This window comes from Hordeum vulgare, chromosome 3H (genome assembly GCF_904849725.1).
Source record: "Hordeum vulgare subsp. vulgare chromosome 3H, MorexV3_pseudomolecules_assembly, whole genome shotgun sequence".
Classification (NCBI taxonomy): Eukaryota; Viridiplantae; Streptophyta; class Magnoliopsida; order Poales; family Poaceae; genus Hordeum; species Hordeum vulgare.
In genome coordinates this window covers 88293559-88365647 of record NC_058520.1, presented here as the reverse complement: position 1 = coordinate 88365647, position 72089 = coordinate 88293559, and the positions used below count along the sequence as shown (strand labels likewise).

Here is a 72089-nt window from a genome sequence, read left to right as displayed (position 1 = left end):
CAAGTATTTGTTCCTATAACCATGAGATCATATAACTCACTGACACCGAAGGAATGCTTTGTGTGTATCAAACGTCGCAACGTAACTGGGTGACTATAAAGATGCTCTACAGGTATCTCCGAAGGTGTTCGTTGAGTTAGTATGGATCGAGACTAGGATTTGTCACTCCGTGTGACGGAGAGGTATCTCGGAGCCCACTCGGTAATACAACATCTCACACAAGCCTTGCAAGCAATGTGACTTAGTGTAAGTTGCGGGATCTTGTATTACGGAACGAGTAAAGAGACTTGCTGGTAAACGAGATTGAAATAGGTATACGAATACTGACGATCGAATCTCGGGCAAGTAACATACCGAAGGACAAAGGGAATGACATACGGGATTATATGAATCCTTGGCAGTGAGGTTCAAACGATAAGATCTTCGAAGAATATGTGGGATCCAATATGGGCATCCAGGTCCCGCTATTGGATATTGACCGAGGAGTCACTCGGGTCATGTCTACATAGTTCTCGAACCTGCAGGGTCTGCACACTTAAGGTTCAACGTTGTTTTATGCGTATTTGAGTTATATGGTTGGTTACCGAATCTTGTTCGGAGTCCCGGATGACATCACGGACGTCACGAGGGTTTCCGGAATGGTCCGGAAACAAAGATTGATATATAGGATGACCTCATTTGACTACCGGAAGGTTTTCGGAGTTACCGGGAATGTACCGGGAATGACGAATGGGTTTCGGATGTTCACCGGGGGGGCAACCCACCCCGGGGAAGCCCATAGGCCTTGGGGGTGGCGCACCAGCCCTTGGTGGGCTGGTGGGACAGCCCAAGAGGGCCCTATGCGCCAAGGATAGAAAATCAAAGAGAAAAGAAAAAAAAAGGAGGTGGGAAAGGAGAGAAGGACTCCACTTTCCAATCCTAGTTGGACTAGGATTGGAGGAGGACTCCTCCTCCCTTGGTGGCGCAGCCCTTGGGGCTCCTTGAGCCTCACGGCAAGCCTCCCCTCCCTCCTCCTATATATATGGAGCAATTAGGGCTGATTTGTGACAACTTTTCCAAGGCAGCCCGACCACATAACTCCACGGTTTTACCTCTAGATCGCGTTTCTGCGGAGCTCGGGCGGAGCCCTGCCGAGATTAGATCATCACCAACCTCCGGAGTGACGTCACGCTGCCGGAGAACTCTTATACCTCTCCGTCTCTCTTGCTGGATCAACAAGGCCGAGATCATCGTCGAGCTGTACGTGTGCTGAACGCGGAGGTGCCGTCCGTTCGGCACTAGATCGTGGGACGGATCGCGGGACGGTTCGTGGGACGGTTCGCGGGGCGGATCGAGGGACGTGAGGACGTTCCACTACATCAACCGCGTTCACTAACGCTTCTGCTGTGCGATCTACAAGGGTACGTAGATCGGAAATACCCTCTCGTAGATGGACATCACCATGATAGATCTTCGTGCGCGTAGGAAAATTTTGTTTCCCATGCGACGTTCCCCAACAGTTATTCCTACCAAAAAAATTAACGTCCAAGCTAGCGTTGCTAGTCTCAATCAAATAAGACAAAGGCAAATCATTAGGATCCAAAGGATCACTTCTACTAGCAACCAAATTCGTTAACTCATCCATCTTAGCACTCAACGAGTTAATTTCTTCTATAGCGTGTACCTTCTTACTAGTAGATGACCTTTCAGTGTGCCACTGAGAGTAGATCATCATGATGTTGTCTAAGAGCTTTGTGGCTACTCCTAACGTGATTTCCATGAACGTTCCACCTATAGCGGAGTCCAAGATATTTCTAGAAGCTAAATTCAAGTGAGCGTAAAAGATTTGAATAATCATACAAAGGCTCAAGCCATGAGCGGGACAATTTCTAATCATTAATTTCATTCTCTCCCAAGCTTGTGCAACATGCTCATGATCAAGTTGCTTGAAATTCATGATATCATTACGGAGAGAGATGATCTTAGCCGGCGGAAAATACTTGGATATATAAGCATCTTTGCACTTATCCCAAGAACTGATACTATTTTGGGGCAAAGAAGAAAACCAAGTTATTGCGCGATCTCGCAACGAGAAAGTAAAAAAGCTTCAATTTAATCACGTCATTATCCACATCTATTTTCTTTTGCATATCGCAAAGCTCCATGAAGGTATTGAGATGGGATGCGGCATCTTCACTAGGAAGGCCAGAGAATTTCTCTTTCATAACAAGATTCAGCAAAGCGGCATTGATTTCGTATGACTCTACACTAGTGGCGGGAGCAATGGAGTACTAATAAAATCATTATTATTAGTATTCGAAAAGTCACAAAGCTTGGTGTTTTCGTTCATGGTGACTTCAGCAAGCAAGCAAGCACACGAGCAAACAAAAAGCACGCGAGAAAAAGGCCAAACGAAAAAGGCAAACGAAAAAGGCAAATTGGTGAAGTGGGGGAGAGGAAAACGAGAGGCAACTGGCAAACAAAGTAAATGCAAGAGATTAGTATGCAACACTTACTTGGATGAGTTCTTGACTTGATCTTCCTCCCCGACAACGGCGCCAGAAATCCTTCTGCTACTTCTCAAACAACAGCGCCAGAAATTGACACGTTGACGAAGATTGGGCTTGCGTTGGTTTTAACCTTGAAGAGGAAAGGGTGATGCAACACAGGAGAAGTAAGTATTTCCCTCAGTTTGAGAACCAAGGTATCGATCCAGAAGGAGGGTCTTGTCAAGTCCAAAGTACCTGCGCAAACACAAACAAGCTTGCACCCAACGCTTCAAAGGGGTTGTCAATCCCTTCAAGATTGTTTGCAAAGTGAGATCTGAAGGCGGAAAGTGCAACGAAGTAAAAAGTGTAAGGCTGAAAATATGGTGTGGATTAGACCCTGGGGGCCATAGTGTTCACTAGAGGCTTCTCTCAAAATAGCAAGTATTACGGTGGGTGAACAAATTACTGTCGAGCAATTGATAGAACCGCGCAAAGTCATGACGATATCTAAGGCAATGATCTAGCATATAGGCATCACGTCCGAGACAAGTAGACCGATACTTTCTGCATCTACTACTATTACTCCACACATCGACCGCTATCCAGCATGCATCTAGTGTATTGAGTTCATGACGAACAGAGTAACGCTTTAAGCAAGATGACATGATGTAGAGGGATAATCTCAAACCAATGATGAAAACCCCATCTTTTTACACTTGATGGCAACAACACGATACGTGCCTCGCTACCCCTTCTGTCACTGAGTGAGGTCACCGCACAGCATGAACCCAAAACCAAGCACTTCTCCCATTGCAAGAATCATAGATCTAGTTGGCCAAACAAAACCCACAACTCGAAGAGAATTACAAGGATATGAAATCATGCATAAGAGAGATCAAAATAAACTCAAATAAGATTAATCTGATCATAAATCCACAATTCATCGGATCTCGACAGACACACCGCAAAATAAGATTACATCGGATAGATCTCCATGAAGATCATGGAGAACTTTGTATTGAAGATCCAAGAGAGAGAAGAAGCCATCTAGTTACTAGCTATGGACCTGTAGGTCTATGGTGAACTACTCACTCATCATCGGAGAGGTCATGGTGTTGATGGAGAAGCCTTCCGTGTCCGAATCCCCCCTCCGGCGGGGCACCAGGACGTGCCCCAGATGGGATCTTGCGGAGACAGAAGCTTGCGGCGGCGGAAAACTGATTGCAATCGTCCTCTGATTTTTTGGTAATATTTGGGAATTTATAGGCGCAAGATCTAGGTCAGGAGACCTCCAGGGGGCCCACAAGCCTGCATGGCGCGGCCCCCCTGGCCGCGGGGTGGGGGCTTGTGGGGCCCTTGGGGCTCTTCTGGCTTGGCTCCCTAGTCCCCAAAATCTCCTCTGAAAGGGGTCAAAAACATGGAAAAAACAGGAACTGGCACTTCGCACTGAATTAATAAGTTAGTCCCAGAAAATAAATAAAAGGCATGCTAAACATCCAAAGTTTGACAAGATAATAGCATGAAACCATCAAAAATTATAGATACGTTGGAGACGTATCAAACACCACAGCGTAATGGTGTGTCCGAACGTCATAATCGTACTTTATTAGAGATGGTGCGATCTATGATGTCTCTTACCGATTTTCCATTATCGTTTTGGGGTTATGCATTAGAGACAGGTGCATTCACTTGAAATAGGGCACCATCAAAATCCGTTGAGACGATACCATACGAACTATGGTATGGCAAAAGACCAAAATTGACGTTTCTTAAAGTTTGGGGATGTGATGCTTATGTCAAAAAGCTTCAGCCTGAAAAGCTGGAACCCAAAGCGGAAAAGTGCGTCTTCATAGGTTACCCAAGAGAGACAGTTGGGTATACCTTCTATCTCAAATCCGAGGGCAAAGTGTTTGTTGCTAAAAATGGAGCTTTTCTTGAGAAGGAGTTTATGTCGAAAGAATTGAGTGGGAGGAAGATAGAACTTTATGAGGTTGTCGAACCTCTAAACCCTCTAGATGGTGGCGCACGGCAAGGGGAAACCCCTGTTCCTGCGGCGCCGGTTGAGGAGCAAGTTGATGATGATGATCATGAAACTTCGGATCAAGTTCCTATCGAACCTCACAGGTCGACAAGATCACGTACTGGTCCTGAGTGGTATGGTAATCATGTCTTATCAATTATGTTGTTGGACAACAATGAACCTGCGAATTATGAAGAAGCAATGGTGGGCCCAGATTCCAACAAATGGCTAGAGCCATGAAGTCCGAGATAGGATCCATGTACGAGAACAAAGTGTGGACTTTGGAAGTACTACCTAAAAGCCGCAAGGCTATTCAGAATAAATGGATCTATAAGAAGAAGACGGACGCAGACAGTAATATGACCGTTTATAAAGCTTGACTTGTGGCAAAGGGTTTTTCACAAGTTCAAGGAGTTGACTACGATGAGACTTCTCACCGGTAGCGATGCTTAAGTCCATCTGAATCATGTTAGCAATAGCTGCCTTTTACGATTATGAAATCTGGCAGATGGATGTCAAAACGGCGTTCCTTAACGGTTTTCTTAAGGAAGAGTTATATATGATGCAACCTGAAGGTTTTGTCGATCCTAAGAATGCTAACAAAGTATGCAAGCTCCAGCGATCCATTTATGGACCGGTGCAAGCATCTCGGAGTTGGAATAAGCGCTTTGATGAGGTGATCAAAGAATTTGAGTTTATACAAGTGGTTGGAGAATCTTGTATTTACAAGAAAGTGAGTGGGAGCTCTGTGGCGTTTCTAATATTATATGTGGATGCCATATTGCTGATTGGAAACAACGTGGAGCTTTTGGAGAGCATAAAAGATTACTTGAATAAAAGTTTCTCTATGAAGGACCTAGGAGAAGCTGCTTACATTCTAGGCATTAAGATCTATAGGGATGGATCGAAACGCCTGATAGGACTTTCACAAAGCACATACCTTGATAAAGTTTTGACGAAGTTCAAAATGGATCAGTCCAAGAAAGGGTTATTGCTAGTATTACAAGGTATAAAATTGAGTAAGACTCAATGCCCAGCAACTGTGGAAGATATAGAACAAATGAGTTCCGTCCCCTACGCTTCAGCCGTAGGTTCTATCATGTATGCAATGCTGTGCACTACACCAGACGTCAGCTTGGCCATAAGTATGGCAGGCAGGTTTCATAGTAATCCAGGAGTGGATCACTGGACGGCGGTCAAGAATATTCTGAAGTACCTGAAAAGGACTAAGGAAATGTTTCTCGTTTATGGAAGTGACAAAGAGCTCATCGTAAAGGGTTATGTCGACACAAGTTTTGACACCGATCCGGATGACTCTAAGTCACAAACCGGATACGTATTTATTCTTAATGGGGGTGCAGTAAGCTGGTGCAGTTCCAAGCAGAGCGTCGTAGCAGATTCTACATGTGAAGCGGTGTACATGGCTGCCTCGGAGGCAGCAAAGGAGGGTGTCTGGATGAAGCAGTTCATGACAGATCTTGGAGTTGTGCCGAGCGCACTAGATCCATTAACTCTGTTATGTGACAACACTGGTGCCATTGCCTTAGCAAAGGAACCAAGGTTTCACAAGAAGACCAGATACATCAAACGACGCTTCAACCTGATCCGCGACTACGTCGAAGGAGAGGACGTGAACATTTGCAAAGTGCAAATGGATCTGAATGTAGCAGACCCGCTGACTAAACCTATTCCACGGGCAAAACATGATCAACACCAGAACTGTATTGATGTTCGATTTATTACAATGTAAATCGCATGGCGATGTGAGGACTATATTATTGACTCTAGTGCAAGTGGGAGACAGTTGGAAATATGCCCTAGAGGCAATGATAAATAGTTATTAATATATTTCCTGTTTAAAGATAATTGTTTATTATCCATGCTATAATTGTATTGAATGAAAACATAGATACATGTGTGGATACATAGACAAAACAATGTCCCTAGCAAGCCTCTAGTTGGCTAGCGAGTTGATCAAGGATAGTCAAGGTTTTCTGACTATGTACAAAGTGTTGTTGCTTGATAACTGGATCACATCATTAGGAGAATCATGTGATGGACTACACCCAAACTATGAACATAGCATATTGATCGTGTCGTTTTATTGCTATTGTTTTCTGCGTGTCAAGTATTTGTTCCTATGACCATGATATCATATAACTCACTGGCACCGCAGGAATACCTTGTGTGCATCAAACGTCACAATGTAACTGGGTGACTATAAAGGTGCTCTACAGGTATCTCCGAAGGTGTCTGTTGAGTTAGTATGGATCAAGACTGGGATTTGTCAATCCGTGTGACGAAGAGGTATCTCGGGGCCCACTCGGTAATACAACATCACACACAAGCCTTGCAAGGAATGTGACTAAGTAAAGTCACGTGATCTTGTATTACGGAACGAGTAAGAGACTTGTCGGTAACGAGATTGAAATAGGTATGCGGATACCGACGATTGAATCTCGGGCAAGTAACATACCGGAGGACAAAGGGAATGACATACGGGATTATATGAATCCTTAACACTGTGGTTCAATCGATAAGATCTTCGGAGAATATGTAGGATACAATATGGGCATCCAGGTCCCGCTATTGGATATTGACCGAGGAGTGCCTCGGGGCATGTCTACATAGTTCTCGAACCCACAGGGTCAGGACACTTAAGATCTGGCGATGTTTTAGTATAGTTGAGTTATATGTGTGGTTACCGAATGTTGTTTGGAGTCCCGGATGACATAACGGACATCACGAGGGTTTCTCGAATGGTCCGGAGACGAAGATTGATATATAGGATGACTTCATTTGGTTACCGGAAGGATTTCGGGCATTACCGGGATTGTACCGGGAGTGACGAATGGGTCCTGGATGTTCACTGGGAGGAGGGCAACCCACCAGGGGGAAGCCCAATGGCCTTAGGGGTGGCGCACCAGCACTTAGTGGGCTGGTGGGACAGCCCAAGAGGGCCTATGTGCCATAAAAAGTAAACCAAAGAAAGAAAAAAAAGGGGGTGGGGAGGAAGAGAAGGACTCCACTTTCCAATCCTAGTTGGAGTAGGATTCCTCCTCTCCTCCCTAGCCGGCGCACCCTTGAGGGCTTGGCCCTCAAGGCAAGCCTCCTCCCCCTCCCTCCTATATATAGTGGTGGTCTAGGGCTGATTTGAGACAACTTTTGCCACGTGCAACTCAGATCTAGACACCATAGTTTTACCTCTAGATCGGACTTCGGCGGAGCTCGGGCGGAGCCGTGCAAGAGTATATCCTCACCACCACTAGAGCGTCGTCACGCTGCCGGAGAACTCATCTACTTCTCCGTCTTGCATGCTGGATCAAGAAGGCCGAGATCATCGTCGAGCTGTACGTGTGCTGAACGCGGAGGTGCCATCCGTTCGGCACTAGATCGGAGCGGATCGTGGGACGAATCGCGGGACGGTTCGTGGGATGGTTCGCGGGGCAGATCGAGGGACGTGAGGACATTCCACTACATGAAACCCGTTTCTTAATGCTTCCTGCTGTGCGATCTACAAGGGTACGTAGATCCAAATCTCCTCTCATAGATGGACATCACCATGATAGGTCTTCATGTGCGTAGGAAAAAAAATGTTTCCCATGCAACGTTCCCCAACACTTAAGTAATATGATTAATTGAACTAATTATCATGAACATAGTCTAATGGTCTTTGCGAATTATGATGTAGCTTGCGCTATAGCTCTACTCTTTTTATATGTTCCAAGAGAAAATTTTAGTTGAAAGTTGATAGTAGCAACTTTCAGACTGAGCCCGTAAAACTGAGGATTGTCCTCATTGTTGCGCAGATGGCTTATGTCCTCAATGCACTACTCGGTGTGTTGCACCTCGAGCGATGTCTTTGGATGTTGCGAACATCTGACATACACGTTTTTTATGACCACGTGATAGTTCAGTGCATAATACTTAATAGCTTAGAAGCAAGGCACCGAAGACGTTTTGAAACGTCACGGGACATATGAGATGTTCTAAGAGATGAAATTGAGATTTCATGCTCGTGCCCTTGTTAAGAGGAATGAGACCTCCGACAAGATTCTTTGCCTATAAAGTAAAGGAAAAAAATCTCAAATCGTTGAGCATGTTCTCAAATTGTCTGAGTACAACAATCGCTTGAATCAAGTGGGAGTTAATCTTCTAGATGAGATAGTGATGGTTCTCCAAAGTCACTGCCACTAAGCTGCTAGAGCTTCATGATGAACTATAACATATCAAGGATATATATGATGATCCTTGAGTGATTCTCAATGTTTGACACTGCGAAAGTAGAAATCAAGAAGGAGCATTAATTGTTGATGGTTAGTAAAACCACTAGTTTCAAGAAGGGCAAGGGCTAGAAGGGATACTTCATGAAACGGCAAACCAGTTGCTGCTCTAATGAAGAAACCCAAGACTAAACCCAAACCCGAGACTAAGTGCTTCTGTTATGAGGGGAACGGTCACTGAGGCAGAGCTACCGTAAATACATGGTAGATAAGAAGGCTGGCAAAGTCGACAGATGTATATTTGATATACATGACATTGATGTGTACTTTACTAGTACTTCTAGTAGCACGAGGGTATTAGATACCGGTTCGATTGCTAAGTGATTAGTAACTCGAAGTAAAAGCTATGGAATAAACGGAGATTAGCTAAAGGCGAGGTGACGATAAGTGTTGGAAGTGTTTCCAAGGTTGATGTGATCAAACATCGCACGCTCCCTCTACCATCGGGATTGGTGTTAAACCTAAATAATTGTTATTTGGTGTTTGCATTGAGGATGAACATGATTGGATCATGTTTATTGCAATACGATTATTCATTTAAAGAGAACAATGGTTATTCTATTTGCTTGAATAATTACCTTCAATGGTTTGTTGAATCTCGATCGTAGTGTTACACATGTTCATAATATTGGTGCCAAAAGATACAAAGTAATAATGATAGTACCACTTACTTGTGGCATTACCGCTTGAGTCATGATGGTATAAAATGCATGAAGAAGCTCCATGCTAATGGACCTTTGTACTCACTCATTTTTGAAACGTTTGAGACATGCAAACAATACTTGTTGGTATTAACGCATGAAGAAACTCCATGCAGATGGATCGTTTGGACTCCCTTGATTTTGAATCACTTGATGCAAAACATACCACATGGAACAAAAGAATAACTTGTTGGGAGTGATGCATTTTTGATGTGTGCAGTCCAATGAGTGCTGAGGCACGCAGTGGATATCGTTATGTTCTTACTTCACTGATGATTTGAGTAGATACAGGAATATTTACTTGATGAAACACAAGTCTGAAATATTGAAAAGTTCAAAGCTATTTCAGAGTGAAGATCGTCGTGACAAGAGGATAAACTATCTATGATATGATCATAGAGATGAATATCTGAGTTGCGAGTTTTTGGTACACTGTTAAGACAATGTGGAAATTGTTTCACAATTTATGCCACTTAGAACACCATAGTGTGATGGTGTGTCCGAACCTCATAGCCGCGCCCTGTTTGATGTGGTGCATACTATGATGTCTCTTATCGAATTACCACTATTGTTGATGGGTTATGCATTAGAGACAACCGCATTCACTTTAAATAGGGCACCACGTATTTCCGTTGAGATGACACAGTATAGATTATGGTTTGGAGAAACCTAAGTTGTCGTTTCTTGAAAATTTGGGGCTGCGATGCTTATGTGAAAAAGTTTCAGTCGGATAAGCTCGAACCCAAAGCGGATAAATGCATCTTCATAGGATATCCAAAATAGTTGGATACATCTCCTATCTCAGATCCGAAAGCAAAGTGTTTGTTTCTAGAAACGGGTCCTTTCTCGAGGAAAGGTTTCTCTCGAAAGAATTGAGTGGGATGGTGGTGGAACTTGATGAGGTTAGTGAACCGTCACTTCAAACAGTGTGTAGCAGGGCGCAGGAACATGTTCCTGTAGCGCCTACACCAATTGAAGTGGAAACTGATGATGGTAATCATTGAGCTTCAGATCAAGTTACTACAAACTTCGTAGGTCGACAAAGGTCATGTACTACTACAGAGTGGTATGGTAACCCTGTCTTGGAGGTCATGTTGTTGAACAAGAATGAACCTACGAGCTATGGAGAAGCGATGGTGGGCCCGGATTCCGACAAATGGTTGGAGGCCATGAAATCCGAGAGAGGATCCATGAAAGAAAACAAAGTGTAGACTTTGGAAGAACTACTTGATGGTCATAGGACTATTAAGTAAAGATGGATCTTTAAAAGGAAGACAGACGATGATGGTAAAAAGTCACTATTAAGAAAAGCTCGACTTGTCGCGAATATGTTTCCGACAAGATCAAAGAGTTGACTATGATGAGACTTTCTCACTCGTAGCGATGCTAAAAGTCTGTTGGAATTATGTTAGTAGTTGATGCATTATTTATGAAATATTGCACACAGGATGTCAAAACATTGTTTCCTCGACGGTTTCCTTGAGGAAAGGTTGTATGTGATACAACCAGAAGGTTTTGTCGATCCTAAGGATACTGACAAGTATGCAAGCTCCAGCGATCCTTCAATGGAGTGGTGCAAGCATCTCGGAGTTGGAATATACACTTTGATGAGATGATCAAAGCTTTTGGGTTTGTATAAGGTTTATGAGAAACTTGTATTTCCAAAGAAGTGAGTGGGAGCACTATAGAATTTCTGATAAGTATTTTTGGTTTACATATTGTTGATCAGAAGTAATTCTGTGAAGCATAAAAGGTTGTTTGAAAGGAGTTTTTCAAAGGAAGACCTGGATAGAGCTATTTGAACATTGAGCATCAAGATCTATAGAGATAGATCAAAACTCTTAATAGAACTTTCAAATCAAATGCATGCCTTGACAAGTTTTTGAAGGAGTTCAAAATAGATCGGCAAAGAAGGAGTTCTTGGTTGTGTTGTAAGGTATGAATTTGAGTAAGACTCAAAAGCCCGACCGCGGCAGAAGAAAGAGAAAGGAAGAAGGTCATCCCCTATGCCTTAGCCGTAGACTCTACAATATGTCATGCTGTGTACCGCACCTGATGTGTGCCTTGCCACAAGTCTGTTAAGAGGTACAGAGAGTGATCCAGGATTGAATCACTGAACAGCGGTCAAAGTCATCCTTAGTATATAATCGACTAAGGATTTTTTTTCTCGATTATGGAGGTGTTCGTAAAGGGTTATGTCGATGCAAGCTTTGACACTAATCCGAATAACAATGAGTAGTAAAACGGATTCGTATAGTAGAGTAGATATTTGGAGTATTTCCAAATAGCACGTAGTAGCAACATCTATAAGATGACATAAAGATTTGTAAAGCACACACGGATCTGAAAGTTTCAGAACCGTTGACTAAAACCTCTCATACGAGCAAGACGTGATCAGACCCCAGAACTATACGGGTGTTGGATTCGTTAAAATCACATGGTAATGTGAACTAGATTATTGACTCTAGTGCAAGTGGGAGACTGTTGGAAATATGCCCTAGAGGAAATAATCAATCAGTTATTATTATATTTCTTTGTTCGTGATAATCATTTATTATCCATGCTATAATTGTATTGATTAGAAACTCAAATACATGTATGGATACATAGACAAACACTGTCCCTAGTAAGGCTCTAGTTGACTAGCTCGTTGATCAAAGATGGTCAAGGTTTCCTAACCATAGAAAAGTGTTGTTGCTTGATAACTAGATCACATCATTAGGAGAATCATGTGATGGACTAGACCCAAACTATGAACGTAGCATATAGATCGTGTTGTTTTATTGCTATAGTTTTCTGCTTGTCAAGTATTTGTTCCTATGACAATGAGATCATATAACTCACTGGCACCGAAGGAATACCTTATGTGCATCAAAGGTCGCAACATAAATGGGTGACTATAAAGGTGCTCTACAGGTATCTTCGAAGGTGTCCGTTGAGTTAGTATGGATCAAGACTGGGATTTGTCACTCCGTGTGACGGAGAGGTATCTCGGGGCCCACTCGGTAATACAACATCACACACAAGCCTTGCAAGCAATGTGACTAAGTGTAAGTCACGTGATCTTGTATTACGGAACGAGTAAAGAGACTTGCTGGTAACGAGATTGAAATAGGTATGCGGATACCGACGATCGAATCTCGGGCAAGTAACATACCGAAGGACAAAGGGAATGACATACGGGATTATATGAATCCTTAACACTGAGGTTCAACCAATAAGATCTTCGGAGAATATGTAGGATCCAATATGGGCATCCAGGTCCCGCTATTGGATATTGACCGAGGAGTGCCTCGGGGCATGTCTACATAGTTCTCGAACCCGCAGAGTCAGCACACTTAAGGTTCGGCGATGTTTTAGTATAATTGAGTTATATGTGTGGTTACCGAGTGTTGTTCGGAGTCCCGGATGAGATCACGGACGTTACGAGGGTTTCCAGAATGGTCCGACGATGAAGATTGATATATAGGATGACTTCATTTGGTTACCGGAAGGTTTTCGGGCATTACCGGGATTGTACCTGGAGTGACGAATGGGTTCCGGATGTTCACCGGGAGGATGGCAACCCACCCGGCGGAAGCACAATGGCCCTAGGGGTGGCGCACCAGCCCTTAGTGGGCTGGTGGGATAGCCCAAGAGGGCCTTGGCGCCAAGGAAAGAAAACCAAAGAAAAAAAAGAGGTGGGAAGGAAGAGAAGGACTCCACTTTCCAATCCTAATTGGAATAGGATTGGAGTAGGACTCCTCCTCTCCCTTGGCCGGCGCACCCTGAGGTCTTGTCCCTCAAGGCAAGCATCTTCCCCCTCCCTCCTATATATAGTGGTGATTTAGGGCTGATTTGAGACTAATTTTGGCACGTGCAACTCAACCCTAGACCACATAGTTTTACCTCTAGATCGGATTTCTGTGGAGCTCTGGCAAAGCCCTGCAGGAGTAGATCATCACCACCATCGGAGCACCATCACGCTTCCAGAGAACTCATCTACTTCTCTGTCTTGCTTGCTGGATCAAGAAGGCCGAGATCATCATCGAGTTGTACGTGTGCTGAACGCGGAGGTGCCGTCCGTTTGGCACTAGATCGGAACAGATCGTGGGACGGATCGCGGGACGGTTCGTGGGGCCGATCGAGGGACGTGAAGACGTTCCACTACATCAACCGCATTTCTTAACGCTTCCTGCTGTGTGATCTACAAGGGTACGTAGATCCAAATCTCCTCTCGTAGATCGACATCACCATGATAGGTCTTCGTGTGCGTAGGAAATTTTTTGTTTCCCATGCAACGTTCCCCAACAATTTTGTATATAAAAGAGAAAATACCTAGAGAGGAAGAAACTTCGGTTGAACCATCATCTGATGCGGAATTTGAAACCATGGCTTATGAAGGTTTTGAAGCTATAAGAGAGGCAGAAGTTATTTTGTCTGAAGTTCCTTTAAACATTAGTGAGCCCACATATGACCGTCAATTGGTCATCACTTGCTTGACCAGTCAAAGCTCAACAAAACCGCCACCACCAGAAGTGAAGATCAGAAGCAACAAGACAAAGCTTTGAAAAGCACGAAATATCCCAGCGAGGGAAACTAGAAGCAAGACGGTTAACCCATCCCGAAACAGAAGGAGCAAGGCAAAGATTTGAATTTGAACTTGAATGCAAGTCATAAACTTTGAATAATTTGTAATAAGGATTATGTCGTCAATTTGAAGTAGTGTGAAAACTTGTAAGGTGTAATAATTCTATATGTAAACTTTGAATTTGAACTAGTGAGGCAAACTTTGAATTTTAGGCAAACTTTGAATTTGAACCAACACTTGAGTCCATTCCCCTGTGGTGTGAGTTGCATAGTTTGCTGAACTATTAAAAACGTTTGGTGATCAATCCGATCTCTTTTGCGTCTACAAAACTTGTAGTCATGAGAAATGTGCTCCAAATGAGCTTCCAAGCTAGGGTAAACAGCCCCATTTGTAATCATGTTTTTTTGGACCTACTCCAAATGAGCCAAATATTTTTTATTAACACCAAATCAATATATATAGTGTAGATTCGAAGAATCACTATTTATTGAATTAATCTTTCAATTTGTACTTTTTTTCAAAAAAAATATACTTTAATATAAAAACACGTTTACAATATGAAAATGGAAAACTAAGTCCAGATCCTTCTTATTCACTTTGAAATCAAGATTTGGTGATTTTTTTGTTTTTTTTTAATTTTCAAAAACCGAAGGGAAACCCTACCTCCTCTCCTTGGTTTCTATGAAACGTTGTACATGATAGCTCATATGTGTGAAGGTTTTTACATGAAAATGTCCATAGACAAAGTTTATGATTTTTGGTTGGTAACATGTCACACAAGACAACATTGTGCGCAGGTTTCATATTCTTTTGATTTTTTTTAAATTAATGGTGCTCATTTTACCTCAACAGTGCCAGCGAGGGTTTTTTCATGAAAATGACCATAGACCAACTTTAGTATTTTTCCTCGTTAGTGTGTCTTTTAAACAACGAAAGGCGAAGGTTTCATATTTTTTGATTTTTCTAAATTAGTTATGCTCAGTCAAAGCTTTCATAACCCCGTTGACCAGCTCAAAACCCCTCTAAACCCCGCGGGGTTTCGCCTAACCCTAGCTCCCAACATCAGTCGTCCGATCATACCCTAGCGCCAAGCGACAACCCTCAGATGTGGTGTTCTAGAAGTAACTCTGAGGGCAGGCTACTGACGTCAGCTGTGCTTCCCCGGCAATGGCGCCAGAAAAGTACTAATCCTACAATCTCTAGTGTTAGCTAGATGAATGCTTATGACAACAAACCTTCTCCTGCAATGGCACCAGAAGAATGCTGCTAGCACTCCCCGGCAATGGAACTGGAAGAATGTTGTTGATGTCCCACCAGCGCGTGGGTTCGCAGCAGTTTTCGAGGGTAGAGTTTTCGACCCAATTTGTTGATAAGCCAGTCAGGAGGTGAGAGTATACTCTCGAGTATTAGCAGCTGAATTTGTCAGATTCAACAACACCTGAAAGATTAGTATTTGCAAGCACAGTAGTAACACCAAAGCAGCGAGTAACGGCAGTGTAACGAGCAATAGCAGTGGCAAGGAACAATAGTAGTGATAGCAGTAGCAAGTAGCAACAGTAGCATGTGACAGTAGTAGCAGCAGAGCAAGACAAGTAACAGCAGTAGCAACAGTAGTAGCAGCAGCAGCAGAGCAAAACAAGTAACAGCAGTAGCAACAGTAGTAGCAGCAGAGCAAGACAAGTAACAGCAGTAGCAACAGTAGTAGCAGCAGAGCAAGACAAGTAACAGCAGCAGCAACAGTAGTAGCAGCAGCAGTAGGACAAACTCGTAGGCAATGGGTCGGTGATTTGTTTGGATGATATTCATCATGCAACAGCTATAACATGGAGAGATATGTGGCTAGCTCCCGTTCGTCAATGTGATGTAGGCATGTATTCTGTGTGTCGTCATACGTGCTTAGGGAAAAGAACTTGCATGACATCTATTGTCCATCCCTCTTGTGCCAGCGGGGTCCAAAAGGAAACCACGGGATATTAAGGTTCTCCTTTTAATAAAGAACCGGACCAACGCATTAGCACTTGGTGAACACATGAACTCCTCAAACTATGGTCATCACCGGGAGTGGTTCCGGTTATTGTCACTCCGCGGTTGTCGGATCATAACACATAGTAGGTAACTACAACTTGCAAGATCGGATCTAAAACACACATATATTGGTGACAACATAATAATTTCAGATCTGAAATCATGGCACTCGGGCCCTAGTGACAATCATTAAGCATGGCAAAGTAGTAGCAACATCAATCTCAGAACATAGTGGATACTAGGGATCAATCCCCATCAAAACTAACTCGATTACATGATAGATCTCATCCTACTCATCACCGCCTAGCGAACCTACGGATAGATTACTCACGAACGACGAAGAGCTTCATGGAATTAGAGAGGGAAGAAGGTTGACCATGACGATGTCGACGATTTCAGCTCTCCGGAGCCCAAGACGGACTCCAGATCTGCCCTCCAGATGAAGAACAGGAGGTGGCGGCGCCTCCGTATTGAAAACGCGACGAAAACTTCTCTTTTTTATTTTTTCTGGGACGAAAGGCAACTTATAGAGCTGGAGTTGGGCCGGTAGGTGCCTGTGGGCCCCACAAGCCTGCCCACCGCCACCAGGGGGTGGTGGCGGAGCAGGGGCTTGTGGCCCACTGGCCCACCCCCTCAGGTGGAACTTGGCGCAGATATTTTTGATATTTTCCAAAACTGCTCCCCGTAAATTTTCAGGACGGTTGGAGAACTTTGATTTCTGCACAAAAATAACACCAAGGCAATTCTGCTGAAAACAACGTCAGTCTAGGTTAGTTCCATTCAAATCATGCAAGTTATAGTCCAAAACAAGGGCAAAAGAGTTTGGAGAAGTAGATACGTTGGAGACATATCAGCTGCGAGCATGCTTCGCGCCGTTGGATCACATGGACGGCTTTGCATCGTTGGATCGAGGGACGATCTGAGAGACTTGTTGGTTGTGCCTGCCCTTTCTTCGGGTACCCCCTCCTCTACTTCTTCTTCTCCGATGACGAGAGGAGCCACTCCTCTGCTTCTTCTTCTCCGGCAACTTTGGGCGATATGTCGAGCTCCACTTCAGTCACCCGCCCCTCATGGACCCAGTATGGTCCACTTCCCTTGGAGCGATGTCCTGACTGCCCACGCAATGCGCCAGTGATACGGTTGACATCGAAGGAGGTCAAGAATGGCAACTATGGGCCCGAGTTCGTGAAATGCGAGAGCAAGCCAGAGGGGCAGGTTAGATCTCATGATTTTTCTCTGATTTCTTTTTCTATTTTCTTTTAATTCTTTTTTGATTGGGGATTTAGGGTTCATGTTTTCGTTTCAGATCGTGAAGAAATGCACACATTTTGAATGGTTGGATGACTACGTTAAGCGGATTCAATTCAATGGGGCCCCAACCCGGGAGCTCAATCTGCCATCAGCAACAACGAATTAGGTCTCTGAAAGTGTTGCTCTGACAGTTGGGGATGCAGATCTGAAGGGGGAAATAAAGAAGATGAACAAGAACTTGAAGCAGATGATTCAATTGAACAAGCACGCGAATCTGATAGCTTTAGGATTTTATCCCTTTTATTTTTGTGTAGTTGCTCTAGGATTTGCTTACTTGCTGGTCATCACTCGTTAGAGATATTATTATTGTGGTGTCATGTGCTCTAGGATTTGGTTAAATTTGTGGATCATGTGCTCTACGATTTTCTTAAATTTGTGGATCATGTGCTCTATGCTCTGTGTTGCTTAATTTGTGGATCATGTCAGTTTTGGGTACCCGTCAGTTTCGTCACTTTTGTACACTTTCAGTTTCTTCAGTTTCATTGCGTTGAGTGTCATTGTGTTTGGTTGGGCCATCTCATTGCGTTGAAACTAAGCTCTGGTTGGGCCATCTCATTGTGTTGAGTGTCGAAGGCCCATGCACTGGCTCTGTTTTTTCCCTTGATTATTACCATGGTAAATCCATTTATTGCCATGCCGAACAAAAATAGTGTATGATGGTAAATCGATTTATTGTTGGACTTGCACATGTCAAATTTATTTGTACTACATATCATGGCAATTTCCTTCTGTATATTGCCTACGGCACAACACTTTCATTTTTTAACTGCGGGTATTATAAATAAGTTTTTGTTGCAAGAAAAATATTGTATACACGATTTTTTGTTTTTGTTTTTTTATTAAGAACATGTCAGACTTAATTATGTAGATCATGATATCCATCTGAAACCACGTCGAAAATAAAGTCCGGTGGCACCATTAGCGAGCATATAAATCTAGAGAGCATGTCTAGGCTCGGCTATGAAACCATATCCATCTAGAGAGCTTGTCTAAGGCTCGGCTACGACACCATATCCATCGACCGATATCTCACGTACTCCATAACATAAAAAGTAACAACCATAGCATACTTCTTACATAAAACATAGGGTACCCTAAACCATAGCATAGTCCACAAACTATTCAAAAACTAGCTTGTTTTTGTTCATACAATATACGGAATAGGGCCACCAACAATTCAAAAAAAAAAGCTTTTCTTCTTCTTCTTTTCAACATCAACATGGCTCATTTTTCTAGCTTTAGTTTCCTTTTTGACACTTCAACTACTCCATTATCCGCGCGTTCGAAAACTTGACCCTACTCTAAATGGGCGAAAACTTGCTGATTTCATTGAGGAATGCATAAGGGCTCGTGTACGACACCATATCCATCTAGTGATTTATCTCACGTCAAATAAGATAGAAATAGCAAGCAAAAACACTGATAACCAATGACATATCGAATAAGGATAGAAATATATAGCAAGCATAACCAAGTTCACGATACAACCAACGACATAATTAAGTTAAAGTAATAAAAAACTATAAAAAGCCCTAAGACCCTAGGGCAAGACCGGGATCAGGACTTCACCACCATCTTTACTGCGCCTTCTCTTCACTGCTCCCTCTCCATGCCGTCCTAAACGATGTACTAGGGGAGGCTATGCATACCATTGCGGGTGGGAAGATGCAGACGAAGTTTGTGTAGATGTCGTGGGTTGTGAATGCGATGAATTCGCATCCACACGAAAACACCTTGCCGAGGAGGTAGTACGTATCAAAACTATTGGTGAAGGTGACAGTGAGCCCTATCGGTGGAGTCCTGGAGTTTGGACCCACTTCGTCTAGTCGAAACATCACCGGCGAGCCCGTCGGGAGGTGGGCAAAGCCCGCACGGAGGAACCACTCGGCAAACCCCCTTGCACCTCTCCAGCGTGAGAACGCCCACACGCGGAGCGTCCTCTCCACGACGAGTTGGGCGGATATCATCTCTTCGGCACGGTCGGTGGGAGCTCGAAGGTGGGGCCGTTGTACTGCATCCTCGCCTCGCTTTGAGAGTGCTCTGAGTTTGGGTGAAGGGGGCGGCGCAAATGGATGTGTGGAGAATAGGTGGAGGGGTGGTGGTTTAAATAGGGAAAGGGGAAGGGAAGGGGAGTGGCACCGGCCACGCTTTGGATTTGCTACGTTCAAACGAGCCGCGTCGATCGATATGCCACTTTAATTGCCAACAGGTTTTAATTGCCACGTTGAAGAGATGCGAGTGGATCAAAAATTGTGAAACAATGCTCTACATCGAGGAGACACACATGGGAGATGATACGAACCATCGGCAGAAACTGTCCCTGCGTCCGTGGTGGCTCGCGTGAAAAAGAGGACGGTCAGCGTCCGTGGCGGCTCGCGTGAAAAAGAGGTCGGTCAGCGTCCATGGCGGCTCACGTGAAGAAGAGGCTGGTCAGCATCCATGGCGGCTCGCGTGAAAAAGAGGCCAGTCAGCGTCCGTGGCGGCTCGCGTGAAAAAGAGGCCGGTCAGCACATCGTGGCGGCGGGCGGCGGCGCATGCAGATAGGCAAGCTACGTGCATGCATGCAGGCTAGCTGGACATGTCGTGCATGCATAACAGGCTTCTATCATTGCGGCGCGCGCACGACCCAATTCTAACCACGGCCCAACGGGCTAACCACGGACCATCCGCCGCGACCCCACTCATCAGGTCCAACGGGCAACACAGTCAGCATGGCCCCACTCGTCAGAGTTAACGGCCAAAGCACTGACCCGACGGCATCCATCGTTTGTGACCAGTTCTGAGGGTTTCGGCCAAGGGAGTGGGGAAAAGTGAGCAAAAGTTAAGAGTGTGGGGATGAATGAGTATGGCTAAGGAACCAGGGGCACAGAAATAAAAAAACCCAACAATGTTCTATGAGCTTGTAAAGTTTCTTCATGAAATCACATTCGTGAAAGTCATGATAAAAAAACAACACTCTAAAAATACTAATTCTGAAAGCATTTTGAAGCATTGATTTTGTTTTTTTGTCACGACTAGCATTGATTTTGTCTTATGACTTCCACAATTTGTATTAAAGTTTTGCGAGTTTTGGAAAAAATTGCTGTAATTTTTCTTAGATTTTTGAATTTACTTTCATCCAAGCTCATTTGAACTCGAATGTAGAGGGCACTTTCCAATTTGGTGTGAATAGTATAGTTTTCATACTATTCATATTTTTTACCTTATTGACACTATTTATCTTGAATATTTTTTAAATATGTATATTGGATTTGGATCTAAATTTTTAGGTTTGTACATACATGTGTTGCGGAGAACCATCTAATTATTGGTATCATCTCATATTCACTTTATCTTTCACTTTAAGGTTAGAGGAACCATCAGTTCTATACCTAACGATTAATAAAGAGCATTAAATGTGACAAGTTCATGAAATCAACAGGTTGGGCCCACCTATCATGATGATATGGCATGTCTACGTGGATATTTCGAAATGGCCCCAGGCCCCACCTGTCGGCCTCTCTCTTCTTTCCCCCCTCTCTCCCTTCAAGCCATCAACGTCGACCACATCCAAACTTATCTCGTGTCGTTGCGGGAGCCCAACCTCGTCGGGCCACCTGAGTCACCGAAGCATGAGTCCGCTCCATTGACCGGTGGCTGGCGGCGAACTAGAAGCACCGGGTCGCCCTCAAGGCATCTCGTGCTCGGGCTCGGGCTGTTGGAGGTGGTTGCGGCATGATGCCCCGTTGGCGCCATGGTGGATCATACACTAGCAGCATTGGGGTTGCATTGCACGATGGTCAGCGGCATCGCGACGGTGCGCAAGGAAGCCGTGGCCGCGGATGTGCTGGAGCACCATGGAGGGCATGTACGACCATGGTCGTGAGCCCGCCATCGGCGTCTTGCTACCACATTGGCGTCCCTTGTGTCCGAACCCACCATCACCTTCACAACCACACAATACCACCATGGGCGACGCCCAAGCTTCTGGCTATCGTGCCTGCATTGACCGGCTCCCGCGGTGCACTGCCACGCGGCCTAGTCTTGTCTTGACTCAACTCGGCAGTAGGGATGACAAGCAAATAGCTTGCTTGTTGAAATTCCAAGCAAAAAAAATGAACGGAATCACTTCATAGAAAACAAAAAAATTCCTACGGATTCACCAAACATCCAATCTACTAGATGTTAGCATCGAGTGGATAAACTCTACCTATCCTTGAAGTTCGAAAACAAAAATGTTCTAGCAAACGTGGTTGGCGTAGTCACAATTTCTTCGCTATCCAATCTGATCCAATGCCGCACGAATGACGCCTTCGAGATATGTACATGTACAACTCGGTGACGTCTCCTTCTTCTTGATCCATCAAGCGAGAATGATAGGTAAATGGTATCTAGGCAACAACACGACGACGTGATGGTGATGGTCATGCAATTCCTGCATAGCTTCACCAAGTTGCTGCTGTTGCGGAGGAAGGTGTTGCGGGAGGGAAGGCGCCAAGGGTTGGGATGGGGTGCTCCCCCCTTGCACCTCCCCCATTTATATAGGCATGGGGGGCTAGAGGCTTGCCCTCCAATCCACTAGGAGTGACAATAAAGGGAGAGGGTGATACGTCCCAAGAGTATCTATAATTTCTGCTTGTTCCATGATCTTTTAGGTGACATTGTTATATGTTTTGCTACACTTTTATATCATTTTACACATATTTGGACTAACCTACTAACTCAGTGCACCCAGTGCCAGTTTCTGTGTGCTGAGGTCTATTTTGCAGGGGATTTTACCCAATTTTCCAAAGCCCAAAAAATTCCAGGAAACATATATAAAAGATCAGCGTAACGAAAGCTTCCAGATCACAGAAGATGGGCCGGAGGGGGTCCAGGGGCCGTCCAGGCGACCTCCTGGTGCGGCCTACCCCCTGGCCACGCTGATGTCTACGCACGCTTCTATTCTTGTAGACTATGTTAGGCCTCCAAGCGCAGAGGTTTGTAGGACAGCATCAATTTCCCTTAAGTGGATGACCTAAGGTTTATCAAACTCAGGGAAGTAGAGGTTGAAGATGGTCTCTCTCAAGCAACCGTGCAATTAACATATAAGAAGTCGCTTGTGTCCCCAACACACCTAATACAATTGTCAGTTGTATAGGTGCACTAGTTCGACGAAGAGATGGTAAAATATGGGTGATAGGTGTGGCAAAGCAAGATAATATAAATCTGAAATAAAAATGGCAGCAAGGTAGCAAGTGACAAAAGTGAGCATAAACGGTGTAACAATGGTGAGAAACAAGGCCTAGGCTTCATACTTTCACTAGTGGCAACTCCCAACAACATTAACATAATCTTATCACATGATATTTCCACTAAAACATGCAATGGAGACGTACTTGGAGGTCATTCCTTTGTGATCAAGAGAGGACGAGAATTATGTAGGGCTACAAAAGCACACCTCAGAGTTCGTAGTTCTCATCTATGGATTTCCCAATGTCATCGCGGCCATCCAAAGAGAGTACCACAATCACCACAACATATCTCAAGGATAGTCAAAGACAAGCACCAAGAGACTCTCAATCTTCAATCAATTCACAAAAGAAGAAATCACTCATGAAAATATTCTTCTAATCCATGTCCAATAGACCGATGTCACCATGGTCTCGGGGATTTATACTAGATAAGATCAAGTAAGTACATCAATCCAATACATAGCAGAAGGGGAAACATCATGGGATCACCCTAGATTTACATAGCATATGATCACAATCAAGATCACATCATGGGAGAGAGAGAGATAACCACATAGCTACACGTAGAGGACCTCAGCCCCGAGGAGGAACTACTCCCGCTTCATGGAGGGAGGAAGCAACGTCGATGGAGATGAATCCGGGGCACTTCCCCGTCCCGGCAGGGTGCCGGCACAGGAATTCTGGTCCCCCGAAACTTGTTGGCGATGGCGGCGGAGATTGGAATTGCTTCTGGACAAAAGGGTTCCGGAATCAGCGTTTCCTCCACGGGGGTAAAAATAGGAGCCAAAGTAGGGCACCAGAGGAGGTAGTGCCCGCCCAGGCGGCCTGCTGGCGCGGCCAGGGGGTAGGCCGCGCCAGGAGGTTGCCTGGACCCCCCTCTGGCCCATCTTAGGTGATCTGGAAGCTTCCGTTACGCTGATTTTTATATATTTTTCCTGTAATTTTTTGGGCTTCGGAAAATTGGGTAAAAGCCCCTTCAAAATAGACATCAGCAGACAAAAACTGGCACTGGATGCACTGAGTTATTAGGTTAGTCCAAATATATGTAAAATGATATAAAACTGTAGCAAAACATATAAAAATGTCACCCAAAATATTATGAAACGAGCAGAAATTATAGATACGTTTAGGACGTATCAACACAATAATTTCTGCTCGTCGTCAAGTAGGTAAATGATAACACAATAATTTATGTGGTGACATGCTAACACACATATAAGAACTTCAAAGTAAAGCAAGTAAGATATGCAATTCAAGTCAAGACAATAACAAGCAAGAGTTTATATCTAGTATTGGAATTAGCAAAGTAAGAACATAAAGGTGCAAGAGCTCTCGCTGTCTGTGACTCGAATGTCTTCAAATGGTGTTTGCGTGCAAGAAGTGGGAGATGGGTTGAGATTATAAAATATTTTTTAAATTGAGAACTCAATCTACTAAAATTTCACGCTTGGTCTCCTTCGGAATCTTATTTTGACTCATCACGAGACCACTAGTCAGGCACAAGCCAAAATGATCCTCTCCCTTTCGACTTTGAGCACTCATGCAATGGATGAGCGTAAGCAAGATATGTTGGCACTTAGGACCACAAATAGAATAATGATGGGGAAGGAAGACAAAAAGTGTGAAAGGCTCACATCAATAAGCACAACCATAGGCGAGAGAAAGCCAAATGATAGATATAATGTGAGGAGTAGGGATTGCCATGTAACATATGCACATATGAGCTAAGGTAATCTCTCCAATGGAACTAGTGGGGGTGCATCCAACTTGTTTGCTCATGAATACCTAGAGCTCATTTGAGGAGGCTCATCATTAGAATATGCAAACCAAGTTCTATAGTGTAAGGTTCCCACATAGTTATGCATGAATGATAATCTCTATGTAGTACAAATATAGCAATGGAGTACGAGTGTGGATCTTTCAAAGGAATAGTAGTGTTTCCCCTTTCTCTCTTTTTATTTCTTTCTCTTTTTTCTTTTTCTCTCTTTTTTATTTTTTGTGTGTCCTCTTTGGCTCTTTCTTTTTATCTCTCATTTGTCCTCTTTGGGATCTTTTCCTCACTTAAGGGCAACGCTCTATGTTTTACATGAATAAAAAGAAGATCATCACACTTTATAAGAAGTACTCAACATAAAGACAAGTGAAAACTATCATGATGTATGCAAATGTATGCCTTTGTCAGTGTAGTAGGATATGCAATGATACTAGCGCGTCATGTAGCAATAGTTGGGGCTAGGCCCAACTATCATGCGGCTCTACGATCAAGCAAAAGCATGTATGGCATGAAGATCAAGTCATGAGATGGTGGATGTTGCATGGCAATGTATCTCAGAAAGGCTATGGAAATGCCTTAATAGGTAGGTATGGTGGTTGCTTTGAGGAAAGATATAATGAGGCTTATGTATGACCGAGTGTATCATGTCATGGGTTTGGATGCACCGACAGAGTTTGCACCAACTCTCCATGTGAGAAAGGGAAATGCACGGTACCTAAGAGGCTAGCAAAACATGGATGGTGGAAGTTCCAACAATCGAATACTCACATTAGTCCGAAGAACTCATACACTTATTATCGGTAACTCTTTATCTAGTTAGGAAATTCACAAAGAGACAAGTACCCCAAGGAGGAGTGTTTGGGGGTTTGGTTATCCTTGCGCATCCTCGACTCATGGTAACTTGAGGGTACTCTATATATTCCAACCCCTCTAGAGGTTAGTGATCAATTTAGTAGCTAGAGTTCTCAACTAATTTTTGTTTTTGAAAAACACACGGATTTTCCAAAATACGACACCTATCACAAATAGGCTCAAACTTTTGGCACCAATAGTCCAAACATTACTCAAATCAATACTCAAAACTATTGCAGGTTACTACTATACTTAAATATCAATCTTAATTACCTACTCATGCAAGACACACAACTCAATGCAACAAGCCAACTCTCTAAACAAGATAAGCATGATAACTCAAGAGAGTTCCAAAATCAACCTAAATAAAAGCTCTTAAAAAGATAAGCATGAAAACTAAGAGCTAAGCATGACGGTAGCTATGTAAAGATGAAGAACACACAAAAAAGATAAGCATGAAAACCTATGTTGTGTTCTAGAGTGGAATGGAGTGTGTCTCTCTCCCAAACAAGGTAGGCTAGGTTCTGACTTGTTATGAACAACAACAAAAACTAAAACAAACTAAAAAGTAAATAGCGGGACGCTCCAAGCATAGCACATAACATATGAAGTGATAAAAATATAGCATGGAGATGGACGAACTGATGATTGTTGATAGAGAAGGGGATGCACGGGGGCATCCCCAAGCTTAGACACTTGAGTCTCCTTGAATATTTCTTGGGGTGCATGGGGGCATCCCCAAGCTAGAGCGCTTGACACTTCTGGATCTTATTTCATCATCTTCCATCGCATACTTGAAAACTCCCTTCATACGAAACTCATCATAAGCTGATTAGAGTGGTTAGTACCCATGATAAAATAATTCATTACCTACTGGAAATAAAGGTTTTTATGAAAATCTACTGTTTCTCATGATCTCCAAAAGATTTTTGCAAAGGAAAATCAAGCTTAAGATTTTCAAAATGATGAAAACGCAAAACGTGGCAGAATCTGTGAAAAACAGAACAACAGGTAGTAAATAATTTTTTTGGGGTACTTCTGCAACTCAAATAAAAAACTCAGAACATATGCCATAAAGAAACTGATATAGAGCATTCTGTCAAAAAATGCAGATCAAAAAGATGATCTGGTGATTTTTGGCGAATTTTTCCGTCAAGCAGACAAAATTTGTTTCAGGACAGCATGTCACAACTTTTGAACTTTCTTGCAATCGGAGGCTAAAACTTGGCACAAAGTTTGAAAATAAAGATACAATGATGTTGCTACAGTAGTAACAAGCATCAAGACCACTAAAACTGAAAGTAAAAACTCAAAGTAAGATAGCAAGGGTTGTCTCCCTAGAGCTCTTTCTTTATAGCCATAAAGATAGGCTTAAGATTTTAATGACGCTCTCGTAGGAATAAGAGTTGTAGAACAAAAGAGAGCATCAAGAAGCAAATACCAAACTTATTTAAGTCTAACATGATTCCTATGCATAGGAATATTGCAATAGAATAATTCGTTGAAGCACAAAGCAATAAGCATAGGAAGGCAAAACAAGTGCAGCTTCAAAACCTTCAACATAAAGATAGGGAACTTTATACTATTGAAATATCTATAAGCATATGTTCCCTTCTCATAATAATTTTTAGTGGGATCATGAATAAACTGAACAATATAAGTATCACATAAAGCATTGTTACCATGATCCACATGCAAAAAGGTACTCTTACTCTCCACATAAGCATAATCTTTCTCATTTGTAATAGTAGGAGTAGGACTATCATAAACAACATGAACACTATAGATTAATTGTGTATTGGGGAGATGGTTTTCAGCAAGGGAGTAATTCCCTCCATGATTATGACAAGTTTCATATGGATAATTTCTCCTTAAGTCATAGGTATCTTTACAATCACTATAGATAGGAGTTATAACATCATCATGGTAAAGAAGAGCATTATTATTGCTAGCAACTATATTTGTAAACATGTTGTCTTTATTCTTACTAGCAAAAGAATTATCAATTATCACATCACTAATGGGTAAAGGACTTGCAATCCTATCATCCCCAAGCTTAGAGCTTTCCATATCATCATTTTCAAAGTTGGTACCATTTTTTTTCAAGATCATAAGTAGCATTATCATCATCTTCCCAATCACAATAAGTAACATGCATATCATAATAAAAATCATCTTCAATAGTACCTATTGTCTTATCATCAAGATAATAACAATAAAGCTCACCATCCTCCATAAATTTATGTCTGTTAGGATAAAAGTTGATGCGAGAAATATGCTCAGGCCAGGTTGATACCCATTATTCTTCCTTCTCGTTCCTCTTCCTCCTCTTCTTTTTCTTCACCTTAGGAGGGAGTGGTTGGAGAGGAAGCTTCTCGAAATATTCTGGTTTATCATTAGAAACAATAGGGGAAACTTGGGAGAAACTCTCCTTTTTATTAGTGGAAACATAAGAGACATTTTTATGCTTTTGTAAAGTTACCTCCTTTCTAATCTTACTTATGTAATCATTTTAATGGCAATTAACAACACAATAGAGATGGAATTTTTGCAAAGTGTTGTTTATTCCTAAGCATTGTTAAGGAAATCGGTAAATGGTAGCTGCTCGGTCAGCTTGGGAGTAGATATTAATCGGTGAATCATCCTATTAACTAGATTAATCGGTCGTCCATTAATCGGTAGATTAAATAGGAACATGTGAACATATTCTAGTTTTTTATGTATTATACCCTATTCTCATCCTCTCAGCTATGCGATATATCATAATATGGTACCGTTTGATCAAATCGTAGCTATTGAGCAGCGAGATGAGGATGGAAGAGGTTACATGCCAAAAACATTGGGTATTTTTGGCCCACGAGTTAGTAGGCCAACTAAGATGAATCGGCCTGACAACCTATTAATCGGTCCAACATGCCATTTAATCGGCCTGACAAGCCATTTAATCGACCCGACAAGTTAACACGATGAATAGGTGTTATTCGAATCGGCCACCCAATGAGTAGCGATTAACTGGCCCATTAACTGATTAATTGGATGAATTCTTGAATAGTGTTCCTAAGGCATTATCATCTAGCCGAGAAGTTTTCTGATAACTCTTCACACATCAAAAATAACATGAGTTCATCATAAAGATCAGAAGTGATCATGTTATCACACAACTGGTTAACAATTATGTTTTGAAAGTTGATGCATTGAAAATTAAAGTGACCCTCTATACCACAAAGTTCACAAGTAAAAGGATAAAGGTCACACAGTTCTCTAGAAATTTCATTTAAATCTCTAACCCAAGTGATTGTTATTTCATGCTTATGTTGCTTACAATACTTCTCTTCTTCAACCATAGGCCTTTCACAAGGTCTATCCACTCCACAAAAATAAACATGCTTATATAAAACTTCATTTTCAGGAATTGGATCATGCATGTTGCAATTATCATTAACAATTTCATTTTCTTTGCAAAACTCTTTAAAAGGTTCATGATGCTTGATCCAATTCTCCTTAGGCATATTAAGATGTGAAGCAATATATTTGAGGAAATCAACAAGGAGGTGAGAATCAAGCCCAAACTTAGCACTAAACTTATTAAAACTTGCAGTTTCAACAAAGGCCTTAATGCAATCATACTCATAATTTATACCTAACTCTTTATCTTTATCGATCTCCCAATCTTTAGTATTGCATTGAATTCTTTCAAGGAGTTCCCATTTAGCATCAATCCTCTCGTTTGTGAAAGAACCCATAGAGGAAGCATTGAGCTAGTCTTTATCCTGTCGAGAGAGCCTCACATAGAAATTAGTAATAATCATATATTTGGGGAGCCCATGGTTAGGACATTTTAGCATTAAAGTTTTCAGTCTATCCCAAGCTTGAGCTATGCTCTCTCCGTCTTGAGGATAGAGATTATAAACATAATTCCTATTCTCATGGACTTCACAAAGAGGATAAAACTTGGAGTAAAAAAGAGACTGAATCTCTTCCCAATCTCGTAGGTGAGAATCATCTAGTATCCTATACCATTCCAATGATTTCCCTTTCAGTGACAAGGCAAATAATTTCCTCATGACTCCATCTCTTGTCAAACCTGAAATCTTAAACAACTCACAAAGTTATGTAAGTTTCAACAAATGATCACTAGGACTGACTGTTCCATCTCCTTCATAACAATCCTTCCTAATTATTTCAATTATCCCAAGTGGTATTTTGAATGGGATACATTCAGTAGGTGGAGGAGACTTCTCTACCACGGGTGTGGTAAAGAGGTCTTCCCCAAGCAACGAACTAAGAGTGCAGTTTCCATAAGCCTAACTAGTGAAAATAAAAACAAGAAACGAAAAGATTTAATTGCAAGATCTAAAGATATACCTTCAAGCACTCACCTCCCCGGCAACGGCGCAAGAAATAGCTTGATGTCTATGCACGCTTCTATTCTTGTAGACTATGTTGGTCCTCCAAGCGCAGAGGTTTGTAGGACAACAACAATTTCCCTCAAGTGGATGACCCAAGGTTTATCAAAACTCAGGGAAGTAGAGGTTGAAGATGGTCTCTCTCAAGCAACCCTGCAATTAAGATACAAAATGTCTCTTGTGTCCCCAACACACCTAATACAATTGTCAGTTGTATAGGTGCACTAGTTCGGCGAAGAGATGGTAAAATATGGGTGATAGGTGTGGCAAAGCAAGGTAATATAAATCTGAAATAAAAATGGCAGCAAGGTAGCAAGTGACAAAAATGAGCATAAATGGTGTAACAATGGTGAGAAACAAGACCTAGGCTTCATACTTTGACTAGTGGCAACTCCCAACAACATTAACATAATCTAATCACATGATATTTCTACTAAAACATGCAATGGAGACGTACTTGGAGGTCATTTCTTTGTGATCAAGAGAGGACGAGAATTATGTAGAGCTACAAAAGCACACCTAAGAGTTTGTAGTTCTCATCTAAGGATTTCCCAATGTCACCGCAGCCATCCAAAGAGAGTACCACAATCACCACAACATATCTCAAGGATAGTCAAAGACAAGCACCAAGAGACTCTCAATCTTCAATCAATTCACAAAAGAGGAAATCACTCATGAAAATATTCTTCTAATCCATGTCCAATAGACCGTTGTCACCATGGTCTCGGGGATTATACTAGATAAGATCAAGTAAGTACATCAATCCAATACATAGAAGAAGGGGAAACATCATGGGATCACCCTAGATTAACATAGACTATGATCACAATCAAGATCGCATCATGGGAGACAGATAACCACATAGCTACACGTAGAGGACCTCAGCCCTGAGGAGGAACTACTCCCGCTTCATGGAGAGAGGAAGCAACGTCGATGAAGATGAATCCGGGGGCACTTCCCTGTCCCGGCAGGGTGCCGGCACAGGAATTCTGGTCCCCCGAAACTTGTTGGCGATGGTGGCGGAGATCGGAATTGCTTCTGGAGAAAAGGGTACAGGAATCAGCGTTTCCTCCACGGGGGTAAAAATAGGAGCCAAAGTAGGGCACCAAAGGAGGTGGGGCCCGCCCAGGCGGCCTCTTGGCGCGGTCAGGGGGTAGGTCGTGCCAGGAGGTCATCTGGACGGCCCCTGGCCCCCCTCTGGCCCATCTTCGGTGATCTGGAAGCTTCTGTTACGATGATTTTTTATATATTTTTCCTTGAATTTTCCGGGCTTTGGAAAATTGGGTAAAAGCCCCTGCAAAATAGACATAAGGAGACAGAAACTGATACTGGGTGGACTGAGTTAGTAGGTTAGTCCAAATATGTGTAAAATGATGTAAAAGTGTAGCAAAACATATAACAATGTCACCCAAAAGATCATGGAACAAGCAGAAATTATAGATACGTCTGGGACGTATCACGCACCAGGAGGCCGCCTGGGTGGGTCCCACCTCCTTCGGTGCCCTCCTTCGTCCTATATTTAGTCCTTAGAGGGAAACCCTTCCACAACTTCTAGAATCGCGAATTTCTCCATCGTTCCACCGCCGCAGCGCTTCCGAGATCGGGAGCGTCAGGAGACCTCTTCCCGACACCGTGCCAGAGGGAGGATTGACCTTCGGGAGCTTCTCCATCACCATGGACGCTTCCCGGACATGCCGTGAGTAGTCCTCCTTGGACCATGGGTCCATGACCAGTAGCTATGTGATGTCTTCTCTTCAATCTTGTTCTTCAATGGTTAGTCCTTGTGAGCTGCCCTACATGATCAAGGCATCTATGTAATTCTCTTGCTATTGCTATGCTCGGTTTGTTGGGATCCAATGGATTATGAGATTATGTTTAGATTGTTATGAGCTATATATTTTATTATCCTTTTATATTATGTCCCTTAGTGATTCATGCATGTTCTCCGTTGCTATTTATTGCTTTGGCCGAGTAGTAGATTGTAACTCCAAGAGGGAGCGTTATGCATGATTATGAGTTCATGCCCATCGATGTCTAGCTTGAGTGACAGAAAAATGAGACTAGGGGATGTGTTGTTGCCACCAGGGAGAAAACAACGGTGCTTGTGACCACGGTTGTAAGGATTGTTTACCTTACGCATAGTTCGTTAATGCAGTTGTCCGTTGCTTTGAGTTTACACTTTGGGTGGGGCTCGCAACTTAATACCGGCGAGATGTTCTGGATAGATATCTCAAGATGGATGATTAGTAAGTAGATGCTGATGAATAAACGGTCTACTTGTCTTAGCGTACTTCACATTACTATTGAACCTCTAACTACCAAGTAGCATAATTAGCATCGCAGTGCGTTCATAATTCTATCAATTGTCCAACTGTGATTTGTTTACCCAAGCATAGTTGTTTATCGTCTTTTGGGAGAGAGACATCACTAGTGAACATCATGTGACTCCGGTCCATATCACCATCATTGTTTACACCTCCATCATTTACCGTTTTCATTTACTTTTCCGTTGCAATCACTATTACTATTTCCGCTTGTGTTTTGATCCTTTGCAAACTACAAGGCCGGAGAGATTGACAACCTCTTTGTACTCGCTGGGAGCAAAGTTATTTGTGTGTGTGCAGGTCCACGTCTTCTGCTAGCGCGAGGGTGTAAGACACCTACTTGTTGATCCTAGGCCTGGTTCGATAAAACTTACAGTTCCCGTGTAAGGGAAAACTTGCCGTTGACGACATCTCAACCTTCCACTTGGGGTAAGTAACGAGGTGCGAGAAGTATATACATCATCTCGTCATCAGGGGTCTTCCCTCACCCTTCCATATTGTGGGGCTGGGGTTTCCCCTATGCGCATGGGCCAAGGGGGCTGGTGCGCCTCCCTTGGGTCCGTGTGGGCCCTTCGGGGCAGGTGGGCCCCACTGGTGGACTCCCGGATTTTTCTAGAATCTCCCCATACAAATACCGGAAAAGAATAAAACACTTTTAGGACTCTGAAAAACACTTTCCTATATGAAACTTTGTCTTCGGACCATTCCAAAGCTCCTCCTGATATTCTGGATCCCGTTCGAGACTCTGAACTATATTTGGTCTCACCATCATGAATATCTCATTACTACCCTAATTTTACCGAACATTAAGTGTGTGACACTACGGGTTCGGGAACATGCACACATGATCAAGACAACTCTCTAATCAATAATCAATAGCGGGACCTGAATGCCCACAATGAGTCCCACATATTCAAGAAAGATCTTTATTGTTTTGAACCATGACGTCGAGGATTCAAATAGTCCCGTACACAACCCTTTGTGTGGAGATATGTTACTTTCCCGGGGTTCGATCGTCGGTATCGCCATATATATCTAGTCCAATCTCGTTACCGACAAGTTCTCTTTACTCATTCCGTAATACAAGATGTCTGTCACTAAACACACTAGTCACATGCTTGCAAGCTACTTAAGACAGCTAAGAGATATCTCTCTGTCATATGGAGTGACAAATCCCAGTCGCAATCCACACAACCCAATTAGTACCTTCCGAGATACATGAAAAACACCTTTATGATCCCAGTTACGAAGTGACGGTTGATACCCACAAAGCATTCTTCCGGTATTAGGGAGTGGTGTGATATCATAGTCTAAGGAATAGAGACTTGATATTAAGAAAGCAATAGCAATTTGAACTTAGTGACGCGATCATATGCTAAGCTTACGAGTGAGTCTATTCATCACATCATTCTCCTAATGATGTGATCTCGCTATAACATGACAACTCATGTCTATGGTTAATAAATCTTAATCAACGAGTTAGTGTAGTAGAGGTTCACTAGGAACACAATGTTTGTTTATGTATCCATACATGTATCGAGTTTTTGGTTAATATAATTATAGCATGGAGAATAAACACTTATCAAGAACAAGAAAATATGATAATAACAACTTTATTACCGCCTCCAGGGCATATTTCCAATAGTCTCCCACTTACACTAGAGTTAATAATCTAGTTTGAATTGTTATGAATCTAACACCATGAAGTCCTGGTGTTAATCATGTTTTGCTCGTGGAAGAAGTCTAGTTAACGAGTCGGCAACATTCAGATTCGTATAAACTTTGCAAGTCTTCATGTCTCCTTCCTTGACGTAGTCACGAATAGAGTTGAAATGACATTTGATATTCTTAGTTTTCTTGTGAAACCGAGGCTCCTTGGCAATGACAATGGCATCAATGTAGTCATCAAAAGATAGTTATGGGATACGATGCACTAGGAACCACACCTAGATCGGACATGAACTCATTCATCCGGACTCCTTCTCGAGCCGCTTCCGAAGCACACGACGTAATTGCACGATGGTGCTTTCCCATGATAAAGTCTCCTGAATAAAGAAAACATGTCAAATCCACAAGTCCTTTGAAGTATGCTTCGAGTACGATGATAACTTCTTTAACATGACATTGGTACATCCAATGTGAATGAATAGGACATGGAAGATGACGGCACCTCGTGTCCCATGTGGGACGGTCTTTGACACATGTTTTATTCTTCCTTGTTGGTGATTTGTGTCTTCACTCCCCGTGGCTTACAACCGTCAAGAATGCCGGACATGGAAACAACAAAGATTAGAGGACATATGCTCCTAAAGATTTAGACCAGGTTAACTATTTGATGCTTAAATTTAATAAAACATGTTAAAAATATAATGAATGTGTTTTGATATAAATGAAAATCGTCTGACTTGTTTAGATTTTGTTTGAAATTTATGCGAACATGGTTAGATGGTCGGCTCCCGTGTTACCGTCCGTTGACTCTACTACTTTCGTTTAGGGTCCGCGTTCTCCTATGGAAACTCGCCGGCGGAGTCGCCGGACTTGGGTGGTGGAACGGAAGCAGCTCCGGCACGAGCCGCTGTTTCTAGGGTGGGGGTATGCCCTACTAGTCTGTCTGAAATAAACGAGCGAGGATCTCATCTAGACCGTTCATATTTCAATCGAACGGGTCACGCGCACCCGTGCCGTGCTTTCTCAGCCTGGGTGAGCGCCGACGACAAGGGTCAGGGGGGAAGAGAAAGCCTCGCGTCTTCACCGGCCACGCGCGCCATGTCCGAGACAGAAACGGTGGCGGCGGCGCCGGCGGCGACATCGATGGAGCGGAAGCCCCGGCGGCTGCGGGGGCACAAGAAGGGCGCCGTCACCTGCTGCGTAGCGTCCTCGGCCCGCCCGGGCGTCGTCGCGTCCTCCGGCGAGGTACACGCTTCTATTCTACTCGCTCCCAGCCTCTGATCTTTCTCCAAGAAGAAGGTCTTACCCCGTTCCATGGCCTCGCGTAACACCCTGTAGCCTGTGGCGGCCGTCCTCGCGCTGCCCCTAGTTGTGGCATGGTTTCTCTCGGTTGGGACACTGGTCGAACACCTCGTGGGCGCTGGCTGGTATAGTGACCGTATCTCGTGGCCCGCCTGCTGCTTTTCTGTAATGCTGCAGCAGTGCAATTCCGTGTTGTCAATGGAATCCAGTTGCTTCGCATTGGTTTTTTCAGTGGGGGCTTTGATGTGGCGCTCCTTGAGCTTTAGCAGGAAGCGGTTGAGCTAATTTGGACACTGCCGCACTGGGAAGGAAAACTATGCAGCCAAGTGATGTTCTCGCTTCCTGGATGCATATTGAGCTCGTTGCTGCAGGATTAACTGGACTACATCTCATGGCTAGCATTTTACTATTGTACAGAATGCAATGCCCTTGTGAAGTAGTGCCAGGATAACAGATTTTGAACATCCAATGACCTTTTTCATGGTCTCATGCTACTATGACTACATGGTGCCGTTTCAGTTCAGTACCACACAATGAATTTCTCAGCATTCGCCTCACACGGAAAAATTGGCATTGATTTATGCTCAGTAGAAAGTACCAGTAAGCTGAGATGAGAAATGGCACGCGGCACTAGAATATTTTGTAAAGGTACTGGTATTATGCACCCAGGCGAATAGGTTATTTCCTTATGTAGGTCTTCTTTCCATCTCTACAGAAATTACAATGATAAGTTGCTAATGTTTATTCAACACTGCGAAAAACCTTAGGCATATAATTTCGCACTACTTGGTAATTCTGATGTTTCTGCCCTTCGGTAATCTCTCATGTTCTAAACTTCTAATAGCTTATTCTGTCACCTTAGGATGGATGTCTTTGCTGGTTTGATTTGCGCACCAAAGATGTGCTCTTGACCATTGAGGCAGCAAATAAACCTATTTCTTCCCTCTGTTTTAAATCAGGTCAATAATGCCCTCCAAACATCTCAAGAGTTCATCCCCTTTTGTGTGGGATGTGCAAATTTCACACGCTTTAATGTCATTTGTTTTCAACTTTTCATTTGATAGGAAATGAAGACCATGTATATGTATCGGCTGGAAATGAAATTTTGTCCTTTGATATTCGTATGGTAAGTAAGCACTCACTTAATATTTGTATCCGCAGTTTGAAGTTGTGACTTTTGCTTTGGTTTTCACACGGAATATGATTAAAGTAGTTTTCTTGCAGGGATCTCAATCAAAGCCACTGGAGACATATACCTACAATAGAGATGAAATCAACCAGGTATTTTGTGCTATCTGCAACACCACTCCTTTTAGTCCTTTTATTACGGTGTAAAATATGCTGTAATTGTGAATTTTCTCTTATTACTGGAACTTAGGCCCTTTGGCCTGATACTAACATTTAACTGTGTCCAGCAAGGGTAGATTCTAAGAATTCCACATTTTATGCAGATTGCTGTCAGTTCTAAAGGCTTTCTTGCTGCTGCAGATGACAGTGGGGATGTTAAGGTATAGAAGATCTTTTTGAAATAATAAAATTAAACCGTTTTAGGTTCAAAAGTACTGGCTTTATATATAGGTCTGCTTACTTAGAACCAAGAAGAATTAGAACATAAATTAGAATAGCAAGGGGATTGTTGGATAACTTTAGATCTAGGCTTTTGGGTGCTCTAGTATCTTCAAGCTGAAGAAACTTGTATGAAATAAGTTTTGACTTCTTTGGCATGATAATTTATTCACTCTTCATAAGTTTGACCATTCCTCTCACAGATTGTCAATACCACTCAAAAGTGCTTGTACAAAAGATTGAGGGAAGCCCACACAAGTGTATCCTTATTTGGTCTGGATAAATGCATACCTTTTCATCAAATATCAATGTTTAAGTTTTGTTTTGGGTATTATTATTCCCAGTTTAATGTTTCCATTGCCCTGCAACCTGTCTTCCTTAGCAACACTTCAACAGATTTGCAGCAGCGTACAATTCATTCCTTGGAGACCTTGGACAGGTTATTGCTATTGTTCACTTTTTCTTTGTTCTATTTGACACTTTTATTTGCTCCTGCTTCTTCCTTTATTTTGCAACTGACAAGGGAAGAACTGTTATATGTCTATCAATGATATGTTATTTTAAATGCATTATCGTCTTGATTTGGCAGTAATTACTGGTGGCCTCGACTCAAAGCTTGCTGTGTGGGATTTCTCCAAAGGGCGAACACTATTTTCTATTGATTATGGTACTTAATTCTTCTATTAAAATCTTGTACACAGCTTATATTGCTTGTGCTTTTCCAAACTGATACTTATGCCTTGTTCTGATAGTGATGCATCCTAACAGTTCCTAGTAAACCTCATGAAACTTGCTTTAGGCATATTAAATGCAGCTCTTATGTGTACTATAAAGAAGAGTCGCGCTAGTTGGTTTACGTAGTAGGAAAATATCTGTTAATTCCTTGAAAAGTTGTAAGCTCTGTTGTAAACGTATTTCTGTTGAATGCCAGGATCACCTGAATTGCAAAATAGCAGTTCTTCGGGTAGTACAGGGCAATGTTTCAACCCTGCTTTCGTTCACTCAGTAGCAGTTTCTGAAGGGGGCATTTTAGGAGGGTTGTACAAAGTTTGTGCCGTTGCAAGGGGGGACGGTGCTGTTGATGTAGTTGATCTAGAATATGAATTGGCTCCTGCAAAATCAAGAGGCCCTTCTCGGGCAGGGGGTTCGACCATGAGCTCAAAAATAACTGATCTTGGGGATGGGAGCAATAATCAATGTCAAGGGAGAAGGATCCATTTTGATTACTCAATGGGTGGCCATACTGCAGCTGTCTCCTGTGTGTAAGTCCGTTTATGCTGTTTCTGTATTCCTTGATTATCTCACTGTTTCACTAATTAGCCGCTTAACAGAGCATTTTCAGCGTTTGGTGAGAAGGGAAAGTTCCTTGTTTCGGGTGGTAACGACTCATCACTCAAAGTATGGGATTGGTCCAAAGGATTTTCTCCTGAAACAAACAGCAATAGTGAATTGGTGTTGGATATTGATGTGAAGAAAAAGGTCATAACTAGACCTTCAATTTTGTTTTAACTATTGTCTTTTGATATGGCACTAACAACACCAATACATATAGATATAGTAAACTTTGTTAGTTACTATGCCATTGAAATTTCTAGGCATAATACTGACATCTGATCTATATTATCAGGTAAATTGGTTGTGCACTGCCCCAACTGATTCAGATAACCTGATTGTATGCGACACATCCAAGGTGGTCAAAGTATATAATTTCCCATAGATGGAGAAATGTGCGGCTTTGCGTTATGGACAGTTTTCTGTGATATGACACAACATGTTCTCTGGTCATCAGTGCCATGTTTGCCCTGACTCCTGTCTCTTCTTCATATGAACCTAAGCCAGCTGCAGCTAGACCTGGTGAAATGACAGCTCAAATGGCATATATACGACTTAAGAGGCTCTGCAGAAACTATTGTTCGTAACGAGACAAAAATTATGCGGTACTGAAATTTTGTACTTTGATGTGCTGCTAGGTGCTAGGATAGACATGTATATCTTCGTTGTGTTGGCATTATAAATGTATGGTTTCAGTATCGAATGATTGGGTTTGTGTCGGCAGTTCATCTTGGGTTTGTGTCGGCAGTTCATCAAAGATGGTGAAATGTGCTTAAATCTTTTGGTTTCCTTATGATTTCGTAGAATTGGAACTGTTGTTTCTTACAAAGGCCCAGTTCTTTTAAGCAGATTTTTCTTTGGAAAATCAACAAACAGAAGAACTCGATTTTGTTTCGGGGATCCTGGTAGACTTCTGGAGAATCCTAGTGCAATTCAAAATCGTCCCCAAACCTGAATTCTCAAGATCGTGTACAACTTGCTCAAACCAAAACGTTTCAGATAGGAGAATGCACCTATTGATTTTCACAGGATCCCAACGCAGATTCTGTGGGAGAATCCTGCGCGAAAATATCTGGGCCAAAATCATTTCCCCATACGTTTTGATTGTGATACAGAGATATTACATGCTCGTATTTCTAGCAACAGCTATGAACATACTGCAGCTGGCAAGCCGATTCACTAATTACTATCACATAGCACTGGTGCTGTTACCAGTAACCTCTGCAAGAGCACCTGCCTTGTTCAAAATGATGGAACCTGTTGGAATCCCTCAATATGATCTCCCTGCTGCACATCTTGGATATGAACTTGGCGGCCTCGTGGCAGTGAGTGCAAACCCTCGAGTTCTTTGTCACGCGGATCGGGCGCCCTTCCGACAGATTCAACACCCCAAAGGCGACGGCGAGCTTCGAGCTGTGACCGCATAGTGATTCGCCGTTCACTGCGTCATCAGCGCCCATCAGAGCATATCTCCTCTTCGGGTCATGGCCTTCTTCCTGCATTCTTCTGGCAACTTCATCCAGGAACTCCGCGATCCTCGCCCCTTGTGGATGATTCCGGTTGCCCGCGACGAAGACCTGAACCCTACCCCTGGCCTCAATCCAGCTGCAGCCAGTTTTCTCCCGGAGCCCTCGACCACCGATCTTGTTCCTGAGCTTCCTTACAGCCTCCCATCTCTCGGCCTCAGCATATATGTTGGCAAGAAGGACATAGTACCCGGTGTTTTCAGGTTCCAGTTCGAAGACCCTCTCTGCCACCTCCTCTGCAAGCTTGATATCCCTGTGAATTCTGCATCCATTCAGCAATGAGACCCATATGCTTGAATCTGGCTCGATTGGCATCGACTCGATGAACTCGTAAGCTTCCCTCAAATTGCCGGTGTTGGTTAGTAGGTCAACCATGCAGGTGTAGTGCTTCAGCCTGGGCTCTATTTTGTGATCCCTACGCATTGCGTCAAAGAATCTCCATCCCTCGTCTCTTAGGCCTGAATGGCTGCAAGCATACAGTATGGCACTGAAAGAGGCTGCGTCTGGCTCGATGCCACTGGCCCTCATCTGCTCGAAGAGCGCAATGGCGTCCCTGCCACGGCCATGCATGCCATACCCCGCTACCATGATGGTCCATGAGATGAGATTCTTGCTGCTCAACCTGTCAAACAGCCGTCGAGCTAGCAGCAATGCACCACACTTAACATACATGTCCATGAGGGCGTTGGCTACGAAATCGTCTTCCAAGTACCCTCTTCGTAGGGCGTATGTGTGCATCTCTCTGCCTCGCTCAAGGGATGAAAGGCTTGCCGCGGCAGGAAGGATGCAGGTCATGGTCACGGCATTAGGTGTGAACTGGAGCAGCATTTCAGTGAACAAACTGAACGCTTCATTGGCAAGATTATTCCTGGAGTAGCCTCCTATCAGTGTATTCCATGATATCATATCCTTACTCGCTGCGCCATCAAAAATCAACCTTGCTTCGTCCATATTTCCGCATTTCGCGTACATTTCCATCAGCGCATTGGTCACAGGAAGAACTTTCTCCATTCCATTTCTGATGGCATATCCATGGACGGATTTGCCATCTTTCAGCGATTCATTACCAGCAAAAGCATGAAGAGCACTGGTAATCGCAAAGGTATCTGGTCTGATACCTTCTAGTGCCATTTCTTGCAATAACCCAGCCACCTTGTCAAAAAGACCAGCCCTGGTATAACTCGTAATTATTGCTGTCCATGAGACAACGTTTTTCTGATCCATGTTCCTGAATATCTTATTGGTGCTACGCCAGTCTGAGCAATTTGAGTACATATCGAGAAGAACATTAGCAAGAGACGTCTCACTTACCAATCCAGTTTTCACAGAGTACCCGTGAACCACTCTCCCTAGAAACCAATGGCGCAACTGTGCACAAGCAGGCAAAACACTTAACAATGTAGCTGAATCCAACTCCTGTCCTTGTAACCACATTCTTACAAATAGCTCAACCGCTTTGCTGTGTAATCCATTGAAAGTGCAGCCACTGATGATAGAATTCCAAGAAATGACATCTCGATGAGGCATTCCATCAAACACCAAGATTGCATCTTCAGTCATGTTGGATTTCGCATAGAATGATATCATTGCATTGCAAACTGCACACTGTGCACCAAAACCCAACTTCAAAAGATACCCATGAACCACCAGGCCATCCCTAGCACTATACAAACTAGTGACGCACTTTACAAGGCATGAAACGGTGTGCTCGTCCGGGGCAATTCCACTGTCATGCATTTTCTCAAAAAGAAATAGGCTTTCTTGAAATTCACCAACCTTTGCATACCCACCCATCAGTAGATTCCACACATGTATGTTGCTTTTCGATGACATTGCATCAAATACCTTCCGTGCATAGTCCAGTTCTCCACATTTCACATACATGAACACCAATTTGGATCCCAGATTGTCATCAACTCCTCTCTCCAAAGACTCAAGCTCCCACAGTAATCCAGTTTTCACAGAGTATCCATGAATCACTCTTCCAACAAGCTCGTAACCTAATTCAGCACACGCAGGCAAAACGCTGAGCATCGTCACTGAATCGATCTCCAGGCCTTCAAACCACATTTCGCTCAAATGCTCAACAGCCCTGCCGTGCCATTCATTTGCAAAGCATCCACTGATCACAGAATTCCAAGAAATAGCATCCCGCTGAGGCATTCCTTCAAAGACCCGCAAAGCATCCTCGTTACAGCCACACCTTGAGTACAGAGCCATCAATGCATTTCCAACTGCACACTGCGAGCCAAAACCCAACTTCACAAGGTACCCATGAACTACCTCGCCATCCGCGATACTGCCTAGACCAGCAATGCACTTCAAGACGCAGGAAATGGTGTACGCGTCCGGTCGAACCCCGCAGCAGTGCATCTTCCTAAACAGCAGCACACCTTCTCGTAAATCACCGGCCTTGGCATAACCGCTCATCAGAGCGGTCCAAACACGCACATCGCTCACTTGAGGCATTTCGTCGAACACCCTCCTTGCACTCCCCAAGTCCCCACACTTCAAGTACATCAGCACCAATTTCTGGCCGAGAACACTGTCCGTTCCATCTATTCCAAGGCCAGACGCACGAACCAGGAAATGGGCTCTCTTCCCGCCCTCCAGCGACCTCATCTCCGAGCAGAGCTGGAGGACGGCGCCGTAGCTCCGGTCATCGACCCCGTCCGAGCCGAGCAACCGCAAAGCATCGGCCAAGTCACCCGACTGACACAGCCTCTGAATCTGCAGGTTCACGTCGGAACTCGGGGGCCAGTTTGGCGATTTCTCGGTGCCTCTAGGAGAGGCGGCCGCCTCCAAGACTTGGCCCGACGGTGCGAGGACGCTACACCGAACCCGCGCTCTCTGGCTGGTGCTCCTGGGAGGCGGCCATGGCGGCGGGGCTCGGAGGTGGCTGGAAATGGAGGCGGCTGGGGGCGTCGCCATGGGAGGAGTTCAAAATTTTGCCGCGAAATTCGCGCTGTCGTCGTAGTTTGGTCAGTGGATAGCTTTCTGGATTAGGCTGCTTCTTTGGCCATTTGCCCCCTCAAATTCCAGAAAACTGGCAAGATGACACATGCTAAAAGAGTCCTCATTTTCTAATGAGGGTGTTTACGTAAAGTCCCGATGCCTGGATCATTTACCATCTCCGTGTGGCTGAGAAAGAGGATAGAGCACTCACAGTCACAGAGTTAGAGCGCAACTCTCACTCCATTAGAGAACAGCAAGGAGGTCAGCTTCGGTTCTTTGGCAGAGGAAGAAGAGAGAAGAAATGGGAGCAATTCTCATGCAGCATCACCAAATCTCTCGCAATCCTCTACAAAAAGTCATCTTCCCCGGATCATTTGCTCTCCAAAGAGGTGATTGTCAATGTGTTTACGCTCTTTGCGTTCACCGCCTCGCCGGTGAAGTCTGTAGTGCTGATTTTGGTAGCACCTGCAGATATTGTTCTCCATCGCGCTCCACGACGGGGTTCTCTACCGTGCTCATCTTCATTGACGGTCAGAGCAGAAGCCAACGGGTACTCACCTTCAAGAATGGCGGTCAAGAAGCACAGCAAAGAAGAGCTCATAGAATTCTTCGGGGCCATCCAGGCCGCCATTGCCAGGGACTCGCCCAAGGCGCCCGGGAGGACGAGGAAGCCGTCGTCGCCGGCTGACACGCTCGAAGAGGCTGGCACGAAGATGCAACCATACGGTAACTTAACAACATCAGGATGAAAATAATCATGTTTCCTTTGTTCTGAACCATCATCGGTGCGTGGCTTGTGCTTGCTTTCAGAGGAACTGCACCAAGACGGGCAGCCAAATTTGGAGGACATGAAGGTGCCTGAGCTGAGGGACATGGCGAGGGAGAGGGGGATGAGAGGTTACTCCAAGCTGAAGAAAGGGGAGCTGATTGATCGTCTGAGGGGTGCCTGGTCGTCTGATAATTAACAAGCCTTCCTCTCCGAGATAGGAACAGGCAGACGCCAGTGCTGGCTGTTTGGCCCAATTGGTGCAGCTTACAATCGACTTTTCTTGCGTCTGTTGTTTTCTTTGTTAGATACAGTATCTTCCAAAGAGGCAGAAGCTCTGCAGTTGGACACTAGGTCTGCATTGTTTTCTTGCATCTATCCTTTGCATGGTCTGTTTGTACTCCCTCCCTACCTAAATAATTGTAGTTGGGAAGTACAGAGGGAGTAGTTTTGTTGCTTTCATTTTCGTATCGTCAAGTTTCTGAATTTCAACCCACCTTACGATACCTGTGTAGCATGCCTTCAATTTGTTTTTCCCTTTTGCAGAACTTAGCAAGCCCTCTCTTCTGACATTACGATAAGAGGAAAATTACAGTAGAAAGAATGCTGGATTGGCAGAGGTAAAACTGAAAAATAAAGACAGAGAAACACTGGACAAAACAACGTGCACTATTTCCAATTATTTTAGAAATCTAGACTCAGTGCATATGAAGAAAATTATGATTGTTATGATGAATAGTATAAAGCAATCTGAAGAAAACTACTGATCGCAATATAAATTCAGTATGTACACAAAGAATGCAATATGCACTGAAGCTACAAAAAATTTTCTGACAAAAATCAGGGAGCACTGATTTCGTTAAATTAGAAGAAACGCCAAGGCGGCCAAGTGACAATTTACAGGTAAGCACAATTTACAGAAGCTAGAGAATGTGAACTGAAGAGCCCACGACTCATTCTTTTTCTTCTGCCTCTCAATTAACCTCCAATGCTGCTCATACCGATGTATTTGATGTTTGGTTGTCCCCATGAAATCTGTACAAAAGAAACTATAAACATAAGATTATTGCAAAAAAAAGAAAAGAAAAATAAGGTAATTATTCTAGGTACATGATACCTATAATGAACAAGGAACACCTGGGTGAGGGTCCTCACCTCATTTGAATGGTAAATACTGATCAAAGCTTGCATGAGTAAATTTTTTTTAAGCACTTGCATACTCCGCGCTCGTTCATCTCAAAGATAAATGTTTTATTTATTTATTTATCACAGATAGTTAGAATAGTAGAAACATTTGATAAGCTCAAGGGGAAATTTATATGGGAGTAGGTTGTGTGTGAGATAGAAGGAAGTAGACTAGTAGGACGTCTGAAGCAAGGTAATCAGACGTCGTTGATGGGCTACCGTGCTGGTTTGTGCGGAAGGGACAATATAAATACTACTCCGTATTTGAGAAAAAGATGGACCCATGTAAACATTTGATACACGCAGCACTCGGGCAGCCCGGGCGACTGGCGACTCGCAACTGAGGGGCGACGATGCTCCTCGCCGCCGACGCCGCCCACCATCGGCCCGGACACAGGCGGGTGGATGGCCGGTTTTGGACGCTGACGGATGATGACAAGGCGGATGACGACGAAGTCAACCAGCCGGCGGTGACCTCGCCGACGCCATTGGACTTGAGTTGCGAATCCATTCAGGTAGGGTACTCCGAAGAACACGTAGCAAATTGCATCGACGAGGTCGTTCCTCCCACCGATAGCGCGTGGGACGGACTAGGCGAGGACGGAGACAGGGTGGAGGTTCTTCGCCGGATCGTGCGCCGGCGAATGTCGGCCTCCGCGGTGCAGCCATGGAAAGGTCCTCTACCAAAGGTACGTTTGTCGGCTCTCACTCTCGCACATTTCATTGACACATGGAAGAAAGTACCACTCCGACGAAAGCATAACCGACCGGCGGCGGCGTCTCGGTCGCCGGCGTCAGCTCCGGCCGATCCGGATCCGTGGCAGGCTCGGTTGAGCGCTTTACTGGGCCATGAGGGGCCGAATTCTCTGAGCGATGGGTCCGTGACAGCTCGGTATACGGCCCAGCTGTGCACGACAGATAGCCCCATAAAACCGATACAGACTTAGAGCATCTCCGACAGCCGCGCTATACAAGCGCCGCGTCGTAAAAAATGCTGTATTTAGCGCGCGCGCGACGCGGCGGCAGCTCCAGCGGGCGCGCAAAAACGGCGCGCGCGCCATTTCCAATTGAGCGCGCTGGCCGAAACGCAATCCCGCGCCCATTATTTGCTGCGCCGGCTCCCGCGTGCGCGACTCTCCCGCGCTCGCTCCTGCTTTCTTCTGCACTCTCTCCTGCTCTCTCCTGCGCTGGCTGTGCACTCTCTGCGCTCGCTCTGCACTCTCGCGACCGCCCCCATCCGACCGCGCCGCCGCCGCCGCTCGCGCCACCGTTCGGCGCTGCCCCGGCCTATCCCCGAGCCGCCGTCGCCGCCCGCAGGCGCTTCCCCGGCCTGTCTCCGCTGCGGCCGCCGCCCGCGCCCCCCGTTCAGGCGCTTCCCCGGCCTCCCCGCGCCGCCGCGCTTCCACCCCACCCCTCCTAGTCCGGCCGGCCCTTGCGCGCCTCCGACGTCCGAGGAACAGCACCCGACCGCTCGCTGCCGCGCCGCGCCCGCAAGGTGTTCGACAAAACGCCTACAAGGTATGTATTGCTTCAAATTTATGAATTTGGTGCATGTTTTGAATTGTAGTTTTTTATAGTATAGTATTGAACATTGTAGATGAGTTCGTCGTATGATTCTTTCGAAGAAGAATTTGATATGGAAGAGGAGGAGGATCTTGCAATGATCATAGCTATGCATATCAATAAAAAACCGAAGCACGGTGGTTCGGTTATGGGTCGGAAATTTTTTTGGAGAGATAGGATTGATGCCCATAACAGATTGATGAAGAACTATTTCATGGAGAATCCCACATACCCGGAGTCGTATTTTCGTCGCCGGTTTAGGATGAGCACAAACTTGTTCAAGCGCACTGCAGAGAAACTAGCGAGCCATGATCGGTTTTTCCAGCAAAGGAGGAATGCCGCCGGAGAGCTCGGGCATAGCACCTTTCTGAAGGTGACAGCCGCTTTGCGTATGTTGGCATACGGTATCCCGGCTGATTTAGTTGATGATCACTTGGCTATGGGTGAGAGCCAAGCCATCATGTGTGTCAAGCGCTTTGCAGTGGGAATTGTGCAAGTGTTTGGCGAGGAGTATTTGAGATCTTCCACTGCTGAAGACGCCGCAAGGCTATTGGCGATGAACAAATCTCGCGGCTTTCCTGGCATGCTTGGCTCAATAGATTGCATGCATTGGAGTTGGAAGAATTGTCCAAAGGCATGGCATGGGCAATTCCACGGCCAAAAAAAGGGTTCCACTATAATCCTTGAAGCGGTGGCCGATCATGAGACTTGGATTTGGCATGCATTCTTTGGAATGCCTGGATCTTTGAATGACGTCAATGTTGTCAACCGGTCACCACTGATGAATAAGATTGCGAATGGTGAGTTGCCACCGGTGTAGTTTGTAGCAAATGGCCGTACGTACAACTATGGCTATTATCTAGCGGATGGCATCTATCCAAAGTGGCAAACCTTCGTGAAGCCGTTGAAAAAGCCAGAAGGTAAGAAAAATCTTGATTTTCACAATGCTCGGGTGGCTGCTAGAAAAGATGTGGAGAGAGCATTTGGGATTTTACAAGCCCAATTTGCTATTGTGAGAGGACCGGCTAGATTTTGGGATCAAAAAAATGCTTTGGTACATCATGCACGCTTGTGTGATCATGCACAACATGATCATTGAGAATGAGCGTGGCCAAGATGTAGACTACTCACAATATGAGCTCTTGGGACATCCCGTGCGAGTGCGACGGAGGGCTGAAAGGGTTGCCCGTTTTGTTGCCTCGTATCATGCCATTCGGCGTCCCGCAACACACAATGATCTTCAGAACGATCTGATTGAAGAATGGTGGGCATGGCATGGACGACAAAGAGCATGATTTGATTGCATTATTTGTATTGTATTGTTCATGAACTATTGGTTATGTTTATTGCATTATTTGTTGTACTGAACGAGAAACTATTTGTTTGAGTTGTAATAACTATTTATTGTTGATTTATTTTGTTTGTTTGATCGTTTTTCTCACTTTTTTTTGAAATGTATATGTGGTTTGTGCCTGCTGCGCGCGCTGCATTTTTGTGCACTGCTGGAGCGCGGCGCGCGCGCTGCATTATAGCGCGGCTGTTGGAGCCAACGCCTATCCCTGCGCTAAACCAGCCGGCGCGCGCGCTGTAAAAACATTTTTTGGGCGCGGCGCGAAGCGCGGCTGTTGGAGATGCTCTTACGTTCGACGCTGACGGGCAATCGGGAGACTCCTGCGGCAAAAGAAATAGAACCGGTCCCTGCTCCTCTCGATAACACATCTGGTGTTGCTAGGGCTGGCGGCAGAAAACAATCTCGTCATATTGGGTTTCAGTCGCGACTAGGGAGGGCAAGGCGCGTCCCGCCGCCGACTGCCCCTTCGGCGACGCTGACTTCCGCACCAGTGCCAATGGCCGCACAGCCTTCCACTCAGGATCTTGTTCAGGTCCACTCACCAGGACAGGCTAATGTTACTCTGGGGACTGAGGCAGTTGGCCACAACCCTACAGTGATATCCACAGACGAGGTGATCTCTTTTGGAGGGATACCTGATCCTACGTCCACTGATTGACGCTTCAGTCATCGCATCCAGGAGTAGCCAGATGCGGATGACATGATGCTAGGGCGTGCTATGAGGGACGCAAAGCTTCGAAACGTTGAGGCAAAGACAAGTATGTCGGTCGATACTACTGCTTCTATTCTTCACTTCTCAGATGTAGAGATCATTCATAATGCTAGCGACATACGTATTTCTTTGGTTACCTCTGGCAAACAAGTAGCAAAATCAATTAATGATATTTTAGACTTAGAAGCAGGCAGAGCCATAGAGTTTATTCAAAACTTAGTTGCGGTGAGACCAATGAATGAATCAGACATTAATGATTTAGGAGGCACAAAATTACATAATATATGTGGGAATTTATTGCACTTAGAGGGAGTTGAAGAGGATGTAGATGACATGGGATCAGAGGGGTATATGGCCCCTTTGATTGACAGTTGTCATCCACATGTAATTACCGCACATAGTAAAACCGAAATAATTCAGGAGAAACCAAAGAGATCTTGAAAAAGGAAGGTTTATCCTGAATCAACAGTTAGGAGAAGTGCAAGAGTGAAACAAAAGAAAAAAATTCATGATGAAATATGAAAGGAATCTTTTGGAATAACAGAGGTCTAGCAGACTTGGCTAAAAGAAGGTTCCTTAGAGAGGCATCACTAGAATATAAGCCTGACTTTATGGCATTACAAGAAACGGGCAGCGATAATTTCACACCACAATTCCTAAATACTCTATCAGGAGGGGTGGATTTTGATTGGCACTGCTTACCACCAAGGGGTAGATCGGGTGGGATCCTACTTGGGGCTAAGTGTGAAACTTTAGAGGTGATGAGTGTGGTGTATGGCGAGTTTTCAGTCAAATTTCGTGTGAGGTCGAAACTTGATGGTTTTAGATGGGCTCTAGTGGCCCTATATGGGGTGGCGCAACCGGAGCTCAAATCTGATTTTCTCGTCGATATAGTAAGAATTTGCGGAGATGAAACACTACCAATTATGGTGGGGAGATTTTAATATCATTAGAAGACAAGATGAAAAAAAACAATGATAATTTTGATGCACGGTGGTCACTTATGTTCAACATGGTTATTGAGAGTCTCGATTCGAGGGAGATTGACCTCACTGGTCGACACTTCACATGGGCGAACTCATTACCAGTACCAACATATGAGAAGTTGGACCGGGTACTGACCAGTGTCGAGTGGGAGCAGAAGTACCCACTAGTTTCAGTACGGGCTTTATAAAGATCAATCTCAGACCACACACCACTCATAGTTGACTGAGGAGATGCCAACTATGCGGGAAATAGATTTTTTTCTCTTTTTAGTTAAGCTGGTTTGAAAGAGAAAGATTCATGGATCTCATAGCAACGAGTGGGCTAGGGATTTGGGTGGATCCACGAATATAGAAAGATGGCAAAACAAAATCCGAAACTTGCGCCAGTTCTTGGGAGGATGGGCGAAAAATCAGAGTGGCATATATAAAAAGGAAAAAGAAAGACTCATTCGTCTGATTGATGAATTCGATGTGAAAGATGAGTCTGCACAACTCAATCTGACTGATAGGAATAAAAAGATTGAAACTAAGAAGAATTTGCAGAAATTATTGAGAGAAGAGGAGATGAAATGTGCACTTCGAGCTAAGGTGTCAAAGGTGGTTTATGGGGACGATAACACAAAATTCTTTCACAGGATTGCAAATGGCAAACATCGAAAGAAAGAAAAAATCCAACTTGAGCAAGATGAAGGAACAATAATAGGTCACGAGAATTTGAAGCTATATATCTCTGAATATTACAAGAAATTATTTGGTGCATGAGACGAGACTTCGGTCTCTTTGGATGAAAGCACAACTCATGATATACCTCAACTCAATTCAGATGAGAATGAGGTGCTATCAGCCCCATTTACTGAGCAGGAGGTGTACGACTCAATAGTACAAATGAAACAAAATAAGGCTCCGGGGCCAGACGGGTTTCCGACGGAATTTTATAAAAAATGTTGGCATGTCATTAAAGGAGATTTATTGCCTATGTTCCAAGATTTATTTAATGGCCAGCTATAGCTATTCCACCTTAACTTTGGAACAATTACGTTATTGCCCAAGAAGGCGGAGGCTGTACGCATCGAGTAGTTCAGACCGATATGTTTACTCAATGTCAGCTTCAATTTTTTTACAAAGGTTGGCACGAACAGGTTAATGAAGATAGCTCATTCAATAGTCCAACCAACGCAGACGACGTTTATGCCTGGGAGACACATCTTAGAGGGTGTTGTTGTCCTGCACGAAACGTTGCACGAAATTCATTAATAGAAACTAGATGGGGTTATCCTTAAAGTGGTTTTCGAGAAAGCATATGATAAAGTCAAATGGCCATTTCTTCAACAGGCCTTACGTATGAAAGGATTCAATGAAAGATGGAGAGATCAGGTTGATACTTTCATTTAGAAAGGCAGTGTGGGGGTTAAATTTAATGATGACATTGGCCATTTCTGTCAAACACACAAAATATTAAGACATGGTAATTCCATGTCCCTAGTGTTGTTCAACATTGTAGCAGACATGTTAACAATACTCATTAATCAGGCCAAAGAAAAGGGCCAAGTGGGAGGCCTTATTCCGCATCTGGTAGAGGGGGGGGGTGTATCTATACTGCAATATGAGGATGATACTATAATTTTCATGGAACACGATATGGCTAAAGCAAGGAATATGAAACTACTTTTATGCTTATTTTAACAACTTTCGGGGATGAAAATTAATTTCAACAAAGCGAACTTTTCTGCTTTGGGAAGGCAAAAGAGGAGCAAAATGCTTACAGACAGCTATTTGGATGTGAAATGGGATCACTACCGTTTAGCTATTTGGGGATACCTATTCATCATAGAAGACTGACGAATAAGGAATGAAAATGTATTGAAGATAGATTCACGAAAAAACTAAGTTGTTGGAAGGGCAAGCTTATGTCATATGGGGGGAGGCTAGTACTAATAAACTATGTGTTAACAAGCCTGCCCATGTTCCTATTTTCTTTCTTTGAAGTACCAGTAGGGGTACGAAAAAGATTAGATTTTTACAGATCTCGTTTCTTCTAGCAAATGATGAGGCTAAGAAGAAATACAGTTTGACACGTTGGGATATTATATGTAGACCAAAAGATCAGGGGGGTTGGGAATAGAAAATCTGGAAGTAAAGAACATATGCCTACTTAGCAAATGGCTATACAGGATATCCACAGAGACCGAGGGGATGTGGATTCAAATATTAAGGAATACATACTTACATTCCAAGACTTTAGCACAAGTTACATCTAGACCAAATGACTCACCATTCTGGAAAGGGTTAATATAGATAAAGGTGACTTTTTTTCAGAAGGTAAAATTTGTGGTTGGGAATGGTACCTCAACAAGATTTTGAGAATATACTTGGCTTGTGGACACTCCTTTAGCACTTCAATATTCAATGCTTTATAATATTACACAACGTAAACAGGACTATGTGTCCACGCTACTACAATCGCTACCTCTTAATATGCAGTTTAGGCGAGCTTTGCTAGGAGAACGCTCGAATGAATGGTTACATCTGGTCAGCAGACTGATGCACGTACATCTATGTGACCAGACAGACAATGTTCGCTGGACTTTAGCTGTGAATGGTGTATTCTCAGTAAAGTCCATGTACACGCATCTCATTAACACTGGATCACTCCCCAGATCATTACATATTTGAAATATCAAAGTGCCTCTCAGGATTAAAAAAATTATGTGGTTCATACACAAAGGGGTGGTATTAACCAAAGATAACTTGATAAAACAAAGATGGGGAGGGAGACCTAATTGTTGTTATTGTAATGAGAATGAAACAATAAGACACTTATTTCTAGACTGCACTCTTGCAAAACTACTATGGCGCACTGTTCATATAGCATGTAATGCTTCCCCTCCTTCATGCATTAGTTTGTTATTTACAACTTGGCTCAACGGAGTAGACGTTAAAATATCTAAAATTACCAGAATTGGGGTCTGTGCTTTATTTTGGGCTATATGGAATACGAGGAACGATATGATTTTTAGTGGCAAGAACTTCAACAACTTTTTGCAGGTTATCTTCAAAGCGACGTCTTGGATCCGTACGTGGTCGTTACTCATCCATGTGGACTCCAGGGAGCTTATGGATATTGGGTGCAACCGATGGGAGATGGTCGCACGGGCTATCTTCAGCCGATTTTGGATGACGTGCTAATAATAGACTAGGTGTATAGGCATCGTAGTCTGCTTTTAGTTACGCTGGATATGGTAGTTTGCTTTTCATTTCATCTTTGTTTTCATTTTTGAGTTTCAAAGACTTGTGGATCTAAGACTTTGTTTTGAACCTATTTTAATAAGATGGTTGCATGCATAGATTGATGCAGAGGCCGGGGCTAAGTTCCTCCTTTTCAAAAAAAATTTGGGAACATTTGATAAGGTTTGAAAAGTTGTACATAATTGTTAACCAAAACCACGACACTTATTTCTCAACCAGGTATTTAAATTCAACCGAAGTTCTTTTTTAAGAATCGAACCGAAGAATGACAATTAATTATAAATGGCATGCCTATCCATGAGTTCAAGCATATGCCCATATATTTGCTTATTAAGCACTACAATATTATGTCAAAATAATGCAATGAGAAAATAGTCTTGCTGTAGAAGTGCATACTCCAGATAATGCAACCAAAAGATCGATCTGATGAAAAAGAATAGGTAATACATTTATATTTCAACACTCTCCCTTACGTATGGCTTCTTCAGGTCTAAACGTAGACCGAAGGTGGGTTGCAATATATTTTTATTTTATATTGCGACAGCCAGTTCTTAAACTCAAGACCTCTTGTCTTTGATATCATGTAAGGATTTTAGGAAGCGTTGAACCATTTGTCTCGGGCCGCATGTGCATATGTAGATGGATTGTCGTGGCTTACAAGTTTTAAATATCGCCAGGATTCTTCCGGTCGTGATCGAGAGAGATTATGATACAAGATATGAATTGAAATAGAAGAAGAGATAGACTAGGTTAAACAATATATCTCCTATCTCTACTTGAACTATTCTAGGGGCATCTCTAACCGATCCCCTAAAACTTAGTGGAGTAAAAGGCTTAATTAGTGGAGTATATATACTCCACTAAGTTTTGGTCGGACCTAGCCAATCGCCTAAATATAATGGAGTATTTTTTTGTTTTTCTAAACTTTACAATTCGAGTATAAATTGCAACTACATATTAGCACACATATAGAAACTAAACATAAATTTGAATGTTCAACCAAATTAGGAACATAGTTTACAAACCGAATTATTCAAATTTAAACACGTCGAGTGGTTCAAATGTAACAAATAACATTTTATCACAAGGCTTGCGCTGATCTCTCCACATGCATTTCTCTGAAGCTCGAACCAGTCATCATATCTCTCGTAGCTTTTGCAATGGTCACTAAGAAGATTTGTGTGCATCTGAAAGCGGCGACGAAAGTACTTCTCTCGATAGGTTGGGTTTGGATCAAATTGATCTCTCATGATCTTGGCATGGCCCTCCGCTGCGGCCAAATTGTGATCCTCTCCTTGGCCACCGAACATCATCATTGAAAATCATGCCTAAAAAGGGTGTCAAAGTCATCGTCGTCTTCTTCCGCTTCGGATGACGACGAGTCCTCCAACGCCATCTCCCTCAACCTCTTCATCTACAATCCAAACGGTTCGGTTTCAATCCAAACGGCTTGGTTCAAAGAGAAACAACCAAAATAAAACTCACCTAGACAATTCTTCAAACACTTAGGGTGCGGTGGTGGTGCACAAGGCGACTGACGTGGTTTAGACCGAACCGGCGAGCGGCGGGTGTCCTGCAGCATTGCGCAAGCAAGGTGGGATGCGGAGGCCGCTAGAGAAAGAAGAAACTCAAAAGAAACCAAACGAATCAACAATGGCGACAGTGACGGCGTTTCACCTTGACGGGGGCCAAACGGGCTGGCCGACGGGTAGAACAACGACGGAGGGCAAGGGATGGAACGAGGTAGCGGCGGGGCCAAGGGAGGGGGGGTCGGCGGGAGGCGTGTCGGTGAAGATGTAGTGACGGGGCGAATGCGAGAGAGAGAGTGCAATGTTTTACCCAGCCGTCAATCGATAGAGTAAAAATAAGGAAACTTTTAAGGCTAAAGTAAAAAAAAATATACTTCATTAACAGTGGATTGGGGATCGGTTAGGTGAATTTTACTCGACTGACCGGTTATAGGAGATTGTTTAGAAATGCCCTGACACCTGAAACTTCTCCCTTATCTCAATATGCATACTTTGAGAAGAAAGGGCTTATAACTATGAAGTTACTTGAAGCATAGAACCTTTGCAAATCTGGTGAAAGAACATAGCATTGCAAAGGTGGAACAGGGCACAATACTGGTCACAAAACGGAAAACAGTAACATATTGACGTATTTATACCATTAGTCATCACTGATTATGAGAGCTTGGCATCATTTCCCAGGTCGTTATCGCATCAAGAAAGCTAAAAAAGACTCAGATTTACTCCGTGTGCATGTGCAGCATGCTAATTTGAAAAACCAAAAACAAATGGAAGTTGCCATAACTCTGCCCTCAGCTTTGCTGATGTAGATAACAAGCTGCACACTTTCATGAGAGAAGAAAACCCCCTTTCTGAGTTTAACAGGGAATTGGTGAGAGGCAAGAAAGGAAGGAAGTAGGGACACTGAGTTTCTGCTCCCGCGCTCATTTGAACTTGATGAACAGTAGAATAAAAAATCATAACAAAATTTTAAAAATCTGAATTTTTTTGTGAACAACATTGACAAAAGTTTAAGTACGTGTAAAAATTCGGCATGAAATAACATTCCTATAAGGCGTGAAACAAAATTGATATTCTGAAAATGCGCATTTCCAGAGTATCAATTTTGTTATTTTTGCCACACCTTATAGAAATGTTATTTCATGTTGCATTTGTGCATGCACTTAAAACTTTGTCAATCTCGTTCAAAATTTTTTTGAATTTTTTTGAGTTTTTTTATTTTACTGTTCACGAAGATTAAATGAGCTCAGGAACAGAAGGATACTTTCGAGGAAGAAGTAGAATCTTCTGTTTGTTGGCCCGTTTTCCTTGAAATCATGAGTGGGCTTCTATCCTAGGTTTGTATTTCTATATAAAATTCATTTCAATTGTAGGTGCCTTCTACAATAGAACACGTTGTGCCGTGCCAACCAGGATTTGTTTGGGTGCAACATTGACCGGCATAAAATTAATTAATGTACCCCTCCATTTCGAATTACTTGTCGCAACTCCTAAAGAATGATAAAAATGAATATATCTAAAATTAAAAATATATTTATATCCATTTGTACGACAAGTAATTCAAGAAAAAATGAGTATATTATATACTCGTATTTCTGACAAATTATGTGCTTTGTATTTCTAGAACTTTTAGATGATCCTAAAGGTACGGTAGTTGATAATCTTAGAACCATTGTCTTCTACAATGATGGTTGTAGTTTTTTTTCCACTAATACGCAAAGCTTGCGTATTTTTTCATTGATAGAAGAAAATAGAATGAATACAATAAAGGATACAACACATGACATGAATGTAGGAATGCATGGTCATGGAACCCGAAACAGAGAGACAAGAGATGCTCGACCCAAATTAGAAAGATACCTCCCCGTCCGTCCCAAGAGTGACGGTTCCGTCTTTGTGTGGCGACTCGGTGGCGGCTAGCTAGGTTTTCGTGTTTTCCCATGTTTCCTCGCTAGATCTGCCTAGTTCCCTTTCCCTGCTTCTAGCCCGGTGATCCTTCACCGGCGGGGGGCTTTCCCTTCGTCTCAAACCTTCCAGTTCACAGCCTTTCGTGAGTTTTGACCTAGGGATCGCGATCATAATACACCCGACCTAGGTCCCTGGTGTTCTTGGGGTGGAGGTGGTGGGAGGTGGAGAAGATGGAGGGGGTGTTGAGGAACTTGAGGCTTTCGGAGGCGGAGAAAGCAGGCCACATAATCGGGGGCAAGCAGATGGAGGAGGCCGATGGGGAGAGGGCGGTTTGGGTGGAACCGTAAGCTTTGGGGAAAGTCCTGTCGGAGAAGGCGGTCTCGGCGGAGGGCGTGACACAAGCTCTAGGGAAAATGTGGTGCTCGCTCGGGGCATACAACACCGCAAAATGGGTGAGAATGTTTTCCTCTTCACTTCCCTGCAAGCCTAGGGGAAGAAGAAAGCTCTGGATAGTGGTCCTTGGATGCTAAACAACGACCTGGTGGTAGTGGTGGACTTTGATCCAAATAAAGCTCTAGAGGAGTATGTCTTCATTAGGGTCATGATCTGGGTGCATGTGCTCAAGCTTTCCCTTGGTGGAATGGATAGGGCGACATGGGAGATGATTGGGGGAAAGGTGGGAGCTTTTGTGGATGTGGATGTGGGGGAAGACAGTTTGGCAAAAGGAGAATAATTGCGAATTAAGGTCAAATTGGACATTACATAACCTCTGATGAGGGGAACGGTCATTCAGATAGGGGATGATGAGCGCGTCAGGTGGTGCCCCTTTTGGTATGAATACCTCCCAGAATTCTGCTACATCTGTGGGATTATTGGGCATGAAGAAAAATTGCTCCATCAGTTTAACAAAGGGGGAAGAGAAGTGGTTCGACAGCTGGCTCAGAGCCTACATACCAAGGAAGCAGTACATCGACGAGAAGCAAAGGTGGAGTGGTGGGGTGGTAGAAGTAGTGGAGGAAGATCCTATGGTTTTGGGGACAGAGGGGGCAAGGCAGGAAGCAACAACTTGTCTTGGAGGCAGGAGAGCGTTGACAATGGCGCTTCGGCTGCTGGTGGAGGGAAGAGTGCGGGGAAACAGGATGAGGTGACAAGTCCGATGAAGAAAAGAGAAGCACGTTCTTTGGCGGGGCCACATAAAGTGCTGGAGTTTAGAATGGAAAATGACAAGATAAAGTAGGCGGGTGTAGATATGCTGGAAGGCGCTCATGAGAAGCTATGTGCAGACTCATGGAGAACTGAACAAGGGGAAGGAAGGGGTCCAGATGATAGAGATTATCCACGTGCAGCAGGGAGGCGGCAATGACCTTCCTCAATCTCGGGGAGGAGGTGATGCTGTCGCCGCCAAGGAGAAGAGCCCAAAGCAAAGTAAATCGAAGGTAGGTGCTCTCCAAACTGGAGGAAATATAAGCAAGAAGGATGGTGCGAAGGAGAACAATATGGTGGGTACTTTCCAGAAGAAGGAAAGGAAATCGAGAGGCTCGACTAAAAAGTTAGGGTGCAATTAAGTGCAAAAAGACCAGCACACCTTATGGAGGTTGATGAAGAGCCCAAGATGTACGTGAAAAGAGGAAAGATCGAGAGTGTGGAACACTTTGCTTTGGAAGTGGGGCTGTCGGGACAACGCTGCAGTGACCAGTGAGGATTGCGATATGGAATGGCTAGGGAATGGGGAACGGTCCGGCCATTCAAGGGCTTCTGGACGTGCAGAAGTGGGAGGATCCCAATGTAATCTTTCTTTCTTAAACAAAGATGAAGGGGGGATGCAATGGTGGAGGTGGGAGCCGGGTATGACAAACATAGTGGTCAAAGACTGCGAGGGACTTAGTGGGGGCTGATACGTCTCCAACGTATCTATAATTTTTGATTGTCTCATGCTATTATCTTGTCAAACTTTGGATGTTTTGTATGCCTTTTATATATTTTTTGGGACTAACTTATTAACTCAGTGCCAAGTGCCAGTTCCTGTTTTTTCCGTGTTTTTGACCTTTTTCACAGGAAGATTTGAAATGGAGTCCAAACGGAATAAAATCCCCAAAAAGATTTTTTTCCGGAACAAAAGAAGATCGGGAGACTTGAGAACCAAGGCAGGGGGTCCCCAGGGAACCCACAAGCCCCCTAGCCCGGCCAGGGGGGAGGCCGGGCCTCCCTGGCTTGTGGGCCCCCTGGACCTCCTCTGCCCTAGGCTTTGCGCCTATATATTCCCTAAAATCCCAGAAAAATTCAGGAGATCATCGAAAGTACTTTTGTGCCGCCGCAAGCTTCTATCTTCGCAAGATCCCATCAGGGGCACGTTCTGGTGCCCTGTCGGAGGGGGATTCGGATACGGAGGGCTTCTTCATCAACACCATGACCTCTTCGATGATGCGTGAGTAGTTCACCATAGACCTACGGGTCCATAGCTAGCATCTAGATGGCTTCTTCTCTCTCTTGGATCTTCAATACAAAGTTCTCCATGATCTTCATGGAGATCTATGTGATGTAATCTTCTTTTGCGGTGTGTTTGTCGAGATCTAATGAATTGTGGATTTATGATCTAATTATCTATGAATCTTATTTGAGTTTCTTCTGATCTCTCTTATGAATGATTTCATATCCTTGTAATTCTCTTCGAATTGTGGGTTTTGTTTGGCCAACTAGATCTATGATTCTTGCAATGGGATAAGTGCTTGGTTTTGGGTTCATACCGTGCGGTAACCTCACCTAGTGACAGAAGGGTAGCGAGGCATGCATCGTGTTGTTGCCATCAAGGGTAAAAATATGGGGTTTTCATCATTGGTTTGAAATTATCCCTCTACATCATGTCATCTTGCTTAAGGCGTTACTCTGTTCGTCATGAACTCAATACACTAGATGCATGCTGGATAGCGGTCGATGTGTGGAGTAATAGTAGTAGATGCAAAAAGTATCGGTCTACTTGTCTCGGGCGTGATGCCTATATGTATGATCATTGCCTTAGATATCGTCATGACTTTGCGCGGTTCTATCAATTGCTCGACAGTAATTTGTTTACCCACCGTGATATTTGCTATTTTGAGAGAAGCCCCTAGTGAACACTATGCCCCCGGGTCTACTCCACACCATATTTTCAGCCTTACACTTTTTCTTCGTTTCACTTTCCGCCTTCAGATCTCACTTTGCAATCAATCTTGAAGGGATTGATAATCCCTTTATAGCGTTGGGTGCAAGCTCTTTGTGTTTGTGCAGGTACTCTAGACTTGTCGAGATTCTCGTATTGGATTGATACCTTGGTTCTCAACTGAGGGAAATACTTACTGCTCCTGTGCTGCATCACCCTCTCCTCTTCAAGGGAAAAACCAACGCAAGCAAGTCTCCGTCAACGTGTCAAATTCTGGCGTTGTTGTTTGAGAAGTAGCAGAAGGATTTCTGGCGCCGTTGCTGGGGAGGATAAACTCAAGACTCATCCAAGTAAGTGTCGCAAACTCATGTCTTGCATTTAATTTGTTTGCCAGTTGCCTCTCATTTTCCTCTCCCCCACTTCACCAATTTGCCTTTTTCATTCGCCCTTTTTCTTGCTTGCTCTTTGTTCGCTTGTGTGCTTGTTTGCTTGCTGAAGTCACCATGACTGAAAACACCAAACTTTGTGACTTCTCGAATACTAATAATAATGATTTTATTAGTACTCCGATTGTTGGAATTATGCCCTAGAGGCAATAATAAATATAGTTATTATTATAATTCCTGTATCAAGATAATCGTTTATTATCCATGCTATAATTGTATTGAATGAAGACTCATTTACATGTGTGGATACATAGACAAAACACTGTCCCTAGCAAGCCTCTAGTTGGCTAGCCAGTTGATCAAAGATAGTCAGTGTCCTTCTGATTATGAACAAGGTGTTGTTGCTTGATAACTGGATCACATCATTAGGAGAATCACGTGATGGACTAGACCCAAACTAATAGACGTAGCATGTTGATCGTGTCATTTTGTTGCTACTGTTTTCTGCGTGTCAAGTATTTGTTCCTATGACCATGAGATCATATAACTCACTAACACCGGAGGAATACTTTGTGTGTATCAAACGTCGCAACGTAACTGGGTGACTATAAAGATCCTCTACAGGTATCTCCGAAGGTGTTCGTTGAGTTAGTATGGATCAAGACTGGGATTTGTCACTCCGTGTGACGGAGAGGTATCTCGGGGCCCACTCGGTAATACAACATCACACACAAGCCTTGCAAGCAATGTAACTTAGTGTAAGTTGCGGGATCTTGTATTACGGAACGAGTAAAGAGACTTGCCGGTAAACGAGATTGAAATAGGTATGCGGATACTGATGATCGAATCTCGGGCAAGTAACATACCGAAGGACAAAGGGAATGACATACGGGATTATATGAATCCTTGGCACTGAGGTTCAAACGATAAGATCTTCGTAGAATATGTAGGATCCAATATGGGCATCCAGGTCCCGCTATTGGATATTGACCGAGGAGTCTCTCGGGTCATGTCTACATAGTTCTCGAACCCGCAGGGTCTACACACTTAAGGTTCGACGTTGTTTTATGCGTATTTGAGTTATATGGTTGGTTACCGAATGTTGTTCGGAGTCCCGGATGAGATCACGTACGTCACGAGTGTTTCCGGAATGGTCCGGAAACGAAGATTGATATATAGGATGACCTCATTTGATTACCGGAAGGTTTTCGGAGTTACCGGGAATGTACCGGGAATGACGAATGGGTTCCGGGAGTTCACCGGGGGGGGGGTGGGGAAACCCACCCCGGGGAAGCCCATAGGCCTTGGGGGTGGCACACCAGCCCTTAGTGGGCTGGTGGGACAGCCCAAGAAGGCCCTATGCGCCATAGGAAGAAAATCAAAGGAAAAAAAAGAGGAGGAGGTAGGAAAGGAAAGAAGGACTCCTCCCACCAAACCAAGTAGGACTCGGTTTGGGGGGGGGGAGACCTTCCCCCCTTGGTTCAGCTGACCCCCTTGGGGCTCCTTGAGCCCCAAGGCAAGGCTCCCCCTCTCCCACCTATATATACGTAGGTTTTAGGGCTGATTTGAGACGACTTTTCCACGGCAGCCCGACCACATACCTCCATCGTTTTTCCTCTAGATCGCGTTTCTGCGGAGCTCGGGCGGAGCCCTGCTGAGACAAGATCATTACCAACCTCCGGATCACCTTCACGCTGCCGGAGAACTCTTCTACCTCTCCGTCTCTCTTGCTGGATCAAGAAGGCCGAGATCATCGTCGAGCTGTACATGTGCTGAACGCGGAGGTGTCGTCCGTTCGGCACTAGATCGTGGGACTGATCGCGGGACTGTTCGCGGGGCGGATCGAGGAACGTGAGGACGTTCCACTACATCAACCGTGTTCACTAACGCTTCTGCTGTACGGTCTACAAGGGTACGTAGATCACACATCCCCTCTCGTAGATGGACATCACCATGATAGGTCTTCGTGCGCGTAGGAAATTTTTTGTTTCCCATGCGACGTTCCCCAACAATGGCATCATGAGCTAGGTTCATGCGTAGATGTCTTCTCGAGTAGAACACAAAAGTTTTTGTGGGCGGTGATGTGCGTTTTGCTGCCCTCCTTAGTCTTTTCTTGATTCTGCGGTATTGTTGGATTGAAGCGGCTTGGACCGACATTACTCGTACGCTTACGAGAGACTGGTTTCATCACTACGAGTAACCCCGTTGCTCAAAGATGACTGGCAAGTGTCAGTTTGTCCAACTTTAGTTGAATCAGATTTGACCGAGGAGGTCCTTGGATGAGGTTAAATAGCAACTCATATATCTCCGTTGTGGTGTTTGCGTAAGTAAGATGAGATCCTACTAGATACCAATGGTCACCACGTAAAACATGCAACAACAAATTAGAGGACGTCTAACTTGTTTTTGCAGGGTATGCTTGTGATGTGATATGGCCAACGATGTGATGTGATATATTGGATGTATGAGATGATCATGTTGTAATAGATAATATCGACTTGCACGTCGATGGTACGGCAACCGGCAGGAGCCATAGGGTTGTCTTTATACTAACGTTTGTGCTTGCAGATGCGTTTACTATTTTGCTAGGATGTAGATTTAGTAGTAATAGCATGAGTAGCACGACAACCCCGATGGCGACACGTTGATGGAGATCATGGTGTGGCGCCGGTGACAAGAAGATCGTTCCGGTGCTTTGGTGATGGAGATCAAGGAGCACGTGATGATGGCCATATCATGTCACTTATGAATTGCATGTGATGTTAATCCTTTTATGCACCTTATTTTGCTTAGAACGACGGTAGCATTATGAGGTGATCTCTCACTAAAATTTCAAGACGAAATTGTGTTCTCCCCGACTGTGCACCGTTGCTACAGTTCGTCGTTTCGAGACACCACGTGATGATCGGGTGTGATAGACTCAACGTTCACATACAACGGGTGCAAAACAGTTGCGCACGCGGAACACTCGGGTTAAGCTTGACGAGCCTAGCATGTGCAGACATGGCCTCGGAACACATGAGACCGAAAGGTCGATCATGAATCATATAGATGATATGATTAGCATAGGGATGCTTACCACTGAAACTATACTCAACTCACGTGATGATCGGACTTGAGCTAGTGTAAGTGGATCATGAACCACTCAAATGACTAGAGAGATGTACTTTTTGAGTGGGAGTTTAGCGAATAATTTGATTAAGTTAAACTATAATTATCCATAATCTAAGTCCACTTTGAATATATTTGTGTTGTAGATCATGGCTCACGCGACAGTCACCCTGAATTTTAATACGTTCCTAGAGAAAGCTAAGTTGAAAGGTGATGGAAGCAACTTTGTAGACTGGGCTCGTAATCTTAAGCTAATCTTACAAGCTGGGAAGAAGGATTATGTCCTTAATGCTGCGCTAGGAGATGAACCACCCGCTACGGCTGATCAGGATGTTAAGAACGCTTGGTTAGCACGTAAGGAGGACTACTCAGTAGTTCAATGTGCAGTCTTGTATGGCTTAGAACCGGGACTTCAACGTCACTTTGAGCGTCATGGAGCATTTGAGATGTTCCAGGAGTTGAAGTTTATCTTTCAGAAGAACGCCCGGATCGAGAGGTATGAGACCTCCGATAAATTCTATGCTTGCAAGATGGAGGAGAACTCGTCTGTCAGTGAACATGTGCTCAAAATGTCTGGGTACTCAAACCGTCTAGCTGAGCTGGGGATTGAACCCCCACAAGAGGCTATCACTGACAAAATCCTTCAATCACTGCCGCCAAGCTATAAAGGCTTTGTGTTGAACTACAACATGCAAGGGATGAACAAGTCTCCCGGCGAGTTGTTTGCGATGCTGAAAGTCGCAGAGTCTGAACTCCGTAAAGAGCATCAAGTGTTGATGGTGAATAAGACCACTAGTTTCAAGAGAAACGGCAAAGGCAAGAAGGGTAATTCAAAGAAGAGCGGCAAGCCTGTTGCCAATCCGACGAAGAAACCCAAAGCTGGACCTAAGCCTGAAACAGAGTGTTACTATTGCAAGGGTATGGGTCACTGGAAGCGCAATTGCCCCAAGTATCTGGCAGATAAGAAGGCGGCCAAAGAAAAATCACGTATATTTGATATACATGTTATTGATGTGTACTTAACCGGCTCTCGTAGTAGTGCCTGGGTATTCGATACCGGTTCTGTTGCTCATATTTGCAACTCGAAACAGGAACCGCGGAATAGACGAAGGCTGGCGAAAGATGAAGTGACGATGCACGTAGGAAATGGTTCCAAGGTTGATGCAATCGCCGTCAGCACAGTTTCACTTCAGTTACCATCAGGATTAGTTATGAACTTGAATCATTGTTATTTAGTGCCTGCGTTGAGCATGAACATTATATCTGGATCTTGTTTATTGCGAGACGGTTACTCTTTTAAGTCAGAGAATAATGGTTGTTCTATTTCTATGAGTAACATCTTTTATGGTCATGCACCCAACGTGAGAGGATTGTTCATATTGAATCTTGATACCGATACACACATACATAACATTGAGACCAAAAGAGTTAGAGTTAACAATGATAGCGCCATATTTTTGTGGCACTGCCGCTTAGGTCATATTGGTGTAAAGCGCATGAAGAAACTCCATGCCGATGGACTTTTGGAGTCACTTGACTTTGATTCACTTGACACGTGCGAACCATGCCTCATGGGCAAGATGACTAAAACTCCGTTCTCCGGAACAATGGAGCGTGCAAGCGACTTGTTGGAAATCATACATACCGATGTGTGTGGTCCGATGAGCGTAGAGGCACGCGGCGGATATCGTTATTTTCTCACCTTCACTGACGATTTGAGTAGATATGGTTATGTCTACTTAATGAAGCACAAGTCTGAAACATCTGAAAAGTTCAAGCAATTTCAGAGTGAAGTTGAAAATCATCGTAACAAGAAGATCAAGTTCCTACGGTCTGATCGTGGGGGTGAATATCTGAGTTTCGAGTTTGGTGCTCACTTAAGACAATGTGGAATTGTTTCACAGTTGACACCGCCTGGAACACCACAGCGTAATGGTGTGTCCGAACGTCGTAATCGTACTTTATTAGAGATGGTGCGATCTATGATGTCTCTTACCGATTTGCCGTTATCGTTTTGGGGTTATGCATTAGAAACAGCTGCATTCACTTTAAATAGGACACCATCAAAATCCGTTAAGACGACACCATACGAACTGTGGTATGGCAAATGGCCAAAGTTGTCGTTTCTTAAAGTTTGGGGATGTGTAGCTTATGTCAAAAAGCTTCAGCCTGAAAAGCTGGAACCCAAAGCGGAAAAGTGCGTCTTCATAGGTTACCCAAAGGAGACAATTGGGTACACCTTCTATCTCAAATCCGAGGGCAAAGTGTTTGTTGCTAAAAATGGAGCTTTTTTCGAGAAGGAGTTTCTCTCGAGAGAATTGAGTGGGAGGAAGATAGAACTTGACGAGGTTGTCGAACCTCTCATCCCTCTGGATGGTGGCACAGGCCAAGGGGAAACCTCTGTCGTTGCGACGCCGGTTGAGGAGGAAGTTAGTGATAATGATCATGAAACTCCGGTTCCAGTTTCTGTCAAACCACGGAGGTCGACGAGACCACGTGCTGCTCCAGAGTGGTACGGTAATCCCGTCTTATCAATCATGTTGTTGGACAACAATGAACCTGCAAATTATGAAGAAGCAATGGTGGGCCCAGATTCCAACAAATGGCTAGAAGCCATGAAGTCCGAGATAGGATCCATGTATTAGAACAAAGTGCGGACTTTGGAGGAACTGCCTGAGGGCCGCAAGGCTATTCAGAACAAATGGATCTTTAAGAGGAAGACGGACGCTGACGGCAATGTGACCGTTTATAAAGCTCGACTTGTGGCTAAGGGTTTTTCACAAGTTCAAGGAGTTGACTACGATGAGACATTCTCACCCGTAGCGATGCTTAAGTCCGTCAGAATCATGTTAGCAATAGCTGCATTTTTCGATTATGAAATCTGGCAGATGGATGTCAAAATGGCGTTCCTTAACGGTTTCCTTAAGGAAGAATTGTATATGATGCAACCCGAAGGTTTTGTCGATCCTAAGAATGCTAACAAGGTGTGCAAGCTCCAGCGATCCATTTATGGACTGGTGCAAGCATCTCGGAGTTGGAACAAACGCTTTGATGAGGTGATCAAAGCTTTTGGGTTTATACAAGTGGTTGGAGAATCTTGTATTTACAAGAAAGTGAGTGGGAGCTCTGTGGCGTTTCTAATATTATATGTGGATGACATATTGCTGATTGGAAACAAAGTAGAGTTTTTGGAGAGCATAAAGGATTACTTGAATAAAAGTTTTCTATGAAGGACATAGGAGAAGCTACTTACATTCTAGGCATTAAGATCTATAGGGATAGATCAAAACGCCTGATAGGACTTTCGCAAAGCACATACCTTGATAAAGTTTTGAAGAGGTTCAAAATGGAACAGTCCAAGAAAGGGTTCTTGGCAGTTTTACAAGGTATGAGATTGAGTAAGACTCAGTGCCCAGCAACTGATGAGGATAGAGAGCATATGCGCTCCGTCCCCTATGCTTCAGCCAAAGGTTCTATCATGTATGCAATGCTGTGCACTAGACCGGACGTTAGCCTGGCCATAAGTATGACAGGTAGGTTCCAGAGTAATCCAGGAGTGGATCACTGGACGGTGGTCAAGAATATCCTGAAGTGCCTGAAAAGGACTAAGGAGATGTTTCTCGTGTATGGAGGTGACAAAGAGCTCGCCGTAAAAGGTTACGTCGATGCAAGCTTTGACACAGATCCGGACGACTCTAAGTCGCAAACCGGATACGTATTTATTCTTAATGGGTGTGCGGTAAGCTGGTGCTGTTCCAAGCAAAGCGTCGTAGCAGATTCTACATGTGAAGCGGAGTACATGGCTGCCTCGGAGGCGGCTAAGGAGGGTGTTTGGATGAAGCGATTCATGACGGATCTTGGAGTGGTGCCAAGCGCACTGAATCCAATAACCTTGTTCTGTGACAACACGGGTGCCATTGCCTTAGCAAAGGAACCACGGTTTCACAAGAAGTCCAGACACATCAAACGACGCTTCAACCTCATCCGCGACTACGTCGAAGGAGAGGACGTAAATATATGCAAAGTGCACACGGATCTGAATGTAGCAGACCCGATGACTAAACCTCTTCCACGGCCAAAGCATGATCAACACCAGAACTGTATGGGTGTTAAGATTTATTACAATGTAATTCGCATGATGATGTGAGGGCTAGATTATTGACTCTAGTGCAAGTGGGAGACTGTTGGAATTATGCCCTAGAGGCAATAATAAATATAGTTATTATTATAATTCCTGTATCAAGATAATCGTTTATTATCCATGCTATAATTGTATTGAATGAAGACTCATTTACATGTGTGGATACATAGACAAAACACTGTCCCTAGCAAGCCTCTAGTTGGCTAGCCAGTTGATCAAAGATAGTCAGTGTCTTCTGATTATGAACAAGGTGTTGTTGCTTGATAACTGGATCACGTCATTAGGAGAATCACGTGATGGACTAGACCCAAACTAATAGACGTAGCATGTTGATCGTGTCATTTTGTTGCTACTGTTTTCTGCGTGTCAAGTATTTGTTCCTATGACCATGAGATCATATAACTCACTAACACCGGAGGAATACTTTGTGTGTATCAAACATCGCAACGTAACTGGGTGACTATAAAGATGCTCTACAGGTATCTCCGAAGGTGTTCGTTGAGTTAGTATGGATCAAGACTGGGATTTGTCACTCCGTGTGACGGAGAGGTATCTCGGGGCCCACTCGGTAATACAACATCACACACAAGCCTTGCAAGCAATGTAACTTAGTGTAAGTTGCGGGATCTTGTATTACGGAACGAGTAAAGAGACTTGCCGGTAAACGAGATTGAAATAGGTATGCGGATACTGACGATCGAATCTCGGGCAAGTAACATACCGAAGGACAAAGGGAATGACATACGGGATTATATGAATCCTTGGCACTGAGGTTCAAACGATAAGATCTTCGTAGAATATGTAGGATCCAATATGGGCATCCAGGTCCCGCTATTGGATATTGACTGAGGAGTCTCTCGGGTCATGTCTACATAGTTCTCGAACCCGCAGGGTCTACACACTTAAGGTTCGACGTTGTTTTATGCGTATTTGAGTTATATGGTTGGTTACCGAATGTTGTTCGGAGTCCCGGATGAGATCACGGACGTCACGAGTGTTTCCGGAATGGTCCGGAAACGAAGATTGATATATAGGATGACCTCATTTGATTACCGGAAGGTTTTCGGAGTTACCGGGAATGTACCGGGAATGACGAATGGGTTCCGGGAGTTCACCGGGGGGGGGGGGGGGGGGAAACCCACCCCGGGGAAGCCCATAGGCCTTGGGGGTGGCACACCAGCCCTTAGTGGGCTGGTGGGACAGCCCAAGAAGGCCCTATGCGCCATAGGAAGAAAATCAAAGGGAAAAAAGAGGAGGAGGTGGGAAAGGAAAGAAGGACTCCTCCCACCAAGCCAAGTAGGACTCGGTTTGGGGGGGGGAGACCTTCCCCCCTTGGTTCAGCCGACCCCCTTGGGGCTCCTTGATCCCCAAGGCAAGGCTCCCCCTCTCCCACCTATATATACGGAGGTTTTAGAGCTGATTTGAGACGACTTTTCCACGGCAGCCCGACCACATACCTCCATCGTTTTTCCTCTAGATCGCGTTTCTGCGGAGCTCGGGCGGAGCCCTACTGAGACAAGATCATTACCAACCTACGAATCACCTTCACGCTGCCGGAGAACTCTTCTACCTCTCCGTCTCTCTTGCTGGATCAAGAAGGCCGAGATCATCGTCGAGCTGTACATGTGCTGAACGCGGAGGTGCCGTCCGTTCGGCACTAGATCGTGGGACTGATCGCGGGACTGTTCGCGGGGCGGATCGAGGAACATGAGGACGTTCCACTGCATCAACCGTGTTCACTAACGCTTCTGCTGTACGGTCTACAAGGGTACGTAGATCACACATCCCCTCTCGTAGATGGACATCACCATGATAGGTCTTCGTGCGCGTAAGAAAATTTTTGTTTCCCATGCGACGTTCCCCAACACCGATTGCTCCTGCCACTAGTGCGGAATCTTACGAAGTCAATGTCGCTTTGCTGAATCTTGTTATGAAAGAGCAATTTTCTGGCCTTCCTAGTGAAGATGCCACATCCTATCTCCATACCTTCATTGAGCTTTGCGATATGCAAAAGAATAAATATGGGGATAATGATGTGATTAAATTGAAGCTTTTTTCCTTTCTCGTTGCGAGGTCGCGCAAAAACTTGGTTTTCGTCTTTGCCCATAAATAGTATCGATTTTTGGGATAAGTGCAAAGATGCTTATATATCCAAGTATTTTCCGCCGGCTAAGATTATCTCTCTCCGTAATGATATCATGAATTTTAAGCAACTTGATCATGAACATGTTGCACAATCTTGGGATAGAATGAAATTGATGATTAGAAATTGTCCCGCTCATGGCTTGAGTCTTTGGATGATTATACAAATCTTCTACGCTGGCTTGAATTTCGCTTCTAGAAATATCTTGGACTCCGCCTCAGGTGGAATGTTCATGGAAATCACGTTAGGAGAAGCCACAAAACTCCTAGACAATATCATGAGGAACTACTCTCAATGGCACACTGAAAGGTCACCTACTAGTAAGAAAGTACACGCTATAGAATAAATTAACTTGTTGAGTGCTAAGATGGACGAGTTAATGAATTTGGTTGCTAGTAGAAGTGCTCCTTTAGATCCTAATGATATGCCCTTGTCTTCTTTGATTGAGAGTAGCAACGCTAGCTTGGACGTTAATTTTCTTGGTAGGAATAATTTTGGCAACAACAATGCTTTTAGAGGAAACTATGTTCCTAGGCCTTTTCCTAGTAACTCCTCTAGTAACTTTGGCAACTCCTACAACAATACTCATGGAAATTATAATAGGTTACCCGCTGATCTAGAGAGTAATATCAAAGAGTTTATCAACTCGCAAAAGATTTTCAATGCGTCCATAGAGGAAAAACTACTCAAAATTGACGATTTGGCTAAGAGCGTTGATAGAATGTCTAGTGATATTGATGCTTTGAAAGTTAGATGTGCTCCTCCCAAGATCAATATGGATGAAACTTTGAAAGCTATGCGTGTTTCCATGATTGAGAGCAAAGAAAGAACTGCCCAAATTCGTGCTAGAAATGAATGGCTTAAAAAGGCGTGTTCTCGTGATAAGAATCACGAAGATCTTAAAGTGCTTGGTGTGACTCTGTTAGAGCATATATATCCATATGTGGTTTTGGTAATTGATGACAATTCCTATGGACTAATGGTTGCCTTAAGTTACATTTATAGGATTTGTCCATAGGCACTTCTTGAAGTCCATCTGTTGGGTTCAAGGAGTTTATATGATGACCAAGATGGTATTCAAGGTATTATCCAAAGAATGGTCATAGAGACACAAGGTTGATCAAGATCTCAGACAAAGAGTAAATCAAGATGATCAACACACAAAGCGTACAAGATGTACCGAGAGGGATCAAGTGATCCCATGGTATGGTAAGCATTGTCCAGTACGTATTTGTGTACTAACCCATGGTCTTTGTGAGAGTTCTATGTGTGGGTTAGGTGTGTTTCCATGGGCTTGCGTCTAGAGGAAGATCTCATACAACCCATGAAGGATGACGTCAAGTGGTGATCGTCATCAAGATTGCGGTGTGCAAGTTCAAGTGGATTAGCACGAAGATATCATGCTTGAAGCTTGCCGTCCATTGTGGTGGCAATGGACTTATGAAGATATGTTGAAGAGTGGCTCACCCATAGTGAGTATGGGGGAGCAATCAACTAGTCTTCATCAAGCCAACACAATCAAGAAAGGTGGTCCATCTTGAGGAAGCCAAGATCATCATCATCTAGCTCAAGAGGACGAGGTGCAAGTTATAGGTTTGCCCTTGATAGGTTTTCTGTTTAGGATAGATTGCTGTACTGTCAAGGGGGGCTCTCAAGTGAGTAGCTTGATCGTATCGTTCGTTGAGAGCTCAAACCATTTGCATCCTTGCATCATACTTCTTGGTTCTTATTTGGTGTTTCTCTTTGTGAGTTTTAGAGCTTATGGTCATCTTCCTGACAAGCTCGAGTTCATCGAAAACGGAGTCCATATGCAACTACTATGATGTTTTCGATGTTGGAGTTTTTGCCGGTTCTTCATTCATAGAGGTCTCACATCTCTAGATCATTGGCATTTTCATATCAGCATGGTCTTAAGATGTTTTCGATGTTGGAGTTTTTGCCGGTTCTTCATTCATAGAGTCCATATCGCTGTTTGGACAGCTCTTGTCGTCCTGAATCCAACAAGCTTGGGTTTGCTCGATTCGGAGCTCGTATGCGATAGTTATGGCTATTTCAATGGCGAGCGGTAGTACCGCTGGACCTATCGGTAGTACCACTGGCCCTAGCGGTAGTACCGCTAGAGCTGGCGGTAGTACCGCTATCCCAGCGGTAGTACCGCCCCTGGTCAGCGGTAGTACCGCTCCAAGATTTTAGTACCGTCTTCTTTGCGGTTGTACTGCGTCGGACATTTTTGCGAAGACTTTCTTGGCGGTGGTTGGCCCGGTAGTATCTTTGCGCTACCATGGGCTCAGCGGTAGTACCGCTGCAGCCAGCGGTAGTACCGCTGGAGGGTCAGCGGTAGTACCGCCGGAGGGTCAGCGGTAGTACCGTTGGAGCCAGCGGTAGTACTGCTGGGCTCGGGCTGTAAGTGGGGGTAACGGTCCGATTCCCTCCCCCACTATATAAAGGGGGTCTTCTTCCCCCTTGGTCTTATCCATCCATTGAGCTCTTGTTCTACCTCCATTGTTGACATTCTTAGAGCTTGCTAACTCTCAATCCCTCCAATGATTCTTGCTTGTTCTTGAGGGAAAAGAGAGAGGAGATCTAGATCCGCATCTCCACCAATCACTTTCTCCTCTATGTGAGGGGAACCCCTTGGATCTAGATCTTGGAGTTCTTTGTGAGCTCCTTGTTCTTCCTCTCATATTTCTCCATAGCTTTCGTTGTTGTGGAGGGATTTGAGAGTGAGGGACTTGACCACTTCGTGTGTTCTTGCCATTGCATTAGTTGCATCGGTTTGAGTTCTCCACGGTGATACGTGGAAGTGAGAAGTTGAGAAGCTTACTACCTTTGGTACTTAGTACCCTAGATATTGTTCTACGTGGATGCTTTGGCATCCTAGAAGCTTGGTGGTGTCTCGGAGCTCAATCATTGTGGTGAGAAGCTCCGGGCAAGCGTCGGGGTCTCCAATTAGGTTGTGGAGATTGCCCCGAGCAATTTGTACGGGTACTGGTAACCGCCCCCAAGGGTTGCCACGTGTACGGGTTCGGTGACCGCCCCCAAGGGTTTCCATTTGTACGGGTTCGGTGACCGCCCTCAAGGGTCCCTTAGTGGAATCACGACATCTTGCATTGTGCGAGGGCGTGAGGAGATTATGATGGCCTTAGTGGCATCTTGGGGAGCATTGTGCCTCCACACCGCTCCAACGGAGATTAGCATCCGCAAGGGTGCGAACTTCGGGATACATCATCGTCTCCCCGTGCCTCGGTTATCTCTTACCCGAACCCTTTACTTATGCACTTTACTTTGTGATAGACATATTGTTTATTGTAATATATCTTGCTATCACTTAGTTGTTTATCTTTCTTAGCATAAGTTGTTGGTGCACATAGGTGAGCCTAGTTGTTTGTAGGTTTTGTGCTTGACATATTAAACATTAGTTTTATTCCGCATTTGTTCAAGCCTAAACCTTAATTATTTTAAAGAGCCTATTGACCCCCCCTCTAGGCAACATCCACGTCCTTTCAGACTCCCATTGAATCTTTGTTTTCTTCTGTCAAACCTAATGATGATGGGGCTGGATATGAATCCACTTTGGTTGAAAAGAGCCCCAATGATTTGGAGTCCATCTATCTTGATGCTAAAAGCATT

The 72089-nt window shown here is 44.0% G+C and overlaps 4 protein-coding genes across 5 annotated transcripts; 3 read left to right on the top strand and 1 right to left on the bottom strand.

The window, feature by feature from the left end:
• Positions 1 to 34483: 34483 nt before the first annotated feature.
• Positions 34484 to 38592, top strand: LOC123443089 (WD repeat-containing protein 53). 2 transcript variants are annotated; one of them, XM_045119338.1, is made up of 11 exons: positions 34575 to 34860; positions 35780 to 35876; positions 35982 to 36043; positions 36142 to 36198; positions 36369 to 36425; positions 36687 to 36743; positions 36880 to 36922; positions 37073 to 37150; positions 37415 to 37745; positions 37815 to 37962; positions 38111 to 38592. In XM_045119338.1, exons 1-11 carry the CDS (start codon positions 34714 to 34716, stop codon positions 38198 to 38200), a joined length of 1167 nt encoding a protein of 388 aa, XP_044975273.1. In that variant the 5' UTR covers positions 34575 to 34713; the 3' UTR covers positions 38201 to 38592. The 2 variants fall into 2 exon arrangements, with proteins under 2 accessions (XP_044975274.1, XP_044975273.1); XM_045119339.1 differs by lacking the exon at positions 38111 to 38592 and having other exon boundaries at positions 34484 to 34860; positions 37826 to 37955.
• A 216-nt stretch (positions 38593 to 38808) lies between these two features.
• Positions 38809 to 42377, bottom strand: LOC123443088 (pentatricopeptide repeat-containing protein DOT4, chloroplastic). Its single transcript, XM_045119337.1, has one exon. The coding sequence runs from the start codon at positions 42270 to 42272 to the stop codon at positions 39024 to 39026; it is 3249 nt and encodes a 1082-aa protein (XP_044975272.1). The 5' UTR covers positions 42273 to 42377; the 3' UTR covers positions 38809 to 39023.
• Positions 42378 to 42498: 121 nt separating this feature from the next.
• On the top strand, positions 42499 to 43568 carry LOC123443090. The gene is made up of 3 exons (XM_045119340.1): positions 42499 to 42685; positions 42768 to 43022; positions 43107 to 43568. Exons 1-3 carry the CDS (start codon positions 42598 to 42600, stop codon positions 43259 to 43261), a joined length of 498 nt encoding a protein of 165 aa, XP_044975275.1. The 5' UTR covers positions 42499 to 42597; the 3' UTR covers positions 43262 to 43568.
• A 99-nt stretch (positions 43569 to 43667) lies between these two features.
• Positions 43668 to 52184, top strand: LOC123443091. The gene is made up of 2 exons (XM_045119341.1): positions 43668 to 44936; positions 51905 to 52184. The coding sequence occupies exons 1-2, from the start codon at positions 44601 to 44603 to the stop codon at positions 52043 to 52045; spliced, it is 477 nt and encodes a 158-aa protein (XP_044975276.1). The 5' UTR covers positions 43668 to 44600; the 3' UTR covers positions 52046 to 52184.
• Positions 52185 to 72089: the final 19905 nt, after the last annotated feature.

Coding starts and splice junctions, on each gene's coding strand:
- LOC123443089 (XM_045119338.1), top strand. CDS start 34,714: ATGTCCGAGACAGAAACGGTGGCGGCGGCGCCGGCGGCGACATCGATG. Junction 36,426..36,686: donor ATGACAGTGGGGATGTTAAG/GTATAGAAGATC, acceptor TTCCTCTCACAG/ATTGTCAATACCACTCAAAA. Junction 37,963..38,110: donor ATATTGATGTGAAGAAAAAG/GTCATAACTAGA, acceptor CTATATTATCAG/GTAAATTGGTTGTGCACTGC.
- LOC123443088 (XM_045119337.1), bottom strand. CDS start 42,272: ATGGCGACGCCCCCAGCCGCCTCCATTTCCAGCCACCTCCGAGCCCCG.
- LOC123443090 (XM_045119340.1), top strand. CDS start 42,598: ATGGGAGCAATTCTCATGCAGCATCACCAAATCTCTCGCAATCCTCTA. Junction 42,686..42,767: donor ATCATTTGCTCTCCAAAGAG/GTGATTGTCAAT, acceptor TAGCACCTGCAG/ATATTGTTCTCCATCGCGCT. Junction 43,023..43,106: donor CACGAAGATGCAACCATACG/GTAACTTAACAA, acceptor GCTTGCTTTCAG/AGGAACTGCACCAAGACGGG.
- LOC123443091 (XM_045119341.1), top strand. CDS start 44,601: ATGCTCCTCGCCGCCGACGCCGCCCACCATCGGCCCGGACACAGGCGG. Junction 44,937..51,904: donor GGAAAGGTCCTCTACCAAAG/GTACGTTTGTCG, acceptor AACTTTTTGCAG/GTTATCTTCAAAGCGACGTC.